General features: G+C 33.3%; 6 protein-coding genes across 8 annotated transcripts in view; 2 read left to right on the forward strand and 4 right to left on the reverse strand.

The window, feature by feature from the left end:
• The first annotated feature begins 4,989 nt into the window (after positions 1–4,989).
• LOC117924448 (potassium channel AKT1) lies at positions 4,990–11,135 on the forward strand. The gene is made up of 11 exons (XM_034843051.1): positions 4,990–5,221; positions 6,271–6,636; positions 6,731–6,788; positions 6,887–7,204; positions 7,305–7,550; positions 7,639–7,737; positions 7,824–7,856; positions 7,965–8,150; positions 8,314–8,508; positions 8,625–8,700; positions 10,145–11,135. Exons 1-11 carry the CDS (start codon positions 5,034–5,036, stop codon positions 10,996–10,998), a joined length of 2,619 nt encoding a protein of 872 aa, XP_034698942.1. The 5' UTR covers positions 4,990–5,033; the 3' UTR covers positions 10,999–11,135.
• Positions 11,136–20,932: 9,797 nt separating this feature from the next.
• On the reverse strand, positions 20,933–26,816 carry LOC117924938 (boron transporter 4-like). Its single transcript, XM_034843682.1, has 13 exons — positions 26,713–26,816; positions 26,532–26,614; positions 26,159–26,351; positions 25,941–26,079; positions 25,675–25,840; positions 25,427–25,593; positions 24,983–25,156; positions 24,776–24,871; positions 24,573–24,689; positions 24,088–24,404; positions 23,657–23,936; positions 23,402–23,539; positions 20,933–21,210 (listed from the first exon to the last, which is right to left on the reverse strand). Exons 1-13 carry the CDS (start codon positions 26,814–26,816, stop codon positions 21,157–21,159), a joined length of 2,028 nt encoding a protein of 675 aa, XP_034699573.1. The 3' UTR covers positions 20,933–21,156.
• A 3,035-nt stretch (positions 26,817–29,851) lies between these two features.
• LOC117925449 lies at positions 29,852–38,043 on the reverse strand. Of its 3 annotated transcripts, none has more exons than XM_034844456.1 (7): positions 37,935–38,043; positions 37,402–37,588; positions 35,260–35,345; positions 34,975–35,121; positions 33,462–33,585; positions 30,629–30,915; positions 29,852–30,145 (listed from the first exon to the last, which is right to left on the reverse strand). In XM_034844456.1, exons 2-7 carry the CDS (start codon positions 37,577–37,579, stop codon positions 30,053–30,055), a joined length of 915 nt encoding a protein of 304 aa, XP_034700347.1. In that variant the 5' UTR covers positions 37,580–37,588; positions 37,935–38,043; the 3' UTR covers positions 29,852–30,052. The 3 variants fall into 3 exon arrangements, with proteins under 3 accessions (XP_034700347.1, XP_034700348.1, XP_034700349.1); XM_034844457.1 differs by having other exon boundaries at positions 37,402–37,646; positions 37,935–38,005; XM_034844458.1 differs by lacking the exon at positions 37,935–38,043 and having other exon boundaries at positions 35,260–35,364; positions 37,402–37,508.
• Positions 38,044–44,553: 6,510 nt separating this feature from the next.
• Positions 44,554–49,863, reverse strand: LOC117924513 (EG45-like domain containing protein). The gene is made up of 4 exons (XM_034843140.1): positions 49,588–49,863; positions 45,590–45,720; positions 45,189–45,489; positions 44,554–45,098 (listed from the first exon to the last, which is right to left on the reverse strand). Exons 2-4 carry the CDS (start codon positions 45,714–45,716, stop codon positions 45,092–45,094), a joined length of 435 nt encoding a protein of 144 aa, XP_034699031.1. The 5' UTR covers positions 45,717–45,720; positions 49,588–49,863; the 3' UTR covers positions 44,554–45,091.
• Positions 49,864–58,769: 8,906 nt separating this feature from the next.
• Positions 58,770–68,800, forward strand: LOC117925256 (serine-threonine kinase receptor-associated protein-like). The gene is made up of 7 exons (XM_034844215.1): positions 58,770–59,037; positions 59,238–59,373; positions 63,148–63,229; positions 63,829–64,004; positions 67,501–67,638; positions 67,725–67,864; positions 68,078–68,800. The coding sequence occupies exons 1-7, from the start codon at positions 58,920–58,922 to the stop codon at positions 68,332–68,334; spliced, it is 1,047 nt and encodes a 348-aa protein (XP_034700106.1). The 5' UTR covers positions 58,770–58,919; the 3' UTR covers positions 68,335–68,800.
• A 527-nt stretch (positions 68,801–69,327) lies between these two features.
• The window catches only part of LOC117925254 (3-ketoacyl-CoA synthase 11-like), a 2,816-nt gene continuing 402 nt past the window's right edge, over positions 69,328–71,741 (reverse strand). The window contains exon 2 of the mRNA XM_034844212.1: positions 69,328–71,322. Coding sequence (XP_034700103.1) covers positions 69,781–71,316 — 1,536 coding nt within the window. The 5' untranslated portion in view covers positions 71,317–71,322 and the 3' untranslated portion in view covers positions 69,328–69,780. The remainder of the gene's footprint in view (positions 71,323–71,741) is intronic.

A 71,741-nucleotide genomic window follows, 5' to 3' on the forward strand; every position in this document is an offset into this window, starting at 1 on the left:
AAACCATTTATGGTAAGTGTACCAAACAATACAGGAGAGACTGATTTGAAAATTGACTAATAGGTGTTGGACTTTTTTTCTCGTGAGAAGAAAATTTCAGGGTTATTGTGGTCTTTTCACATTACACATTGTTATTTGAAAATTTCGAAGTTTGTAACTTTTTTTAATCCTTGTCGTCTATTTATTTGTCACAGGAACGGAGACATTCCCAAGAAATGCCACATCAAGGCACCCTATTGGAACCCAAGTATGGATATTGATAATTATTTTTATTAAAATAATATTTTATTTCACTTTAGTCATGTAAACCAACTATAACTTTCTTTCATAATTCAATAAGAATTTAAATAACTTAATAAACCTAAATATTTATACTATTGACTACAACAATGAGTCATCATTGTGGGGGGTTTCCCTCCACGTGTCCTCCCTCAAATAAAAAACCCTTGGTTCATCCAAGATAAATAGATTATCCCGTTAGAGTCATCCGTTTGAATTAAAACGAACTATGTTTAACGCAAGAGGGAAAAAAACTTCCTTCTTTTTGAGAGTTAGACGAAATGGACAGACCATGTCAACTGAGATCTCCAAACGAATTAATCAACATAGTTGGGGACTCCAGTCATTGAGCAGACGGATTATCACATCCAACATCTGAGCATGACTTAGATGACATTTACATCTGAAAGTCAATGTCTACTAATTGCTACGTGCAATTTGCGACATTGGCAAACGTAAATACATAGTCAACTACATGGTTTGAGACTCTTACTCGACAGCCAGTTGATGGCACCGGTCAATGGATTTTGTTTGGTATGATTGCTCAATCCGCGTAGAGATGATGACGTTGACCATCTTGCTAAGACTTGATTTCCACCCTGATGACAATTATCATCACATAAAAGGCATGAAGGTACCATCAGCGCTATGACGACAGTGTCATCCGCTCTATAAAAGCCCAACGAGAAGTATAAAAAAGGTACGTGCGTACAAAGCCATTTAAAGGAATTAGACACATCCTATTTATTTTATGACTTAAGATTCGGAGGGGCATGCTCGGACCACCTGTTCGAACATCTTTTTAGAGAAGTTAGAGGAACTCTATTTGGTTGGTACTGCACCAACAATCATCTTTTAACTTCTCCAAACCGAAACTAATATGACACATCCATAAAAGGGAATCGTACTTTGTTTATCATTTTTTTACATATAAAAGAATGATCAAACTAGAAAAAAAATGATTAAGAGTGTGTTTGTTAATTATTTTAAAAAGTATTTTTAGTCTTTTTAATACTTAAAAGGAAAAAAACAATGGTATCAAAGAAGGTAAAAAAAAATTTTAAAATCGTTGTTAAATGCATTTCAAAATCCATTAAATACAGGAGTTATCTTTCATTCGATCACTTTGGATCATTAACTATAAGTGTAAAGATAATAATAAAAATAATATTGTAATTAGCATTTAGAGACTTTATTTTAAAAGATAATAGATTTTAAAATTTTATTTATAATTTTTAAAGATACAAGGTAAGAATATATTTTATATAAAAATTATTAAAATTCAATAGTGTCTAGCAGGGCATTTTCGTCCAAGAATTAGGTTTGAGTCAGTGTAATGGATTCAATTGACTTCAAATGAGTGCTCTTCACCTCGGGTAGACCTTTATTTATTTATTTTTTAATTACTTTTAAAAATAGAAAATGTATCTAAACAAAAATTAAATTATTTTTCAATTATTTCAAACCATGAAATTATTTTAAAGTAGGGGGATTTTTATTCATTTCCTTTTATCTCTTTTCTTGACACATTTTGTTTAATATTATATAAAAATTGGGAATAAGAGAAAAAAAATACACTCATCCTTTACATTTAACATTCCTTTTAATTTAATTTTTATATACATAAATAGGAGTGGAAATGAATCATTATACCGTATAGAAGAGATCGATAAATCAAAATTATAATGAAAGTAAGATTTGATTTTCACTTAATTTTTTATTTAAAAAAAAAATCAAAACATGCTAATGAATGAAAATGAAATTGATTTTTCTTTCTCACTCTCTATTCCAATACTTCCAATGTCATTGTATCAAAACATGAAAGAAGTTTCATATTTTATTAATAACAAAGATTATGATATAATAGAATTTTTATTTAAACAAATATCTAAAATTGAAATACAATATATTTTCTTATTGAGTATATATAAATATATCATAACATATTCTATTGAGTATAATATCTTAATATATTTTTATATCATATCTTATTAAAAGAATAATATTTTATGATATATATATCTTAATATAATATAGTTTAGTTTTATTACTGCAGTTGTCATTTCCATATCTTTATCAGTTAATTCGGTATCATTTATTAATTCCGTATATTAAGAGTCTTAGGTGCGCATAAAGTCTTATGTTCGATAATCCCTTTCCAAGCGGATTAAACCATTATACTTGACTTAGAAATTCATGCAAGAGACTCCTCCTAGTAACCATCCCTAAAATCTAGGGAGGTGTTCTAGAATAGAAGACAATTTACATAAAAAAAGAAGCGAGTCTAATGATGCCAACATAAGCAAACCTAAACAATTTAACATACTCTAAAATTATTCACATCTCTCTTTATATTTCCTACATTGGATCTAATTTATAAATGAAGATATTTAAATAATTTCCATTTTAGATAACAAAGCTCCTAAGTCCAAACTATACTACATACTGGCCTAGCTGAAAGAAATTGGTTTATCCAAAAAAGTTCTACCATTCATTTTGGTGGCTTAAACCTCTTAATAGATTAATATTCCATGCCACTTGTAACTAAGTGCCCTTTACGTTGTATATAAAATATTATCATGGGTGACACATAAATATCAAAATAGTTCGTTCATATATTATTTAATTCCCCACGTTTATGGTGGATTTTAAAAAAAATTATAAAATTTAAAAATATTATTCAAAAAAGGATTTTTGATAAATAAATATAAAATCAACTCTTTTCTTTTCAACATATAAACTCTTTAAATCTTTAAAGTGTTTATACCGCATTCATCTTTTCATACTAAGGGCTCATTTTTTATATTGGATTGAAACAATGAATTCATTTTTTACATTCGACTTATTTTTTCGATGAATAAATTTGAAATCCTAATTTTTTAAAATTATTTTTAGCATGAGGGTTTTAATTTAAATTTTCAAAAATAATTGTACTTTTCCAAAAAAAAATCTACATTTGAGATGATATTGGTGGAACGAAAAAGAGCAAACCCACCAAATGTCACCAGAGCATTAACACAAAGTGGAGGTTTTGTCTCGTGATAAGTCAAAAAGGGCAACAAAAAAAAAAGGCGAAACACATGTTTTGAAATACAGAAAGCAGAATGAAACTTCCTAAAAGCGCACGAGTAAAAGAGGAGAGTATATGCTTGAAAACAGAAACAGAAATCGTTAAGATTCAACTGATTCCAACAAAGTTAGCCGGACAAAATTAATTTCATCCAAAAAAACATATTTGGACTTTGGTCGTTTCAACATTACGGCCAACATTCATACATGGATTCCTACTTTCGCGTGCAGGAACAATTTCTATAAGCAGTATATAGCTAGTCATTTGGATCATGATATAAAATACACCTCATATAGAACTTTTGTGAAATTTCTATAAATAAATTTCAATATTTTAGTCAAATTGAAATTTTGCATACCTTCTGTTTATTAGAAAGAAAAAAAAAATGTCATATTTGAAAATAGACATAAGAAAGGTAAAAATGGTCATGTTTGAAAATGGACGTAGGAAAGTAAAAATTTCTCAACTAATCCTCCAATTAATTCCACATGCACGGGTCGACCATGAATTTTTTTTCTAAATACTATTTTTAAAATATGTCATTAAAATAACGTTGTTTAAAAAATAAATATAAAATAACATGTTGTAGTATATGACTCATATTTGAGCAAAAATACATATAAAGAAAAAGGAGCGAAATGCCGGAGTGAAGCGGAGTGAAACGAGAGCGTAGCAAAGTGGAACGAAGTTCAGAAGTATTTTTAGAATTTCATTTCTAAGGGTTAGTATAAATACTTTTTTTTTTTTTTATGTAACCCTATTTTTAACATAGTAAAAATCATCTTTTCTTGTTCCCGTGTACGTAGGTAATTAGTCGAACCACATTAAATCTCCGTGTTCTTCTTTCTCATTTTTTTTCTATTTTTTGTCATTAATCGTTGCATGGATTACAACATAACCACACTTTTTATCACTTCTTTTATTTATACATTAAATTCATCTTTTGAAAAGATGTTTTCATTTTTTTTATAATGACCCATCTTTAAAAAAAAACGAATTTACTTTTAAAAAATTGAGGTCTATTTGAAATTTAAAAATGCTTTAATTTTAAAATTATTTTATATATATGTTATTTTAAAAATATACTACTTTGAGAGAAAATCCTTTAGGAAAAGACAAATTAGGGTGCGCATTACTTGATAATGAAAAAGCACATTTATTAAAATAATAATTAAGAATATATTAATGGTATTATCATTGTAGATTTACATGGAGAAGAAAATATGGATGCATTAAAGCAATTTGGGAGGTATTGGGCATAAATGGTATCATTTTTATCTTTATTCAAATTCAATTTCTTAATCATATCATGTAAGGAAAAAATTTATTGAAACCCACTATCCATGTGACTCACACTTGGCATTTAAAAGCCTATGAAAAACAATGAACAAAATATTGTAATAAGGTAAATAAGAAATGGAAAGTAGATTATGAAGTATATGTTTGGATTTATTTTTTATTTTTTGTTTTCAAAAATAAAAATAGAAATAATTTATACAAGAATTTTAAGACACTATCTTTTTATTTTTATTTTTATTATTAAGCGGGTGTATCGGAAAGAGGTAAGACCGTAAGAGTAAGAGTAAGAGTGTATGTTGTAATAGTGACAGAGCTGGCGCGTACTTATAAAAGGAGACGAAAACTGATAGCAGGGGCAAAGCTAGAGAGCTGTGCAGAAGCAACAATGGTGGATGTGTGTATGAGCAGAGGTTTCGGGGTTTCTGTGTGTGGCCAACCTGAGATTGAGCAGCTATCAAGAGATGGTAGCCACTACAGTCTCTCCACTGGGATTCTTCCATCTCTTGGAGCCAGAAGTAACCGCAGAGTCAAGCTCAGGAGCTTCATCTTATCACCTTATGATCGTCGTTACAGGTGAACAAATCTAATACGGCACTTTCTCTCTTTCTTCTTAATTGTCTCTTGGCTTTTGTTTCTGTCTTATTTTTTAATGCTGCACAGATTGACCTCAGAGTTTTGTTTGGTTATTCTTCTCTTCTGGGCATTTGAAAAATGACGGCATTGAAACTTGTGATTCTTTGTTAGTAGCTTCAAGTTTTTCCTTCTTTGAATTGTTCTTTTTGTTTTATTTTTTTGTTTTTCACTTCTGCTTTCTGAGAATGGTTCTCTTTTTTTCCTTTCTTCCTCCAGGGTGTTTTGAGTTTGGATTCAATCTGCTTCTTTTGCTTTTTCTTTCTTTCTTTCTTTCTTCCTTTTTTTTTTTTTTTTAAAAAAAAAATTATTTGCCTTCTATTCGATAACTGGTTATGTTGACCTCAGGTATAGATTTTCTTGTGGGTATTTGGAAAGGGAGTAGATTGGATCTTGTAATGCTTTGTTAGTTGCCAAAAGTATACCTTGTCTTGTTTTCTTCGAATTTTCCTTTTACTATTTTATTAATTTTGTGAACTTTTATGGCTGATTCTATGCCAAAAAGTTCAGTTTTCACATGGTGCATTTTTATTTTTATTTTATTCATTTTTGCAAATTTGCAAAAACCTGTTAAGAACACCAAGAGGATCAGAGGTGGTGCCTTTTTCATCTTTCTCAGATGATATTTCCCTCTCTCCCAAAGTCAGACAAAAGTGTTCCTTATTGGAGACCTTTAGTATATTCTGGTTGACTTCTATGAAGAATCCTTTTCAGGTTCTGCAAAACCTGTATTGGTTTTTCTTTTGTAACTCTTCCTGCATTTCGCATTTCAGATTTTTTTTTTTCCTTGTATGATAGAACAGAAAATAAGAATTTGAATACCAATTTAAGGATACCCATGTCTAGAAACCTGCGAAACCCAGATTGTTCATGTTTAATTGTGTGCAATCTGGGTTTTGCAGAAACTGTTATTTCTAGATTTGTAGTTAAATTTGAGCTGCTTAATCAGAAGAAGCCATACTAATTAGCCCAGTTGAAATTGATTATTGCAGGACATGGGAGACTTTTCTGGTTCTTCTGGTCTTCTATACTGCTTGGGTGTCCCCGTTCGAATTTGGATTCCTTAAGAAACCAGAGGCACCGCTCTCCATTACTGATAATGTTGTCAATGGTTTCTTTGCTGTGGATATTGTTCTTACCTTCTTTGTAGCTTATCTGGATAAAACCACCTACCTCCTTGTCGACAATCCAAAGCAAATTGCTTGGAAGTATACAAGTACCTGGCTGGCCTTGGATGTCATATCCACGATCCCTTCTGAACTGGCTAGAAAAATTACCCCCTCTCTTTTCCAGTCATATGGCTTTTTCAACATGCTTCGCCTCTGGCGTCTTCGGAGAGTTAGTTCCCTGTTTGCTAGGTATGATATGATGGTTTCTACCTCTTGCAAATTTCAAATACAAGATGGTGATATTTACAATATTAGTATTTGTTCTATGCCTCTTTTTTAACAGATTGGAGAAAGATAGGAACTTTAACTACTTTTGGGTTCGATGCGCAAAACTTATCTGTGTAAGTGTCTAGGAGAAATTTCTATGGCCTTTTTAGATGAAAGAAATGAGATTCTTTAGTAATTCACTTTCTTATTAAGCTTCGGCCGTTCTTCACAGGTCACCGTTTTTGCAGTTCATTGTGCTGCATGCTTTTATTATCTTCTTGCTGCACGTTATCATGACCCACAAAAGACATGGATTGGAGCCTCCATGAATAACTTCCTTGAACAAAGCCTGTGGATCCGTTATGTGACAGCGATTTACTGGTCTATCACTACTCTCACAACTGTTGGCTATGGTGATTTGCATCCTGAAAATACAAGGGAGATGATCTTTGACATCTTCTACATGCTCTTCAACCTTGGGTTGACAGCATATCTGATTGGGAATATGACCAACTTGGTCGTTCATGGGACAAGTCGAACTAGAAGATTTGTGAGTACATTTTTTGCTTGTCATTGTATTTCTGTAGCTCTAATGGTATTTATTTGGTTCATTAATCATTTTCTATTCTTGTTTGCATATTCAATTACAGAGGGATACCATTCAAGCCGCCTCAAGTTTTGCACAGAGGAACCAACTGCCTGTTCGGCTGCAAGATCAAATGCTTGCACACTTATGTTTGAAGTTCAGAACAGACTCAGAGGGACTTCAGCAGCAAGAGACTCTTGATTCCCTTCCAAAGGCCATTCGGTCAAGCATTTCACATTTTCTTTTCTACTCTCTCTTGGACAAGGTTTACTTATTTCGTGGGGTATCCAATGACTTGCTTTTTCAGCTGGTAATTCACTAAGAACTGACATTGTTGTCAATTTTTCATTCTTAGATATTTTTCCTTACAATGGATCTTTCTTGTGTAAATTTTGAAGGTGTCGGAGATGAAAGCTGAGTATTTTCCTCCCAAGGAAGATCTGATCTTGCAAAATGAAGCACCCACAGATTTCTATATAGTCGTTTCAGGCGCTTTGGTGATTACTTTACCTTTCATTTTGTTGTCTAAAATTAATCTACTTAATTTTTGGAAATGAATTCTGACATTTACATGATTCCACAGGATCTTCTGGTTCTCAAAAATGGCACTGAACAGGCAAGTCTGATCAGTATTTCTACACCTGAATTTTTGAGTTAAGCTTTTGGGTTAGGGAAAACAGGTCTGGTATCCATGATTAAATGAAATTAAAATAAATGATTGCAGGTAGTCGGAGAGGCAAAAACTGGAGACCTTTGTGGTGAGATTGGGGTTCTTTGTTATAGGCCACAGCTCTTTACGGTGCGGACGAAGCGATTGTGCCAGCTGCTTCGGCTGAACCGTACAACATTCTTGAATATCGTTCAGGCCAATGTTGGAGACGGGACCATAATAATGAATAATCTCCTTCAGGTTTGTACAAACAGTATACCCTGCTGATACTATATCTGACTGGGTACAAGTAACAGTATAGTGTCAGTATTTTTATTTATATCTGACTGTTGATAGTCTTGAGGAAACATGGAAAATAAGGCTAATGCATTATATTTTGGCTTTTCCTTTATTGGTGGGACAGCATTTGAAAGACCTAAAGGACCCAATCATGGAGGGAGTTTTGGTAGAGACAGAGAACATGCTAGCTCGTGGTAGAATGGACCTACCTCTCAGTTTGTGCTTTGCAACACTAAGAGGAGACGACCTTTTGTTGCATCAGTTGTTGAAACGTGGTCTGGATCCAAATGAATCCGACAGCAATGGGAGGACAGCTCTGGTGTGTGAAAATCTTTTGTTTCTGATTTTAGATTCCTTCAATACATCAATGTCTGAAAAAATAAATTCCACTGACACTATTTTCTTTTTTCTTTCTTTTAAATCCTTGTAAACCAGCACATAGCAGCTTCTAAAGGAAGTGAAAACTGTGTACTTCTTCTACTAGATTATGGGGCAGGGCCAAACAATAGAGGTATTTTCTCATCCTTCATTGAATCCATAATCCATCCAATTGTGCTAATGTCTGTTGCTTAATCATCTTTGCTCTTCCTAATACTATTTGCACATGTTTTGGCATATATTGTAATATTCTATTTTGCCCTGGATAGGGTGTCTGCTGAATGGTTGTTGAGCGGTGTACTACTTTTTTTCCTTAATCAACTGGTAGGTTAGATTGAGTACCTACCAGTAGTTTATCATATTCAATTATTAACCATGGAATTAAGACTTCTTCTAGTGCTTTCAATTAATGTGGTTCTTCTCAATTCTAAAGCCGATCCTAATGCTGAAGTCTCAAGCATTTTTTTATTTTCTATGTATAACAATTCAATCCTGAAGTCACTTATAGTTATCATCAAGTATAAATTAAGATTATTTGTCCTAGTGATATGGATAAATAATGTGCTAGAGGTATTGACTTTTGGGAGTGTGATTGGCCTTCTCTGCTAGGAAACCTAAATGACGATACCAGTTGATAAACTCAGTATTGCAAACAAATAGTTGCATGCCTTTATGACCCCACCATGCCAATACAAAAATAAGCATATAACATGCCTTACTCTCTACTATGTGTGCATAGTCAGATGGTGATGTTTTGCTTGAAATATTTATACAAAGCCATAACTTTGTAACGGTCATATATATTAACATAACACATGCTCCATGCCTTATCCTCACCCACAATTTAGTTAGACTTTGCTGCTACAGTTCATTCCTACCTTTTCCTCTATTATCGCCAAAGGTTTTGTTGCTTTTCCCTACATTTATTGACTTCGGATTCCATATACCCAGATCTGGTTTCTCCCTTTGAAGTTTTCAGTTGACCTCCATGTACTCTCACAGTAGCTCTCATACCCCTTGTATAAAGAAAAAACTATTTTAGTCCTTTAAACCCATGTTAGCAGGCATGGAGGTTGTGGCCGTCCCACGCCTGTCTCAATATAGTAATATATAAGTTTCCTTTCCTTTGTTATAAGTTTCCCATGAAGTAGTTGACTTCACAAAAATAGTTTTCTTTTGGAGTATCCATCAATCCCGGTTCATGTCTGTTGACTTCCGCTGAACTTTCTTTTCCAATTTTGGTTAGACACCCATGCGAACATACATAGTAAGTTAGCCTTATTTGACATGGGCGCGTTCATCATTGTGCTAAAGATATTGTGCAAGTTGTTTCATATGTTCTACTGTTGTCTATTCTTTGGCATCATTTAATAACCCTTGTTTTCTATTTTATACCATTAAAATACCTTCACTGATGAATTATATAATGGCTCTGACTTTGCTCTTGGATCTGGTCCTTACCCTTCTTTAGTTTTCCAAGTCCAGAGAGCAAATTGCATATTTCTGTAGTCATTACTTTAGGATTGAGATCATCATTATCTCAAAATAATAGTTAATTCAATTTCATATGTATGCAGACTCGGAGGGAGTGGTACCGCTATGGGAAGCAATGGTGGGTGGTCATGAATCTGTTATTCAACTGCTTGTGGACAATGGTGCAAACATAAATTCTGGTGACGTCGGTCACTTTGCTTGCACCGCTGCCGAGCAGAACAACTTGAAATTGCTCAAGCAAATTGTTCACTATGGAGGGGATGTCACACAGCCTAAGAACACTGGAAATACAGCTCTTCATGCTGCAGTTTGTGAGGAAAACATTGAAATGGTCAAATTCCTTTTGGATCAAGGAGCTGATATTGACAGAACAAACGACCATGGCTGGACCCCAAGAGATCTAGCTGATCAGCAAGGACACGAAGATATAAAAGCTCTGTTTGAATCTTGCAAAGAGCACAGAAGTCAATCTACCATTGGTATTTCAGAAGAGCGGCATGGAATTCGCTTCATTGGAAAATTTAAAAGTGATCCTTCCATCTTTCCACTCCCACAAGGAGGCTCCTCCCCGGCAGCAGATGGATCATGGGGGCATAACCGACCGAGACGTAGAACTAACAAGTTCCACAACTCACTATTTGGGATCATGTCAGCTGCCCACACTGGGGAGAGAAACATGTTACTGTCCGTAAATGTTTCTAAATCTGCCAGAAGTGGGGAAGGTTACCCTGCTAGAGTGAGAATAAGCTGTCCAGAAAAGGGAGAAAGAGCAGGGAAGCTCATGCTACTTCCAGAGAGCTTTCAAGAGCTACTTGAGATTGGAGCCAAAAAATTCGGTATCTCCCATGCAAAAGTTCAGACCGAAGATGGAGCTGAAATTGATGCTATAGAGTTGATTAGAGATGGAGACCATCTTGTTTTTGTTAGTGATGGTTGAAGTAAAGACTTTTTTTTTTCCTCCCTACTTTAACACAAAGTCTTTTGTCATTTAAAGTAAATTCAAAATGTAAAGATGGTGAAAGATCACCTTTTGTTTTTTGTTGAAAAGTTAAAAGTTTCTGACCATTAAACAAAGATGGGAACAAAGGGTGGGTAACACAGGAAGAGTAAGCAATTCAGGCCAAGGCACTACTTGATTAAGAACCAGAGAGGGAAACGCCTTTCAGACCCATTTAACATGCCAAATAAATAATCCTAAAATCCAAGGCCTTTGTTTTGAATTTCTATTGGATGAAAGCACTAGTAATTTGTGGCATCTTCACCCCACAACACACACCAAGAAGGAAAGGAAAAGAAAAGAAAAGCAGTGGCATACAGACCAATATGATTTTGACTAAATTGCTCAATATATAGTTGTTGAATAAAGTTGAATCTTACCAAGTTTGAATTTGAATTTGTTGCCCTTAATATTTCCGGCTAAAGCTAATCATATTTAGGTTTTGTTTATGGTATTATTGCATAAAATTTTTATAATATAATGTTTGTTTCATTCATTACACAACAATTTTAATTGAGCTATTATTTTCCTATAAGCCTATTTAGTCGATAAACTCCCGACATTTTGGGTCCAAATTATTTATCCCAAAAACCAAATATATTTGAGAATAATGAGCTTTTGATGAAAAAAATCATCGATCTTGTCCAAGTAGGTCGTTTTCATTCCTTGAAATAATTAGACAAATGCAATGGATCATAAATGTGGACATGGGACATGGACAGATGTGGTCTGAGTTGTGACACCATAGTGGTCCTCTTTCAATTGTTCTCACAGAGAGAACACTCTACCATATATAATCAGACATGATAAATGATAGAGAAAGAATGGAAAGTTTGTAAAACAAGTCTACTAGATATCATAGAAATGATTCTTAACGGGACTAAGGTATGAAAGGCACTGGATGCAGATGCCGTATGCACCCGCACCCACCAACATAGTAGGACGCAAAAATAGTCTTACGTATTTGTAAAGAAAAGCATTCAAACACTAAATATACATCAATGAATATAAACACTTACGATTTAATTATAATAAATATCAAAATAATATAAATAAATACACTAATAATTTTGAAGATGGTAAAATATGTAGGAATTAAAAAAATACATATTTAATAAAATTAAAATTACTAATAATGTAATAGATCTTGTTGATATATTAGGAATGTTTAGATATTAGGAAAGTTGAGATATTAGGATATTAGTTGTTCTTTCTTTATATCATTCATTCCTTGTATTATTCTTTCCCATTTTTAGAATGGTGATTACCCTCTATATATACTCTGTATATGAACGAATGAAATAATTAATGAAAAACTATCATTCATCAATTTGAACATGGTATCAGAGTCATGGAACTAAAATCCTGGATATTTTGTCGGTAAGGCCAGCCATCGCCCATTCTTCGTGATAAAAAAAAAAAATGAGTGAAAAAAATACTATTGTTTTTCAATTTGAAGGTACTTTTAATTCATGAATTATTTTGACTAAATCAAACTATGACGTTTGGTCATAACTTGTGGAGATGCATATCGCCGAACGGGAAAAACTTTCCTACATTCGAGGTATGAAAAACTTTCCTACATTCGAGGTAAGACAAATCCGCTAAAAGAGTCAGAAGGTGGATATGAAAAATGGTATGCTGAGAATCAAAAGGTGAAGAGATGGTTGTTAATGTCCATGAATTTAGAAATTATGAAGCGTTACTTACGTTTACCCACGGCTCAAGAAATTTGGAGTGCATGATCAAAGACCTTCTATGATGGAAGTGATGAATTACAAGTTTTCACTTTGAATAAAAAAGTCTTCACTGCCAAACAAAGCGGCATGTCTCTTTCTGAATATTATGGAGAGTTAATTGAAATTTTTTGCGAATTGGATCATTGGGATAAGGTAGTCATGAAAGACCCTGAGGACATTGCAGCATATCGGAAATCCATTGAACGACAACGAGTGCACATCTTTCTTGTTGGATTGGATGGTGACTTTGAGCAAGTTCGAGGAGAGATTTTACGCAAAGATCCTCTTCCCGATTTGGAAGAATGCTATGCACTGATTCGACGAGAAACAGTGTGTCATGCTAGTATGAAAGCAGAATTTCACAACCTTGACACCTCAGCTATGGTAGTCCGACAACGATCAACCCAGAATTGGCAGGACCAATTCAAGATCAACCATCCTAAGACAGACCCTAATATTGACAAGTCAACCTTCAAATGCACTCACTGCAATAAGACTGGTCATACCAAGAGTCGTTGTTTTGAAATTGTGGGATAACCAAATTGGTGGGATCATAATCGTGATCAACGGAAGAATGGTTCCAAGAAAACCTCGACTGCAGTTGTTGCCGAAACAAAAACAGAGGCTAATGTTGCTAAGAAAGCCTCTGCATTAGTAGCCGCTACAGATTATGGTGGTAAGTTTTTAAATACTTCTACACTTGTTATTAATAGTGCATGGATAATTGATTCTGGTGCTACAGATCATATGACTTTTGATTCTAGACAAGTCTCACCCCTTAGACCTTCCTCACAAAAAATTGTTTCCACAGCCAATGGTAACATAACCCCAGTCATTGGGGAAGGATCCTTAACGCTTACTGATACTTTGAATTTGGATTTTGTTTTAGTTGTTCCATCTTTAGATTACAATCTTTTGTCAGTTTCTTAGATCACTGCAGCCTTATATTGTATTGTTATTTTTTGGCCTGAATTTTGTGTTTTTAAGGACATCCAAACAAGATAGACGATTGGTTGTGGTATTAAGCGGGGAAAACTCTATTACTTGGACTTATAGTCAAAGGATTCAAATAAGTTGTGACAAGCCTTGATGGCAGATGGATCTGAGGGGGAGAAGAAAAAATCTGAAATTTGGTTGTGACATCGACGTCTGAGACATGCTTCCTTTGGTTATTTAAAAAAATTGTTTCCTAATTTGTTTGCAAAGAGTGATATTTCTGGTTTCCGTTGTGATATTTGTGAATTGACTAAAAGCCATCATGCTTCGTTTCCGTTAATTTTGAATAAAAGTTTGTTTTCTTTTATGGTTATACATTCTGATGTTTGTGGCCCATCCAAAGTCCCAACTTTGAGTGGTTCGCGTTGGTTTGTTACTTTTATTGATGATTGTATCAGAATGACATGGTTATGCTTGATGAAGACCAAAGATGAAGTGAATTTGTTGTTTCAAAAATTTCATAAAATGATTGAAACTCGGTACAATGCAAATGTCCGGGTTTTGCGTAGAGATAATGGTGGAGAATATCAGAGTTCTGATCTTCAAAAGTATTTGGAAGGATATGACACCATTCATCAGACTACTTGTTCCAATACACCCCAACAAAATGGTGTATACTCTGTACATGAACGAATGAAATAATTAATGAAAAACTACCATTCATCAATTTGAACATCTTTGTATTATCTTTATCATAATTTAAGTTGTCAATATTAATTATGATATAATGATAAAATGTGTTTAAAAATATTTATAAATAATTTCTTATAATTATTTTTAATTTTAATAATATAGAAATTATATATTTATGGTATCCGGTTTGATCACAGTTCAACCACCAATCTATCAATGAACCGAATTGGTAATTTTTTCGATTCAATCATGAAAACATTACTCAACTTAAAAATGATGGATCACACTTCATGTTTTGCTACTCTTTGTTTAACTCAAAATTTTGTAAGAGGCAAAACTTGTTAACCATAAGAAAAATGCTAAGGTATCATAGTAATACATATTAAACAAAATATTTGAATTGTTAAATTAGTATTACCAAATCTAAACAGTTTAATAAAAACATAAATCAAAGAAAAAAAAAAAGTATAAACAAATGAAATAAGGGTATATATAATAAAACTTAAAAGTATATATACAAAATTACCTAATTCATGTTGTCTTCTTAATCAGTACAAAAAGTATACTTTTATATTATATTTGGACCTTAACCATAAAACAAAAAGCATGCACATAAAAATGTGAACAAGAAATATAGGGTTTTGACAATCTCAATCGGACATGATCCATCAATCAAACATAATGCATCATTTTGAAAGAACATCCATGACTTGTTTAAGAGTGTTGGAAATAAGTATAGAATGAGAAAATTGACTCCAAATTCACCCACTTGAAATGGTATATTTGAGGAAACTTGGTATAAACCGAACAGGTTCATGACTATTCCAAACAGGTACGTGTCTATTCCGAATAGGTTAATACCTATTCTAAACAGACACCAGGAAGATTATAAATAGACTTTCTACCCCGACATTATAAAATAAAGAATTAATTCCTGAATACTTCTCTCTCTCTTCTTTGCATCCTTTGTCAGTTCGAGTACAAAACACAAGTTGTGTTCGTGGTGTTCTACAGATTGAAGTGCTGCTTCTGTAGAACTGAAAATCCGTTCTATCTTGGGAGACATTTATTCACTACCTTGAGCACCAGAAAGGGAATAAAATTGTCTTAAGGAAACAGTGTTGTCACTGGGCTCAGATTCATAGAATTAAAGTAAGTTCTGTAATTTCATTTATTTTATTTACATACTTATTTAATGTTTACTTAAAGTATAAACTGTAAAAAGATTTTAGTTAACAATCTTAAGACAATTTTATTCTAACCTTTTTAATGTTTATACTTCAGTAAATATTATATTCTTAAGTTTCAAATTAGATTGTGTTTCTGCATTTGGAAACTTAAATATTCTATTCATCTATTATTATTTTTAAATCAGAATTTTGTATTCTGAATTTTCTGCATTTCTGTTTTTGTAACATAAATCAAATGGCATCTTCAAGCAATATTCCTACAATGAATTTGACTCATGGAGAAAAACCAGAGAAATTCAATGGGAATGAGTTCAAACGTTGGCAACAAAAGATGCTCTTCTACCTCACCACATTGAACTTGGCAAGGTTCCTTCATGAAGATGTCTCATACTTGCAGAAGGAGAAACCAACAAGGAAAAGGTTGCTGCCGTGGATGCATGGAAGCATTCTGATTTCTTATGCAAAAATTATGTGCTTAATGGCTTAGACAATACACTTTACAATGTGTATTGTTCACTCAAGACAGCAAAGGAACTATGGGATTCACTTGACAAGAAATACAAAACCGAGGATGCTGGCATGAAGAAATTCATAGTCGGCAAATTTCTTGATTTCAAAATGATCGATTCCAAAACAGTTATAAGTCAAGTTCAAGAACTGCAAGTAATTCTTCATGAAATCCATTCTGAAGGAATGAGTCTTAGTGACTCATTTCAAGTGGCTGCTGTGATTGAAAAATTACCACCACTATGGAAGGACTTCAAGAATTATCTCAAGCACAAACGCAAAGAGATGAATCTTGAAGAATTAATTGTGAGGTTAAGGATTGAGGAGGACAACCGAAAATCTAAAAAGAAGGGAAATAATTCAATGGAGGCTAAAGCCAATGTTATTGAACAAGGACCAAAAACTAACAAGAAACGAAAGCATGGTGATCAAAATCAAAATCAAGGATCAAATGCGGCGAAGAAATTCAAAGGCAAATGTTATAATTGTGGCAAAACTGGTCACAAGTCTAATGATTGCCGTAAGCCAAAGAAGGAAAAGAAACCCCAAGCTAATGTGACAGAATTTGATAAACTTTCAAATGATGTCTCCGAGATGAATCTTTCCGCTGTTGTATCCGAATGCAATATTGTAGGAAACACCAAGGAATGGTGGGTGGACACTAGGGCTACTCGTCACATATGTTCCAACAAGTGGATGTTTTCAACTTACAAACCCGTGGATCAAAATGAAGAATTATTCATGGGTAACTCTTCTAGTTCCAAAGTTGAAGGCCGTGGGAAGGTGATTCTGAAAATGACTTCTGGCAAAGAACTCACTTTAAATGATGTGCTTCATGTGCCAGACATTCGCAAGAACTTGGTTTCTGGATCTTTGCTTAGCAAAAATGGTTTCAAATTAGTGTTTGTGTCTGATAAGTTTGTACTTACAAAGAATGAGATGTTTGTAGGAAAGAGCTATCTTAGTGATGGGCTCTTTAAGATGAATGTAATGACTGTTGTTCCTAAGTCTATTAATAATAATAAGATTGATTATTCTGCTTACTTGCTTGAGTCTTCTAATATTTGGCATGGTAGATTAGGACATGTTAATTATGATACTCTACGTAGATTAATTCACTTAGATTATCTACCTAAATTTAATATTGATCCTAATCATAAATGTGAAACTTGTGTAGAATCTAAATTAACAAAAGTACCTTTTCATTCAGTTGAAAGAAGTACTGAACCTCTAGACTTAATTCACAGTGATATTTGTGATTTAAAGTTTGTGCAAACGAAAGGTGGGAAAAAGTATTTTATTACTTTTATCGATGATTGCACTAGATACTGTTATGTATATTTGCTTAAAAGCAAAGATGAGGCAATTGAAATGTTTAAACATTATAAAAATGAAGTTGAGAATCAACTTAGCAAAAAGATTAAGGCAATAAGAAGCGATAGAGGTGGTGAATATGAATCCCCTTTCGAGGAGTTCTGTTTAGAACATGGAATCATTCACCAAACTACCGCTTCATATTCTCCTCAATCTAATGGGATTGCTGAACGCAAAAATAGAACATTGAAAGAAATGATGAATGCTATGTTGTTAAGTTCTGGTTTACCCCAGAATTTGTGGGGGGAAGCTTTGCTTTCCGCCAATTATATTCTTAACAAAATGCCTCATAAGAAAACACTTAAAACACCTTATGAATTATGGAAAGGTCACAAGCCTTGCTATAAATATCTAAAAGTGTGGGGGTGTTTGGCAAAGGTGGAGGTTCCTAAACCTAAAAAGGTTAAAATAGGACCTAAAACCATTGATTGTATATTCATTGGTTATGCTAATAATAGTAGTGCATATCGTTTTCTTGTTTATAAGTCCGAGATTCCTAATGTGCATGTTAATACAATTATAGAATCAAGGAATGCTGCATTCTTTGAAACTATTTTTCCATATAACAAGCCATCTGAAACAAGTACACAAAAGAGGACTCATGATATTACTTTTGGTAATAATCAATTAGAAGTAAATCAAGAATCAAAAGAAAAACAAGTTGACGAAAAACCTAGACGTGGAAAAAGGGCAAGAAAGTCAACTTCGTTTGGCCCAGATTTTCTAACATATATGTTAGAAAATGATCCTCAAACGTTCAAAGAAGCTATGTCCTCCCCTGAAGCTTCATATTGGAAAGAAGCAATTAATAGTGAAATTGAATCTATTCTACAAAACCATACTTGGGAACTAGTGGATTTTCCACCAGGTACCAAAACATTAGGATGTAAGTGGATTTTCAAAAAGAAAATGAAGGCAGATGGTTCAATTGATAAATACAAAGCAAGACTTGTTGCCAAAGGGTACAAACAAAGGGAAGGATTGGATTATTTTGACACTTATTCACCAGTTAGCCGAATAACTTCTATTTGTATGGTAATTGCTATAGCAGCAATAAATAATCTTGAAATACATCAAATGGATGTTAAAATGGCATTTTTGAACGGTGAATTAGATGAAGAAATATATATGGATCAACCTGAAGGGTTTATAGCTCCTGGACAAGAGAGGAAAGTGTGTAAGCTTGTTAAATCCTTATATGGATTAAAGCAAGCACCTAAACAATGGCATGAGAAATTTGACAATGCAATGATATCAAATGGATTCAAAATTAATGAATGTGATAAATGCGTTTATGTCAAAAACACTCAAAAAGGATATGTCATTGTATGTCTATATGTTGATGACATGTTAATTATTGGTAGTGATACCAATATGATAAAAATGACTAAACAAATGCTATCCAGTAGATTTGATATGAAAGATCTAGGTGTGGTAGATATAATTTTGGGAATTAAGGTCTCAAAAACTTATGATGGTCTTATACTTTCTCAATCTCATTACATTGAGAAAATACTTGAGAAATTCAAGAAGTACGATATAAGACCAAAGAAGACACCTATGGATGTAAATCTTCATCTTTTTAAGAATACTGGCATAGGAAAGTCTCAATTAGAATATTCTCGTATAATTGGCAGTCTAATGTATGTGATGAACTGCACTCGACCTGATATAGCATACTCCGTTAGTAAGCTAAGTCGATTTACGAGTAATCCTGGAGAAAATCATTGGAAATCAATAATACGAGTTTTGGGATACCTTAAATATACTCAAAATTATGGACTGCATTTCACAAGATATCCCGTTGTACTTGAAGGATACAACGATGCTAATTGGATATCTGACTCAAAAGACTCAAAATCCACAAGTGGATATGTGTTTACACTTGGAGGTGCAGCCGTGTCTTGGAAATCCTCAAAACAAACTTGTATAGCTCGATCTACAATGGAATCAGAATTCATTGCAATAGATAAAGTTGGAGAAGAAGCCGAATGGCTACGAAATTTCTTAGAAGATATTCCAAATTGGTCAAAACCTGTGCCTGCTATTTGCATCCATTGTGATAGCCAATCAGCAATTGGAAGAGCACAAAGTCATAACTATAACGGTAAGTCACGTCACATACGACGTCGACATAATATTGTTAGGCAATTGCTCTCAAATGGAATTATCTCAATTGACTACGTAAGGTCAAAAGATAATATTGCGGATCCGCTTACAAAAGGTTTAACTAGAGAGCAAGTAGAAAGTTCATCAAAGGGAATGGGTCTAAAGCCTATGAAATAAACCAAGGGTCATCATAGTGGCAACCCAACCTAGCTGACTGGAGATCCCAAGATCTAGGTTCAAAGGGCAAACCGAACTATGTAGAACTCAGAACGTACTGTGGAGATTCTTACTCCAAACCATTCCTATGATGAGACAGTGCATATCTGCCGCGAGAATCAGGATAAGATACGCTTTTAATGATTTCTATAGCTTATGAAATTGTGTCATAAGTGGGATATTGCAGGATATTCTTAATAGAAATCACCTACGTGAGTAAGAAGGGGGCCACTTCTATGAGAATTATGAAAGGCTAAATTCTCTAACATACTCACGGAACCAAGAGGTGTTCAAGGCCAAAATGAACACAAACGTGAGAACCAACTGTGTTAGAAATGGTATTGTGTGATTCTATTGTCTTGGTTTACACCAACGGCTGGCAATTCAAAGACAACGTCTATTGACTGGCCAAGTAAATCCGATAGTCTTCACTAGGGCAAGTTCAAGACCAATGGTCACTTAGTCTGAAGCAGTAACTTTTCATTTGTACTCGAACTAGTGTCTGCATATTCATTTTGCGTGTTGTAAAGCCAATTTTACATTCATGTGGGGGATTGTTGGAAATAAGTATAGAATGAGAAAATTGACTCCAAATTCACCCACTTGAAATGGTATATTTGAGGAAACTTGGTATAAACCGAACAGGTTCATGACTATTCCAAACAGGTACGTGTCTATTCCGAATAGGTTTATACCTATTCTAAACAGACACCAGGAAGACTATAAATAGACTTTCTACCCCGACATTATAAAATAAAGAATTAATTCCTGAATACTTCTCTCTCTCTTCTTTGCATTCTTTGTCAGTTCGAGTACAAAACACAAGTTGTGTTCGTGGTGTTCTACAGATTGAAGTGCTGCTTCTGTAGAACTGAAAATCCGTTCTATCTTGGGAGACATTTATTCACTACCTTGAGCACCAGAGAGCAAATAAAATTGTCTTAAGGAAATAGTGTTGTCACTGGGCTCGGATTCATAGAATTAAAGTAAGTTCTGTAATTTCATTTATTTTATTTACATACTTATTTAATGTTTACTTAAAGTATAAACTGTAAAAAGATTTTAGTTAACAAAAAGCTCATTTGAAAGAAAATAACTTCCTCCTTGCAAATGAAAAATAATCAAATATCAATTTGAATGCGTGCCTCTCTACTCGATTGGCATTAGAATTGAAAATTCCATGTCCATCTCTAACTTATCATTTTTTAATTTTTTTTTCTCTCTTTCTTTTTCTTTTTCCATTACATACTAATACAAGAATATAAAACTAGGAGCTAGACATTCCTCCTCACTCCTTAAATAAACATGCTCAACTTGATTATTACTTCATCCCCTCATGCTTCGTTGGTCTCTGTATCGTTATGTTCTTCATCTTCCTTTGGATGAACCTACATTAACACAAAACTTATTCATCAATTTCAACTCTTCTTAAATTTGTCCATTTACTTTTAACTCTTTTCTTGTGTCCACCATGGGATTCTTTGTTTGTTTGGGTTTTATTTATTTATTTTTTAAATTAAGTGTTAAAAGTAAGTTATTTTAAGATTTAAGATGCTTTTAGAATTGCTAATTACATAATTAATCATATAAAATTATCATTATTATAATAATTTTTGATATTTTAGGATATTTTAAAATATGTTAAATTGATATTTTTTAGTTATTAATTTATAAAGATTTTATTCTTAATTATATTAAATATTTTTAACATATAAAAATAAATTTGGTTAATTAATTGGGTCAATTAAAAATAAATAAATTTCAAATAAAAAAAACAAATATCACCTAAATTCTATAAAAGAAAGAATTCATTGTCCATGATGTGTATGACATAATGTTTTAAAAATTGGATCGTCGGCAGTGATATTTTCGGTCCGATCCACCCTTTTAAGCTGACGACTTATTAAACCGGCCTCAAACGGTCAGAATCGATGGTCGAACCGATAAGCCGAGCGAACTGGTTTGTAGTGAACCGAATAGGTCATTGCATTTTTTTTTCTATTTTTCCATGAAAGAGAGATAGTGGGATGGTGGGGATGGGACGGTTGTTGGCTGACAACCAATCATTGTAGGAGCAACTACTGGTAGCGAGGTGGTTGGTGGTGACGGCAGGCGCGAGCACAACGAGAAAAAGAGGGAAAGAAAGAAAATAAATGAGATAAGAGAAGAAGAAGAAGAAGAAAAGAAATGGAAAAAAATGGAGAGGTGCAGCTGTGGTGGGAATAGATGGGTTTTGAGGAGAAGAAGAAGAAGAAGAGAGTGAGAAAAAGAAGAGATGGGAAAATATGGGGAGGTGCGGTTGGGGTGGAAAAGATGGGTTTTAGGGTTTGTTTCTGAATGAATGATGGAGATGAATTGAAAATGAAGAATTAGATAGGTTCAAAATGAAGGGTCCAAATAGGTTTTCTCTAAAAATAAGTATAAATGGGCATAAAATTGGGTTCTCTAAAAGAAAAAATTCATTTATATTTTATCTTTATTATTTTTATATTTGATATATCAAATATGAAATTGAAATATTATTAAAATAAATTATTTTATTTTATATGTATATAATTTCTTATAAATATTTTTATTTTTAACAATATTATATAAATTATATATTTATGATGTCATCGGTTCGACCAGTGAATCATGAATCGGTAATTTTTTCGGTTCAATGATCGGTTCGGTTTTAAAAATATTGGTATGACAAGAGTAAACCTAAGCAACAACATTTTTTAGAGGGTTGAAATGGGAAAATTGATTAAAAAAAAAAAAAAAGACTACCTAAGGCTGAATTTATAAAAATAAAATCTACTAAAAACAGGACTCTCTAAGAAAGGAAACTCTGTCAAATCAACTATCTTTTTTTAAATTTTCCCAAATTTAAAGAACATGGTATGTATATTGAACTTAAATCCTATAAGTTTAAGCTTTAAGAAAATTAATGGTTCAAAATGCCACAAAGGAATTAACCAAAAAAGAATATAATTAGGGACCAAACACACTCTTAAAAAGATCCGAATAGACCGAAAAAATGATGAAAAGTTACAAAATACGCTTTCATAAAAGAGAGCCCATGCATGTGCGGCAAGCCACTAGTCCCTTACAAGTTACAACTCATGAACTCAACCACACTGCTTCAAGAAGTAAAATTTTAGAAAGCCGACTCAGTTTTCTTCGAAGAAATACAACCAATTTAACATTTCATACCGTTTCTTAGGACTTTTTTTCTTCTGGAGATGGAGATGGAGATATAAAATCTCGACTTTTTTTCCTTCTCTTAGGTTGAGGATAATTTTCTACTTGGCAAAAAGACACTAGTAGACTGCTCTTTCATTAACTTGAAGCGAGCAATGCAGTATCGTGGTCTTTTGACATCTCATCTCCTGAGCTTGTTGCATTTCTATTTCTTTATGTTTATGTTTTTATTGTCTTCTGGGATCTTGATTTTTTCATATCTTACAACAGTTGATTTTGTTTTATTTCATTTTAATTTTGTACATTTAGTCCCTGGAAACTAGATGCGATGAATAGGTAGGCTTCAACTCATGGTTATATAGCTAAGGAAATTGAGACTGAAGTTTCTTGTCTTACCTGAGAGATCCAATCTGCCGGACAGCTTAGAGATCTAAGCTTTAACTCTCCTCTACTGGTGGTCAGCTCATCCAATATCTCGGCATCACAAATTTCTACTTCACCCTCTTTATGCCCTGAATGAGTTGGCTCAAGGTCCTGCTAACACTCAACATGTTAAGATGGGATGTAAAAAGGAAAAAAAAAAAAAACTTCCAGAGGCCTTATTAATCATCATCATGATCAGACCAGATCTAGACATGGGAGGTCAAGTACCTTGAATTTGAAACTACGACTGTGGCTCCAAACACCAGCAATTTCCTCGTACTCGGCTGCATCCAGCTCCTGGAGGTCATGGGGGTGGAATAGTTTTGGAAGGACATGCTGTCTTATGGTTATAAGCAGAAAGAATGGCAAGGGAAACAATATTCCAGCTATGGGAATCCATGTTACTCCAAAACACACCAGAAGGTACACAAACTGGAATAGGGTAAACATGAAAATATATTTGAAGGGCACTGATTCCACAAACGAAGCATGAACCCCTTCCAACACCCTGCTCAAGACAGTTCCAAAATAAGAGAGTAATTAGTGGTATATCTGTTGGCAGCTGTAAATTAAGGCAGGGGTTATTGTTCAGCTAGGAAATGTTAGCATGTTGGAAGAAGTACACAGGTGTTAATCCATATGGACAAACAAGAACCTACTTGTAGCGCCGGGCAGGGGTAATGAAAAGAAGCAACATTCTTTCCCAGAATTGGTTTCCAGGAAGGCTGTCAATGGCCATATAGGCAAAATATCCCCAGAGAACTGATGTAGGAATCCTCCTGATAATGGGCATGGAAAATACTGATGCTCCCACGAGAATAGATTGTAACAGGTTGCTCACTCTTTGCTCATTAACCCGGACAGGCAAGTAATCATCAATGTGCTTTTCAGGGTCAAATTTATCGTCCGCATTTTTTCCATCTTCACCCTTCATGATTGCTTCCTTCAAGTCCTTTAGCTCTTCAGTGACTAATAGCTGAATAAGAATACAAAATGCTATTACAAAGGGCTAAGTACAGCTCGTCTAGCAAGTTGAGATGGCTTGATCAGCTTGCAAAATGATTATCTAGTGCCCCATGAAAACACTAGGTAAGTCATTGTATAACGTCGTTTCCAAAAATTGGTCACGACCCCAGGAACTTACTGATGGAGCCATGTCCATTTCTATAAAAACAGCCTGCATCTTCCCGTAAATCTCAGTGTTGCTAGCTTGTTGCTTTATGCATTCCTTAGCACTCTGTACCATCTTCCTTCGGATTAACTGCATCAATAGATTACTTTCATAGGTCCCAATCAAATAATGTTGTCTCAGGACTAGTGATTTTCATTCTAAATATTCAGACTAACCCGTCTCTTGAGAACGGCAAGGCTCTTAGTGTGCATGGGAGATTGTGGGAGTACCCCATTTGAGGGAGGGAGTCCAAGAAATCCACAGAGCAAAGTCTAAGTAATGAATTCAAATAAGTCAATGCAACATGATTCTGAAAGATAATTCAGGTAGGAACCTAAAGGTCAATAAATGGAAATTTTTTTGACAGGAATCAGTCATTATACCATAACACCAAGCAATAAGATGTCATAATGGTAAGCAGATGGGTTCTTGAGATTGAATTCCTTCTGCTGCGCCATTTGTGAAGCCACACTGTGGTCAAAAAAGTAAAGACCCGCTATCATCACAGCTGGTATGATGGCAGCAAGGATGTATGCTGGAGGGATCTTCCCCATATCCTGCAGTTTAAATTTAATATATCAGATTAATGTATCAAATTTCAAAATGCAAACTGTATTTTTGTTCTTTAAACCTAAATCAAAACTAGCCATTGCATAGAAGTTAACCCCTGAATCACAGAATGAGAAGATGTACAATTTTATGAGGTAAAGTTAATGGCTTAGCATAGCTTATTCTCAGAAGATAGACCTTAATTATCTTCATAGTTGAATTTCAACACTTACCTGGAATGAGAAATAGGATCTCCAAAATGAATTGGAGGCACTTACCTTGATCACTGTCCAATGCTGCAATGAAGCAGATTCCCAAGGAAGAGGACTGAAAAGCCTCCTGGGAACTCCAGAAGGAACTTTGCTAGGCACACTGAATGACAAAGCTGTCCATACTAACACCATCAAAGGAACACCATAATCTGCAATGAAACCTCGGGACCATCCTGTATTTAATGGTGAAAAGTTCAGCTTCCAAATGAGAGTAATCATTGCAGCAAAGATTCTTATGCAGTCCCTTTACAAACCTGTACCATACGACCATGATCTTGCCCTTCTGCTCTTTAGGGCAGTTAAAAGTAGGCCAAAGGAGAATATGATAGCTAGCAACCCGTTTGAATATAGCCACTGGAATTGATACTTCTCTGAGTTTGGATCTTCATCCTTAGGAATGCGAAATTCACTCACCACCCCCTGTAATTCCAACATATTCCAACATCAACAATAAATTTCTCCTTCATGAGCAGTATCTCATTTTTCTCTTCCATTATGTTGTTAGAGATCAAGCAGAGACCTTGACAGCTTCTTGAATGAAAAGAACTGCAATCAACATGCCAAAAAGCTCCCCTGCAATCCTCGTAAATTTGGTTATGATGGTGCAAGCATTAAATATTGCAAGAAGAAAGAGGAAAAGAGCTGTCCAGAAGCAGACCCTACAAGGATTTAACTCAATCAAATCAAAGTAAAACCATTGAACTTTAGACATGGAAATATGAAGTTAATTCCTGTTACCATCCGGTCCATGCCAAGAACAGCTCACGTCCAAGATCAGCCCTTCCTTTAGCAAAATTGTACAAGTAAGTATACATTATAACAGTGGGTTCTGCCACTCCTAATATCAACAAAGGCTGCCCACCAAATATCGAGTGTATGATACCACATATGGCAGTGGAAGTTAAAGTTTCTACTGTGCTCAAGTGTCCATCTACAGAGAAAAAGAAAAAGAAAATCTCAGAACCATCTGTGGAAAGCAGATACCCCAAATCCCCAACTACTTAAAGAGATAAAGTCATGGACATATATATACTCACTTATACAATGAAAATTTGTAAATTTTAAATGGCATTAATACACAAAAATAAATAAATAAAGCATATAAACCAACCTGTTTCTCTACTAAGTTGTTCTCCAAAAGCAATAACTGGAAGAGCAGAAGCAAAGAAGATATAGGTAGTCGGGGCCAGTATGCTGACACAAAATGCAAATGATATTATAGTCTCCACTGAGAATAATCCCCATCACCATGCAATTTCTAATCTACTACAGATAACAGTAATAATAAGGACCTGGTGCCTGAGCGAAGTGCACTGGTCCAATCTTGTTTATAGCATGTTTTTCTTCCTTTGAAATCCTTGATAATTCCTTTGAATGGGGCTTTGATGTTATCCATAGCTGAAGGCAAGAAAACATAAAAAGGTCAGTTGGCAGTTGGCACCTTGGAAATCATGCAGGAACTCTTATGAGTAACAGAGCAGTGTACAAATAATAAAGATAATCCAATTTGCTTCTTTGAGATCCTTTTGAGTTTGAGTTAAGATATGGATACTCATAATTTTCAACACTTATAATTCAATACTAGAGTTCCTAATATTTAATTTTCAATTTTATCAAACACTATCCTACTACTTTTATCAATGTTTATTGTTATGTTATTCTTCCACCATTGAAACTTTGGCAATATGGACTACAGATGTTATCTCCAACCCATCTTAAGATGGGACATTGGTCCTGATCAGGTTTGAATGAAGCAGAGTTACCCCAACATAATAAGGTGGACTGCGAAAGGTCAAGTCCCCACTTTCACTTGTCAACTTCCTCGATTTCTTAGGCCAATATCAAAGAGAATTTTTCCAAAAGTTCTCTCCGCGCCATTCCAACAGGGGTTGCTCTTTCCAACGTAAGTGTTTGAAAGAAAAAAATACCCTAACAGTGTTGATTATTATCGAATTGAAATCCATTCACACAAGAAAAAAAAAACTAGAGAAGAAGGGAGCATTTTCACGGATTTGGGAAAAGAAATGCAAAGGAAACAACAAGGAAACGTACCCAGAGACTAAATGAAGGAGAAGGGAGAGGTGATTGTGTGGAGTACTAGAGATTCATGAATATGAATGTGGTGAATAAGGAGACTCTGTATGGATGAGGACTAATGTCGGAAGGAAGAGGAAGCTCTGCTTCTTCTCTTGTATTGAATCATGGAGGGGAGTGGTGGTGATGTTGGTATCCTATTGGATGCTTACGGCGTTCGGCGTTCCTCTGGCTATTACAATGCGACAGCTCAACCGGGGAGCGCCGGCAGTTAGAAAAAGGGTTGTCAGTTACTCTGGTGTGACAGGTGTCAGCACACCGTTGCTTCACAGAACTTCACTTACCGTCTTAAGTCTAACCATTAACTCTAGTGTCTATCGGTTTGTACAAGGGGTTGTGGGATAATCAGTAGGATTTTAACTAGTTTTTACGTCTAGAAAATTGTTGGGATAGTAAAATAGGGGATCCAATGAATCTAAAGGGAATCCTTTGATAGATTGGGAGCATATTAACTTGGAAACCTAAATATGAAAAAGGTTTAGGTATTAAAATAAATGAAAATGTTAATAAAGTTTCAATTATTAAGTTATGGTGGATAAATTTCCCACATAGTGATAGCATCTAGACTAAGATCATAAGATAAAAATATATTAAAGACCATCACCTTTTCAAGATCCTAAAGAAAAATGAGGAATTTATTATTTGGAAATAAATAATTAATCATAAAAAAATATATTTGAGTTGATGTATAAAATATATTTAGAATATGTCCTTTTATTCAAGAAATTTTTATTGCATTAAGTTTAATTGTCTTGATTTATCACACGAAGACGAATGTTTATCTTAATTTAAAACAATGTATGAAAATTACAAAAGTTTCAATTAATCTTATGAAAAAGTTTGTTATTATTATGTATAATGTACGAAATTATAAAAATCAAATAATATTATTCAATAAAATTTTAAAAATTGAATCAAATAAGTAGATACAACTAGTCAAATCATGGATTGACCATCTCTTTTGTCCGATTGAACCAATGATTGGACTATTAAATCATCCAATCTTAATTAGGTAATAGTCAACAAAATTTTTTAAACCTTGATTGATGGTCTGATCATGGATTGAGGTTATAAAAGCCAAACCAATAGATCCAACTCTCAACCAACAATCTCTTCCATATGATTCCCTAAGAACTAGTCAAGTATTGTTTCACCAAAATGATAACAAACTATTGACCCCACTTAGCCAAACATTGCAAGTTGTTGCAAGGTATTTGTAAAAACAAGTAGTAAACAATTGAACTTTGTAACACACACATACATATATATGGAAAAAATTTGTTTTCTTTTTTTATTTTATAATAATTATATAATAATAAGTATGAAATCGTATAATAATTTTTAAAATTTTAAAATAATAAGATACATAAACAAGTCTATAAATTTTTTTTTTATCTTAAATATACCTTCAAACTTAAATACTATACATACTTTATTTTATAGAATTTAAATATTAATATATTTATATTTATCTCTATCATTTTATTTAACATATCAAATATAAAAAACATAGAATATGATTAAAATTTATAATTATATACATTCTTAATTTCTTATAATTATTTTTAATTTTATATAATATATAAATTATATATTTTGAAACTATTGGACTACAGTTCAATCATAGATATAACCATTGAATTATAAATCAGTAACTTTTTCAATTCAATAATTAATTCAGTTTTGAAAATATTTCTGTTCGAGAAAAACCATTTCAACCTCTTTCTCATTATCGAGAAAGTTACCCTTAACTGCCAAAATTTGCAAAGTTGTTTAACTAAATTTTTTTATTGAGAAAGTTACTCTTTCTCATTATGGATCATCGATCAATAGAATTTGTAAATATCCTATCTCACCATACTTTCTACTAAAAATATTCTAAAATTTGAATAGAAACATTATTTTGGATAATCTTTTAACAGAATTTATAAATATCCCTCGGGGTCCATTTCTACCATCAGCAACAACAAAAAAAATTCAACCAGCACAACATGTGAAATAGAGCGGAATCGGAACCATATTTTATTATCATTCTAAAGAATGAAAAAAGAAGCCTCCAATCATGTCGAGATTCAGGTTCAAGGACCCAAAGACAAGGAATGACCACAATAGTTTGCCTGCACATAAACTTGAGTCAAGGGTGTATCCTTATAGCATGTGTTTCGGTCCAACTTCCAAGAACACACTCCCACAAGAGCATGTGCATATACACAAGGAAATCACCCACCAAGTGCTACCAATCTGAGTGCTGTCCTAGATCAGCCATCTAGAATACCTATAGTGACAGTGTGATGTACAACTCGTGGTGGAAAGGTGGCAGAGAAAAAACCATACAAAGACATGAGAACATATGACTGCACAGATTGTTATTTATCTTCACTTTTTGCAACATTTGTTCAGTTAGCTTATCGACTCAAAACAGCAATTATCTTTTCTCATTCTTCACAACTTCTGAGCAAATACACATTATAACTCTCAGTTCCGTGACTTTAAAACAATTCAATAAGACATACAACAATTTCATCTCATCATCCCGTCCTACAAAAGTTTAAGCATTTTCAGACGTTCTTCATGTTCTGGATCCAGTTTTGGTGGCGTATAACAGCCCCGGAGATCCTCCACAATGTACTCCTGCAACATTTTACAAGAAAGGAAACATCAGATGCACTCCTTCCTGGATCCTGAAACAAATGTGTTTATCTAGGAAGCTCAGACCATGCCCCTACAAACTTCTGGTCAAATGATATGATCTGTACACTAGGATAAGCACACCATATAGCTACTCAGGTCATAACAAAATCAGTATATTTGAGACTAATCATTGTTAAGCATATGAAGAAAATTTGTCCCCCACAAGACCCATGCAGGTTATCTGCTCCATTTGTAATCACCATTTGGTTTAAAATCAAATGGAGACTGACTCCCTTGGTGTAAGAAGTAAACATGTTCACCATTCTCCTCCAACCCTTCCCACCACCAGAATAGAATCTGATGAACTGCAAATTTTCCACAGCTTTCAAGTAACCATATTAATATGATAACTGTTCTAAAATTGGTATCATTCTTACAAGAAATAACCACAGTTATTAACAAGAATGTGCCCTGGAAGCTTACCTTCGTGAGCTCCCTTTTGGTTAGTATGTGGTAATGCCTCTGCCAAATTCTTTGAATGGCCATGGTGGCAGCAAGGAAACCATAGGCAACTCCCAGAATGGCAAAGATGACAACAAAAACTATGACAAGTGCGAAGCATGCTTCCATAGATGCTGGAAAACAATCCAAGATGCCCCATCCATAGCAGCAGTTCTGGCAGCCCGCCATATGAGGATCATTGCTATTTAAGGAGGAGCAATGCAATATGAGACCAAAAAACCCCAGCAAAACAAAGAAGGCCAGTACCCCTGGTATTGTTCATGTACACAATCAAAATATAAAAATAAATATCAAGTCAGTGATCAATAGTCTCCATTTAACACCTTTATGAGGAAACATATAGTGAAGAATGAAACCATGCAAGATATTTCTACCTTTTTTTCATTTTTAATATGTTTAAACAAACCAAAGAGAGAGAGAAAAAAGGCCAAGAACTATAATTGATTTCCTTCGGCTTGGCTTTCTAGCCTGGCAGGTATCCCAGTCACTAATTTCTAGATATAACTGGTAATAAACATGTTGTATCAATGACTAAATAAGACTGCCACAACTGCTTTTACTTACTCCATAACAATAAGATTACAATATGAAAACAAGGAAGATGGAGCAATCAGTCGATCAGAAAACAATCAGCAGCAGATTTGCTAATTACTAACCTTGTTGACATAAATGTTTTTTGCTTATCATTATATTTTGAAAGTAAGCTGTCTTGAGGATCTATGAAATAAATATCTAGAATTGGTAGTGTAAAGGTTGGCAGTGGCATGAATGCATGCCTCAGACACAAGGATCACAATATCTTCAAATCCTACAGACAACCAAGACTTACAAGCATGGCTGGTATTGGAATTTTCTTAGAAAATTTAAATGTATTCTCCCCACATGATTGAATTTTTAAGTTCTGCATAATAATTTTCTTTCAAAAGAAAAGAACCAAATAATTGGGGTGTATCAGAGAAATTCGGTCACAAAAATATTATGTAATTGAGATTGGTTCCTATGATATGTTCATGTGTGCCAATCAATACACGCACACGTGTGTAACAGACATTCAGATCAGGCTACATAGTGGGTGTGCTCTGCCTTTCTTTCTTTCTTTCTTTCTTTTTTAGGTGGATTACACTAAGCCTGATTGTCAGCAAATTCTTTGGCTAAGATGATGATACTAGCTTAGTGGCTTTTGTAGGGTGTAAGGTGTACCATTGATATTTGCATTTGCATACCTCCTTGCCTCTTTTGTTTCTAGTTCGAAGAATAATGCATCCTTGTTGTAATTTTTTACATGCACTGAAATAATTTTGCTGATAAAAAAAATAAAATATAATTAAATAAATTTAGAAAAATTAGTGGAACTAAATAAATTGAGAATAGCTTACATTTTCCCATTGTCCCCAATCCTTCCTTGAATCCTAGAACATCGCACAACTACATTCATTCCATCCCCCTTGTTCTCTCAAAACCCAGTGAAATGAGACAAACTATGTAAAAGTTTCTACAGTAATAGAAATCATGAAAGCCAGAACAGCCTGAATAATATCCCAAATGACTGCCTAGCAAGTACTATGAGGGTCAACCAACATGCCAGAACAATGTCTTCCAATGTTTTAAAAACCGGACTGGACCAGCCGGTCCAACCGGTTCAACCGTCGATCGGTCACATGTCCAGTCCGATTCACTCTATTGAACCGTTTAACTATTGGACCGGTCACGAACCGTCTGAACCAGCGGTCAGACCGGTGACCCAGTGGAACCGGACGGTTCAAATTAACCTCCTCATTTTGGAAGGATGGAAGAGTTCCACTGGAAAAAATGTCTTTAGATGCTGGGCCCTATCTTATTATGACAAGGCCCACACTCATCTAACCATTTTGTGGGCTGAGTCTTGAGCCCATAGTCCAGGTGCTTCCTTTGGCCTCCTTGAGGATAGCTTTTATAGGCACCCTTTCCATCTTTATTCCTCTCCAAACCCGATGTGGGATTGCTAACATTATATCAATGAAAAAAAAGTAATAAAACTCTTCCACCAAGGGGGTTTGAACCTTGTACCTCAAGTTCCTCAACCAAGCTTGGACACCACACGGCTACATGCATTTTGTTATCTAATGTGCTAAACAAAACAATATATATTGGATTTTAAAATTTTTTATAATATCAAATAAAAATAATATAATATTTTTAAAAATTATAAAATTAGTTTAAATTTTCATTTTTAATATATTTACATTTAAATATTATAAATATTTCATTTAATAAAATTTAAAATATTAATATGATTTAATTTGATTATATCAAAGATATAAAATAATATTATTGATTTTTAATTTATTCATATATATTTTAAATCTTTTATAATTATTTTTAATTTTAATAATATATAAATTATATATTTATGACGTCACCGGTTCGACCACTGGTCCAACCAGTGAACCATGAACCGGTAACTTTTCCGGTTCAATGACCGGTTCGGTTCTGAAAACATTGATGTCTTCCCCCCCTCCCAGCACTAGACCCAACAAAAACAAAAGAAGAAGAGGAAACCTAACAAAAACAAAAAGTATACATATAAAATCCCAGAGATTTCTTCACGTCTGTCCTTCAAAGCTTCAACAGCGGGTTTTAAATTGGAAAAGAGAATAAACTCATGCTTTGAGAGTAACTTGAATGGAAATATGCTGCTGGTAGTAAAATATTTATTAGACAGATGTAATTTATGGAAGCATGACAAATTATAAAACCAATCAACATGGAGCCAGAAACTAATAGATAGTCAAGAAAAATGTTTCTGAAAGTTTACCTATACAGTAGTAGAATGGTATAGGATGCCTTGACAATATTCGATCCCAACCATCACTGAACGAATTCCTGAAAGCCCCATCTTTGTCCATGATGTATGCAAATCCACCCATAGCACCGATGACCTGGAAAACAGATGCATCCTTTAGATATAGGAAGAGGGTTGCAAAGAGAGGGATGGACTTTGAATTGACAAAGAGATCTGCAGTGGTAGCAACACCTAAAAAGTGAGCAGACCTAATGCTCTGTGCCTTCAAAATAATAGTAGCATTGCACTATGACACCCAAAAACTTAATACCAGATAATGCTGCAACTTGGGGAGATTCATACCAAAACAAGCCGACACCAACCAGATTTTTTTACACACTTTGGCAATTTAATTCGCAATTTGGGTTGGGCTTGAGCAATAAAACATTAAACCGAATTAAATTTAAATGTTATAGAGAATGATATATAATTGGGAGTTGATGCACCTTTGAAAAGCTGGCTATTTGAACGTCATAAACAATTATTTTGTGTTTCTTGGCTTTATTTTTTGGGATGCACGTTTATTATTATCTGAAGGATTGGTTATGAACTTTTGAGTTACTTCTAGAAACTTATTAGAGAAGTCACTCTTTCTTCTAATTGTGATTAGTTGTTTGAATGACTGATTATGAATTGAAATTTCTTCTTGAAATATGTAGAAAGTGTAACTCTTACTCTTAATTGATTGACTTGGAAATTGCTTAAAAATGTTATGTAATCTTATGTGATGGTCTTTTCTTTCATTTGAGTTCCGTTTTTATTTTAAAGCTTTTGATTCATTTTGCTGATTATAGCATAGGATGTAGTTATTACATAGATCGAGTAATGGATGTTACAAATTTACATATTGGCATATTAATTTGCAAAAGTTTTAGATTTCTAGTTAAATGAATGTTTTCTATAGGGTTATATAGTTAAATGAATGTTATAAATCGTTTTTTATTTGCTAATTGTAGGTTGTTTAGTTAAATACATAGTGAAATGGATGTCAAGTTTATATAATACTAATTAACTTGACCAACAAATTTATATAATACTTATTAGCTTGACCAACAACACCAACTTGAACATATATTTATTAACCCAAGCTTAACCTAATTTTAACCTAAGTATGTTATTAATAGTTTTTTATTTGTTAAATGTGGTTGAATGATTAGTAAAATATTTAGTCAAATGGATATTAAGTTTATACAATAATTATTAACTTGAATAATCTGAACATATATTTGCTAACTTGATTTTAACTCTGAGTTTAGTAAAAAGACTCAGGTTGGGCCTTGCCAAGGGAGGTTGGGTTGAAATTGAGGTTGAGTTGAGCTTGGACAAATGATTTCACATACAGGTTCAGCTTGGGCTGACTGTCAACCCAACCCAATTCAACCTACTCAAGTTGCACCCCAAATTCCAGATGTCATGAACTACTACTTTAAAATTCAAAATAAGAAGATTGATAGGAAATTCGTTACGCAAATTTCACTGAACTCACAGTTTGTACAGCCAAAAATACAAGGAAAACATCTCTGGCCACAAAAAGTCTGAACTTTATCTTACGCCAAGAGTTGTCTTCAAATAATGCAACTTGAAGATGGTATTGCGCCTTGCAAGTTGTGCAATGTGAGAAAGCAAATCCTTCCTGTAAAGGACAAAGAACCATTGAATGGGGAAAATAAAGCAACTTCATTAGATCTATAAGAAAATTAAATTTTCAACCTTCAAAAATTTTTACAATTCGAAATCAATTGCTACTAGAACCCCAAGAAAGTATACTTGCCTTCACTGAACGCCAATGATCAAGGCATGAACGATGAACAAACTGTTGGGTGCCTTTGCACATGCATGGAGATATCAATTCATCATCTATAAAATGAAAAACAATCTTGAGACCAAAGAAAAAAGAACAAGCCCAAGTTACAACAAGATTTAGGAAAGAAAAAAGAACAATAAAAGAAAAGGCATCACTGCTAACAACTCAAAACAAATATATAATTAGAGAAAATGCCAAGCCACATATCATCTGAAGGATTTCCAGTGTGAATAAGTAACATTAACTTAGCTATTTCAATAATCCAATGAGCATATGTAATAGGTTATTTGGTCAAAAGGGTTCAAATAACACCTTTATTTGTAAAAATGACCTTCAGCCTTTCAAAACTTGATATATGACCCACTTTTGACAAAAATGTCCCTTCACATTTAGTTTCCCTCCAAGACACTAATTTTCTCTTACCTCTTTATTCTTTTCTCTTTTTTCCCCCTCTGCATTAAAGAAAACTAAGCCCTCGCTATCCTCTTCTCTACTCTCCATTATTAAGCATTAAAAAGAATTAAGATATATAAACAACCAACACTTTTTCATCCCTCCCTCTCTTTTTCCCAATTTTTCCTCTACGGTTATTAAAATAAATAAATAATTGAAGTCTCACCTCACCATTGTTGACCCCAAAAAGGGATTTACAGGATAAACAACCAACTACTCTCTATTGTTAAGTCCACATGCACATTTTGAATAAGAATTCAATTCCATTTAAGTTCCATATAAAAGAAGCTTCACCACATTGTTGGTTATGTGACTATTATGACTAAGAATTTAACACTAATTAAGCTCTATATAAATGAAACTCAACCACAATGCGGTTCAGTTGACCATTATGACCAAGAACGTAACTAGGGTTAAGTTTTCTGTAAATAAAACTTCACCACAATGCAATTTAGGTGCATCAAACATAACTGAGAACTTAAATTGTCAAATGTTTTGTAAATGAAACTTATATAGTTAAACTACACACAAAAGCAATCACACAAATCAATATAAGTTTGTTCAATATTAATGAGATTCATAAAAATATTAAAGAACAAGTGAGTTTACTTTTTATTAAAAATGAGTTGGTATTGATTGATAAACTACAAGTTCAATTATCCCATATACTAAAAAAAAATGATTACATGTTTTATACTTCATATCAAAATATATGTATATGTTTTTGTGATAGATACTCCATATCAAAATATACAAAAAGGGCAACACTAATCTTCTACATGTTCAATCATCATTTAAAATTTTTTTTTTAAAGAAAAAAAACCAACAAAATAGCCTTCATGGTATGATTGTAAGGAGAAATCTTGCAAAATAGTGTTTGTCCCTATCTCAGCTATTTTCATCTCAAGAATGTTGGAAAATCAATCATTTGAAGTTTGAGATGAAGAAGTTGTGGAAGGTTAGAGGAAGACTAAGCTGAATCAACAAATCCATAGTGGGGCTTCACAACAAAGACAATGGTGAAGAAAGAGCTTAAGAAATTTTATTGGAGAGAGAGCAAAATAAGCTTAGAGAGAGAGATGGGTAGCAAAAATGAGAGGAAAATAGAGCAAGAAGTGAGAGAAAAATGAGATTTTGGAGTTCCAAAAAGATCTAGAGAGGGTCATGTTTCCAAAAAATCGCTAAGGAGGGTTATTTTTCTGATTTCATGACTATTTTATGTCATCTGTCTAAATAACCCTAGTTAATAAGATAAGTAGCTTATTATCAACTCAATCAGCCATAGTCAATCAGAATGAAGGTCACAAAACTGTCAATCTTTCCCATGAATGTATGAAATCTTTCAAAAAAAATGTCCTGAAATCAGTATGTTACCATAAAATGTAATGATTCAGGAGCCTGTTTACATTATGCAAGAAACTAACACCCATTCAGCATATGGTTTCTCGAACATGCCACCAGCCTTTTCTATCACAAAATAACATCCAAATACTTTGAAATCAAATTTTCCTTAATAAAGATTTGTGAACATGCCACCAATAATCCATTATTTTGAAAGAAACATCCAAGATGAGAGTCAGGCAAGACCGGCACAAACAAAGCAATTTCTTCAGAGTCAAGAAAACCCGTCAAATAGGAATAATCAGCAATGTTCACCTGGTTCTCCATCGCACTCGAGACAAATGCGACAACAGGGTACAGAGCCAGCTTCAATGTCCTCACTATTTATCTCGCTTGAACTTCCTGTGGATGAATCCACCTGGTTCTCAAGCAGAGGATCAGAGTCCCTAGGGTTTCGCTCACCTGATGGTTCTAGCTGTACTTCTCCTTTCATTGACGAAGCCTGCTTCCAAAAGAAAAGTATAACATTCCAAATCCTAGACGAGTCAAATATCAAAACCCTAGAAAAACGCCCAAACACAAGCTTTTCAATCAATTGCTTGATAAATGCAGGAACTGAAACGAATCAAAATTCTGATCTCAAGAATAAAATAAAATAAAACTTTAATTTAAAAAAAGGCAGTCCCAAATTCACATTTCCTTTCCTATTATTGTTCGCAGGTTTGTCAGTACCCAAACACGGCCTTTTAGAATTGTACAAAAAGATCATCATGAACTGACATGGATCAAAGCAATAATTTAAAAACAAAAACATGATCAGAAATATAATAAGAGTTCGAGACGATCACCTGAAATTTGAACAGAAACCGTAAGGAAAATCTCTCAACTTTTCACAGGCGTCGGGTGAGGTAAAAGAAAGACTCGAAACGAGGTCGTCTTATCTGAGCGCGGTGCGTGGTGCTTGGCACGCACCTGGATTGGTCATTTTGGCTACCCCTGGGCCTGCCCAGTGACGACCCCGGTCAACCTTCGACCCAAAAGCTTGAAAGTCCTGGGCTGAGCCCAACAAGATTTTTGAGCTCGCCTATGCTCTTCATGAATGAAATGTGGATAAGAAGAGAAAAATAAATAAAAATAAATAAATAATAAACTAAAATATAATTAGAAGTTTTTGTAATTTACAATGAACCTCACCAAGGAGCATTCTTTCGAGGAAGGCATCTGAAAATGAAAGGAGAGCGAAGCTTCCAAGGAGGATTTTAAAATGATAATTATTTAAAATTCTTATAAAAAAAATAAAAAATTTGTCTCTATTTTTTTATGTTATGTTTATATTTAAAATAAATAAAAAAATATAATACATTTTAATATTTTTTATTTATTTAAAATAAAAATTATATTACATCTTAATGTTTGTTTTATTTTTTTGAAAAAAAAATATGAAATTAATTTATAATTTTGTAGTGGTTTCTATTTCTTTGTTGATAATATTTCTGATTAAATTAAATTTTTATAATATGTTGTTAAATATATAAAAATTATATTAAATAAAATACATATTAGTATTATTTTATCAACTAAAGCAAAAAATATAAGAACTAAAGAACAAGATAATAATAAATTAAAGAGATAAAGAAAATAAATCTGTAAACTTTTTTATATCAGTTTAACAGCCCAACTATATCTACTTTTCACAAGAGTTTCACAATTTTAAGGCTTTTGAAGTCGGAAGTTTTCAAATTTCTCAAATTTCTTAATTTCAATGGACCTTCACAATCTCTTCAAGTATTCAACTTATTTGAAATATTTTCTCTCACAATAAGTAAATAAGAAATGATTGAATGCTTCCAATCCTAGATGCAAGTTTAGCTCTTAATATAAATAGTTAGGATAAATTATTAAGATTTATTAAAATAATTACAAGTAAAAAATCACAGCACTTTGGAAAAGAGCTTTTAATGAGAGAAAAAATAATTTTCCAATTGAATGTAGTTGTTGTTTTTTTTTTTTTTTTTTATCAATAAATACTTTGAAACTCTTTCATTTGTTGGTTTTTAGCTCAAAGACCCCAAAAGTCATAAAAGACCTTAATCAATCTACTAGTTGTTGAGAATTAAATACTTTGTAAGTGACCGTTGAGGTTTTTAAACTTAACTATTGATGCAATCTACCCTTTACTAAGTCTCGAGTGGTTGAGGTTATGGTTGAGGCTATGTCCTCGAGTGGTTGAGGCTATGCCTCAATTGGCTACACTATAGATATTAAAAGAGAAAGAGTGTACAAAAATACCATCGACCAATTAAGGTTATTCTTGACCCCACAACTGGTTGATTGTAAGGTATTTAAAAATAATGGTTTGAGGTATGAAACTTTTAACAACTTTGTTGACCCTTCTCAAAACCTTTAAAAAAAAATAATAGTTCAAGATTTTAATCAAAAACAAAAATTCATATAAATCCTTGAGATAAATAATAGATTTGAGCTTAGGCAAGGATGAAAATAAAACTTTTAAGCCTATGAGAAATAGCTTAATCTTAAATGCATTAATAAATACCATCTTATAACATATTTTATTTTACTTCAAGTCTTCAAGCATCACAAAATTTCATGAAATTGATCTTCTTATTCTACTTCGCCGAAACAACTCATAGTTAATTGAACTTTCTTTGAAATTTTTAACAAATAGACTTGAAAAACTTATCTTGATTTGGGTTGTTAATATCATTAACCATGTCTTGATATTATGAAAATCCAGGAAAACCCTTGAGTTAAAAACTTTCATTAAATATTAGTATTAAATTACATTAGTTTTTATGTAAAAACTCCTACTTAATTTGGGCTATTAATATCATTAACCATCGAATATCATCAAAATTCAATTAAGAACTTGCAATAAATATTATTATTAAATTATATTAGTTTTTATGTAAAAATAAATAAATAATTTTTTATATTAAGAAAATGTTACTATATATTGTTTTTTTTTTCCTTCTAATTTTTCATTTATATAAAAATATTGTAATGTTTCCAAAGAACTTACAAACTTTTGATTAATTTAGACATTGAATTTAGGTTGTTTTATGAAGGCCAATGTTTTTCAATTAATAAAAATAAAATTTTATTTGTGCCCTTTCTTCTAGGCTTTTTATTCTTATTGTCAAGTAAATTTTCTTTTAAATAATTCGAAGCTTAAATTAGGGGTGGAATTGAAAATTAAAAATCTATTAAATTTAACTAAAATCCATCAAATTGGTTTAATTTATAACAACTATAAATGTTTGTACACTTAGAAAATTTTTTCAATTTTCTTGTCTTTTAACCCATAAAAATTAAATCAATAAGTTTTTTTTTTAATATTTTATATTTTATATATTTTTTAGATTCTATTAAATTAATTTATCATTATTGAGGAGGGTAAATTAATTTTTTTTATATTTTGAATTAGAAAATTTAAATGTCAAATCAAGTTAATTTTAATTTTTTTTTTAAATTTAGTTTTAAGACCTAAATCAACTTAGGTCCAATAGAATTAAATCAATCTTAAATAAATTTGATTTAATTCAATTTTTGGTGGTAAAAGGTGATTTGAATTTTGATTCAAACCCATCAATTCATTTTTTTTCCCGAGATTTTATGTAGTAGTGTATTCATTTTAAATATTTTTTAAAATACCGTAATATAAAAAATAATTTTAAAATTATGATATTTTTTAAATTAGTTTGAATAGGAAAAAAAATGATGTCATCTTTTGTGAAGGCGAATTTAGTTTAAAATGAAAATGAAACAATGCATTGATTGATTTCCGCAATTGAATGAGCGGGTTAGACGTGTTGACTACGTGCTCACCTGTCCGTTCGTTATGGCTGGGATGAGGTCAGTGTTCAGAGACAACCTTGACTTGGTTGGGCCATGGCTCGAGTCAGATTCTCTCGGTCGCACATGAAGATGCCTTGCTTTTGAAGAGCTTTCACACATGCTCTCTTGAATACAGCGGACCCTCTGATGCACTAGCTATCATCCCCAGTCATGCACGTTATGATAGGATTTCACAAACAAGCTGCGGCCATGACTATCTGCTAATCTTAATATTTATTCGAAGGGCTTCACATCCCTGATTGGTAATATCTCTGAGCATATCGCCAAATTAGTAATTTAGATTAAATTTATTAAATTTTTATTTAAAATTTTGAAATTTTCATTTATTACTAAACTCCGTCAATAATGATAACTTCTATTGAATTACCAACTCTTAGAAATATTTAGAATGGTATTGAAAAAAATTAAGAAAATTTTAATAACATCTAAAATTTAGAAAACCAATTTATTGGAGAGAATTTAATTTCATAAATAAAGAGATAGTAAAATATAGGAATCAGATAATTTTAGATAACGTTTGTTGATACTGAGAACAATTGGCTTTCAAATTTCAAATTATTTATTTTTTTATTTTTTGTTGACTTATTACTGTTTCTTAAGTTTTTGATTAAATAAATCAAACTAAAATATTCATTAATTTATTACTTATTTCTTAAATATTTGACTTTTTTTTAATGTTAAAAATAACATATTGGTTTTCCTTTATTTTTAATACTTAATAAAAATAAAATATTAAAAAAATGAATAACTTAATACTTTATATTATTAAACATTATAATTTAGTACTTAATACTATTAAATCTTATTTAATTTTAAGTTATATTTAAAATTAAATATAAAAAAATATTTGACTTAATCAATGTTCTTATCAGTAGTAAATGGAAGGAGAGTTTTTTCCATAGCTTAGCTCACCAAACCTCATCCAACCAGGATATGGTTGTTCCTACTATAAAGCCTTTTTCAAATTCATACACATTGCACCACTATAATAATCTAATAGTCAGTGTTCTTATGTCTTGGAATCCATACATTTATGCATATACAACCTAAGCCATTAGGAAGGACATACAAGAATGTTTTTCTCAACCAAATACCATGAAGATTTATGAGGTATCAAATAGTAGGCAAAAAGCCTTTTTGCCATTGCTTATTGCATCCGTTTTAAATGACATCATATATATAACCATTCTAAGTTGTTGTTTTTTAGAGTTGCAAAGACAATTATAGAGCTATCACAATAGGATCATTCAATGAAATTTTGCGAGGCTTCAATGATGGTTATTATGCCGATCAGAGTTGAATTTTGTTACCATAACCACTTCCAACAATGAGTAAAACTGTTTCATTGTTCTTACAAGAAGAGAGACATGGCTACTTGCTACCTCAACACCTAATTCAAATGAAGGGTTTGCACTAATAGTGCCTGAAGGCAACAATTGCCAAAATATGAAATATTTAGTTTATAATTTTTTAGCTCAAGGCAAACTTCGAAAAGGGGACACCCCTAAATGGTAGAACTCCACAAGAAATAGTTATTGATAATCTTTCTTACTCTCATCTTAAAGTCTTTGAATCTTTCCCTTCAAAACATAAATTTGGTGCTTGTTCCAATTCCAATCCTAGATTCATAGGGTATCCTTCTAGGCAAAAGAGATACAAAATTTATGATCTTGAGACAAACCATTTGTACTTGAGGTATTATTTTATTTTATGAACATGCCTATTCTTATTGTGATTCTTGTGTTCAATTGTTTACTCATCTTGCAATGCCACTACCAATTTATGAGGTTAATGATGATGATAATGCATTGTCTATGATCTTAGTTTTTTTTTACCCATTTCACCCTTAATAATCCTGATATGTACAAAATATTCTTAATCAAATTGTTAGTAAGCTTGTACTCGATGCCCATTCAAATATTTGAATGACTACATATGCAATACTACCATTACAACAACTTGCCTACTTCCAACGTCTTCTCAAGGTGCAAGCGCATTCCATCATTTGTTTAATGTTATTGCTTAGAATTGTTGGCTTATCTAACAATCGTAAAGTGTTTCTTACGTCTCTTGACTGTAAATTGGAGCCCACAAAATTCTATCAAGTTGTTAAAATTCCATAATGGAGAGGAGTAATGATGATACAAAAAGAGGCTTTTAAGAGGAACAACACTTTGACTATCACTATTTTTATCAAGTTGTTGGCTTCTCTAATAATCGTAAAGTGTTTCTTACGTCTCTTGTCTCTAAACTGGAGCCCACAAATTTCTATCAAGTTATTAAAATTCCATAATGGAGAGAAACAATGATGATACAAATAGAGGCTATTAAGAGGAACAACACTTTGACTATCACTATTTCACCACATAACAAATAATAAATTAGACGCAAGTGGTTTTGTAAGATCAAGTGAAATACCATTGAGAAGTATAAAATAAATTTAGTGGCTAAAGGATTTACACAAATGAAGGGAATTGATTATAATGGGATCTTTGGTCCCATTTGCCATATTAGCTTTGATTGCAACAATGTTTGTAAGGATCTTATCGAGGAGGTTTACATGTAAATGCCTTTAGGTTCTTGTTGACAATGGGAGAAAGAAAACCATATATTGTCAAACAAATTAATATACATGCACTTAAGAAAGCCAATCATAAATGATCTACTAAATTGAGATTTTTTTTTAGTCTTTGTGGAATACACTCCATCAAAGGTGGAGTACACACTCTTTTCTAAACAAACAACAAATGACTTATTTTTTTTTTTGTTAATTTATGTTGATGATATTTTGGTTGTCCCATCACAATAGAGCTGAGATTGAAGTCTTGAAAAAGAAATGCTTAAATATCATTTTAATGTAAAAGATCTTGGTATGCCAAAGTACTTCCTTAGGGTTGAGGTTGCTCATTCATAAGAGAAAATCCTTCTTTGTCAATGGAAATGTTCTCTTGATGTTCTATATGATATGGAGGTGTTTCACTTCTAAGATATCAATGGAGAAAAATTTTAATTTTAGTGCTGATGAAAAAGGAGAACTTTAGTCTAATCTATTATTTCGTAAGTCAGTTGATTTATTTGTTTATCGCTTGACATTCTTTGTATAAATCATCATTCATTCTTGTATAAAGTTATGAAATCAATGACCGAATTATCAGTTTTTTCACTTCTTTATGTTTTTAATAATTTTTCGAGACACTTTAAAAATTTTAAAAATCAATAATTTTAATCTAAAATTTGCCAAACAGAAAAAGAAGAACTGTTTTATATTCTAAACAATGAACATAACTTAGGAAGAAGCTCCTTAAATTCCCTTTTAAATTGACACACCCAACAACAATATTTTCTGTCTTTTTTAAAAAATTACATCTTTCGTTGAATATATAAAGTAATTTGAAAATTTTGATGAAAGTATCATTTTGGTTTTGAATTGAAACCCTGCAACACCGAATTGTAAGGCAGCAATTACCAAATGACATTTTTTCCACAAAAATTCGTCATGATTCCTCGCTTTACTTTTGCTGCAAAATATCTGAACTACCCCAGACGATATTTTAAAATTTGTGTACCAAATTTTCTCGGCGATTTAGTGCGTTTCTGGAAGGCATCTTTTTCTTCAATGGGGATTGAAAGGGACAAATTTAGAGGAGCGTGACTCGGAATTGATTGAATCTAAAGAAAAGTAAGAAAAGTTGAAGCAGAGAAATCATTTTCTCCGTGTGGAAGGTTGGAAACTTAGAAATGGTCTTATATTCCCGTTGGAATCCCCACGGCCACGTTAAGAAATCGCATGGGAAGGCCAGCTTTGGTACTTCTTCTTCACGCGACAGGTACGAGTTGGGCCAATTTCTTCTCGAGGTTCTCTATCGCAGACTCTTCTAAGTTTGAAGTCTTGGGAGGAAGGTTCCGGGGAGTAAAAGTCCGGGCCCTTTAGATTAGTACAATCATACATAGAATGACCCAAAAGCAGAATGACGTGTATTTACGAATGATTTGAGAGCGAGAATTTAAAATACAATTACAAAAACAATGGTAACTAGCTGGAAGTGCATATCTAGATATGACATTTTTTTCCTTCCCTGACTTCAGAGAGGAGATCGAATTGTAGGCCTCTCCATCATAAGTTCCCATATCACACCCTACATGGTAATCAACGATTCCAATGAATTAAACAAAGCAAAAGATGCATGACAGTAATATCCAAACTGAAATGAGAGGTGGAGACTTACTGTTGAAATTCGATGTTGATGGCCGTGGCGGTTGAATTGGCAATGATCCCAAACGCCGTCTCCGATAGAACGATGGTGGTGCCATCAGCTGACGGCGTTGAAGGTGCCGAAGGAGCATAATCCACAACCTTGATCTGAATAGTCTGGTCAGGAACACAAGTGCCAGGCTGCGTGGCACTGATGCACCTGACCAAATACTGTCTCCCGCAGGAAGCCCCATTGTCCCATATCCCATCGCCCGCCGCTGCAAACAGATTGCTGGATGGGAACTCCGATGCATCATTTCCGTAACATATCGTAGCTACATGGATCGAATACCCAGAAAATCGCAATGAGATCAAGTCATCGAGCTGATGTTTTTGATAAATCAAAGGCTATGTATTATTGAAGGAGGAACTCACGAAGGTACGGGGGATTATACTGAGCTGCTGTGCCAACATCACCTTGACATGAATTGATAAAAAACACTGAGATGAAGAGGAAGTCCAATAAAAATAAGCAGCATCGCAATGTCTCAATAATCCTCATCGTCCTGCAAATATATGAGAAAAACAAAAGAAACAAAAAGCAAATCTCTTATAGTTCATCCAAACAAAAAGAGAAAAAAGGGAAATTGAGGCATGTGGAATGGAAGTCCAAGTCAATTTCAGAATTTTAAATTAATTCCTCCAATGCTTAATAGAGACGGCTTTGTGGGTCCTGGATTGTTCAAGTTGAATGCCCATACCAAACTCATCTACGCGGAATCAGCTGCACAAAAATCTGCATTCAACTTGGATAGCCCATAGGCTTTCGATGCCCATGATTTTTTTTTTTTTTTTATGATCAGGTTGGGATCAAGATTAAACAGTTCAACAAATTTCAAATAAAATTTTATTGATCTGTTCAAACCTCTGCGCCGTCAAGCAAATGGGGCTCAGCTTAGGTGACGAAACTGAATGATCATTTTTGTTTTCAAAAAACTATGTTTTAGTAAAGATGATGAATATAGACGTTGCACCAGTCATTGACTTGTAGATTGTACGATTCGGAACCAGATCGAACCAACGTTAACAATTCATTAGATGAGGTCGTGGAGATTAGGTAATCATTGCCTCTAGCATTACATTTCGTTGACTTTTCAACCCAATCATATTTTCCAGCTCAGTCATTGATTCGCTGGACAGAAATTAGATAAGAATTGACTCATTCTCCCTTACATCTCCCTTGTTAGAGTCTTGGTTTTTTATGGGAGTTCGTTGGGAGTTAGCTAGGCCGAAATAAAGGCAAACATAATGAAGTGCATTAACAAATAAGAAATATCTTCATAATGTCAGATCACTGAAAATGAGATTTGAGTTTGAAAATGGATCTTATCCATAGATAACACCTAGAAGAGGTGAAAAGATGTTTTTTTTTAAAACAATTAGAGATAATATCTCTAATTGATCTTCTTTTCCAATTTCATGAACAAACGAGTAAATCTCAAACAATAATGAATATATTAACACTCTCTTAAATAAGTTATTCAAATCACATACAAATGAGACAACACTCTCCAAACATGATATATAAAACATTTTATCAATATAAAAACTCTTTTTCACATGTCCAATTAATATATCTTATTCTCAAAAATTCAATTCAATAGACACATGTCCATCAATCAACAAAAATTAAAATATATCTTATTCTTTCAAAAATTCAATAGACACATTTCAGCTTATGCTCCAATTAATTCAATTACCATAACGCAATAACAAATACCATAAATTCATGAAATACTAATAAAAAAACAAGATAAAAAGGAGAGACAATGACACCAATTTTTTTATTGTGAAAAACCTTCGAAGGGATAAAAACCACGGGTCTCAAGCAATCAAATAATCTACTATGAAAAAAAAATAAAATTTGAGTACAAGGTTTTACCTAAGTCTTTTATCGTCTCTCGGGCCACTTGCTTAGAACTTTCAAGTTTCAGTTACCACCATTCTTTTTTAGGGAAACACTTGGAATCAACTCCAAGCTTTCATTTCGGTCTCTTCTTGAGTTTACACAAGAAGAACATAGTGAATGAAACAAATATTTTTCACTTAAAAACTGATTTTCAATTCAAACCTATAAATTTTCTCATAAAGCAAACACTCCCCAATATGGTAAGAGAAACTTGAAGCTTAAAAACCAAGAGTTTTCTCTCTCATAGCAGCCTACACCACATCTGAAAAGAAGGCTTAAGTATTAGGGTTTTGAAACTCATCCAATGGTTAAGATTTGTTTGGAAAATCATGAAAATTCATAGGTGTGATCGAAGTTTGATCAATCGGACAGGATTGAAGAATCTGGGTTCAAGATAAACCGTTACCCTTTAGTTAGATCGATCAGAAATTGATCAAAATGTTTTAAATACAATGTTTTACACTTTTAAGTTTCAATTTCATTTTCCAATACAATGATAAAAATTTAAAGTACGAGTGATCACTATTTGCCATCATCCATCATCTCAAATGCACTTACCAACTTCTCTAATCATCTTCAAACATGAACAATTTGGAAAAGGCAAGTGTCCATGGGAGGATTTGAGGAGTATGAGCTAAGAGATGCAATGAGAATTTGACCCTGAATTGTCAATACATACAATATGCTTATAGAGTTAATTTGTGATAGAGAAAAAAGTTCTATGAACTCTTCTCAGTTTTATAGACACATTTTAAAGTCGTAAAAACTCCTTGGGCTCAGACAGTGGTGGAGCCATAAATTTTGGCGAGAAGGGGCAACATAAAATATTGGTTAATTATAATAAATATAGATAAATTTCATAAGTAGGTCATTGACTTCCTTCTATACAATAAAATAAACGGTATCATTTAATAAAATAAGTAATTATTGACATTAACTATAAAAGAAAAGAAGATTTTATAATTTATCAACTTAAATCACAAAAAAAAAACTAAATAGTTTTAGATTTTAATAAAATTTTGCAAAATTATTCAAATAATAATTTCAAAAAAAGGTCCTAAAATATAATAAGAAATATGACTAAAATACTTTTAATAATTTTTAGAAATATTTTGCTACAAAATTTTTTAGAAAAATTCAATAATCTCCCTAATAATTTTTCTTTGATTCTTTTTAAAAATAATTAAATATTAATTATTTGATAGTAATAAAGTTTTTATTTAAAAGTTATCTAGGATATAAATGTAATGTTATCATTAAAAGTTAGATAACTAGTTACAAATCAATAAATGTTTGGTTAAATCTAAAAAACTAAACAATTACAAGAATCTCAAAATTGAACCAAAATTAACCCACCAATAAAAAAAGATATTTGATAAAATATCAAATAATTATGTAATTATTCATAAATTAGTAAATATTTCACTAAACCTAAAAGTCCAAAAATTTTAAAAATCTCAAAAAAAAAAAAAAAAAATCTAACTAATCACTAAAAAATATTTAATAAAATATCAATTACAAAATTATTGGATAAATTTAATTTTATTCATTAACAAAAATTAAAAATGAAAACAAACAAACATTTTATTAATCTATTTAATATCCATATATCATACTTATATTTTTTTATTTTACATTTTTACATTTTAGGCAATAAGCTTACAATTTTGCATCTTTAACTTTCCAAAATTCTTTAAAAATAAAATAATTAAAAAATAAAATAAAATCGAGGGGACATGTGTTCCCTTATGTTGGCTCTGTCCTAGACGCAAAGTGAGCAATATCTCTATAATTTGGTGTAGATCATTACAAATGATATCATAATTAATCTATGACCCGATATATAGTGATTTGCTTGATTTGGGAGGAATGTCTATCTATGTTGTATTTGTACGGGGGCTGTTCTTAACCTTAAATCATATTTTTGAACCCCATGTGCCAAAATATTCATTTCTTCACGGTATGTAATGCATGTTGGAAGAAGGATACTGTTTAAGTGAATAATTATCAGATCAAATTGAGGAAGTATATATGAAGAACATATCACTTTTTTTCAGTTCTGAGAAAAAACTCATGAAAAATATTCCAAGAAGATTATAACATATAAAAATTAAGAAAAACCCACTAATAGGATAACAGAGACATTAAAAAAAAGGGGGGGAAAGATATATCAAGATATTGTGAATTTTTAAAACTTGGAGAAGCGTTAGCTTCCATGGAGTAGGAGATGGATGATTTGGGGGATTGACTTATAACATCCATATGGATAATGAACTCTTCTTGGTGACTCAGCTTTGAGCCTGCAGACTCTTACTATATGCCCTCTTTGACTCGAGGATAAATCCTCTTCCTCCACTCCTGAGTCTTATAAACAACCTAGGAACGTGATCCGATTCGGAATGGCTGACAATGACTATGATATGCGCTGAGACTTGCAGAAAAGTTTTGAGTTTGAAAACAGTACCTTTGAGGGGAGTTTTTGCGGAGTGGCTTTGTCAAAGTTGAGCTTCAGTTTTTGGCCACCGCAATGCTTACACTAGCTCAGAGCTTCCCAATGAAATGATCAGCTGTATATTCGCGGTATGCTATCTCAACAGTATATGGCCACAGCTGGCCTCAAGGTGCTAATCCAATATCTGGTCCACACAAATTTGATCCCTACTTAAAAAGGATGGCAATTTTCTTGCAATAGAAACCTCTCTCAATACTTAGCTTACAAATGAAATAAGGGCCCTTTTTTTCTTCGCTTTCACCATACTCCTTAATTAATACAGTTTTGAAAGATAGTTCCTAATTATATTAAGAAACAAATTTTATTCGGGAATTCAAATATAAAAAATATTTTTTTCAAAAACTATGAACTAAGAAAACTATTTTCAAGGTATAGTTTTCAAGAAGGATTTGAATAAGATTTACCTCAGAAATATAGATACGTACACGGATGTTCAATTTAATTATCTACAAAAATTTGTTGGACGGATTCCTTTATCAGTACTTGGGGAAGCTTCCCCCTAACATAAGTTCCAAGAAGCCAAATATTGATGGCTATTAGGAAAAATACAAGGAATGACCATACTTCAAACTAAAGCAAATCCATTTTCTTCTTCAGCTTCCCCGATAAATAATCTTGGAGCACGTAATGATTTTGGAACATCAAGTAATTAAGAAGCTTGTGGTGAGACGAAAATGAGCAACTTCAATTTAATCATAACTAAATTTCTTCTTATTCACTGGTGTGTCGGTCCAAATGTTTTAACCTTTGGCATGCAATTCACTTGGGTATGCAGCTAATTGTACGTTAATTTAAACCATGGATCTTTTATATGAATGCTTTTTTATTTCTATATATTTGACTGATAAAGGCAGGCTGCCCGCAGAGAGCAGAGTAGTCAAGTGTGAAGGCTTTGAACCGAAGAACAACACTTTTAGAGTCAAGTATGGCTGCCAACCATAAAGATGATAGAAATGTTCATGCATGGGACACTCGACACAACCATGTGCAAAAGGCGGGGACCTACTTGGCTTTGACACTTGAAGTCTTCTTATAAGACAAATGACAATTGTCATATGATGTGATATCTCACATCAGATAAGGGGAAAGTTTCTAGCGTTATATAAGTATGGACTCCTTGTAACCTTGTAAACATGTTTTAAAACCGTGAGGACCTCTTTGGGTCCAAAGCGGATAATATCTACACAATTGGGAATGGGTCGTCACAAATGGTATTAGAGTCGATCATCGACCTCGGTGTGGGGTTTGTTTGACCCCATAAGAGTGTTTGTCTGTTTGGCCCCATAATCCCGTGAGACATAATAAAAACGTTGTATTTGCATAGGAGGTGTTTGTGACATCTTACATCGGATAGGGGGGAAAATTTCTGACGTTATATAAATATGGACTCATCGTAACCTTGTAGATGCGTTTTAAAGCTGTGAGAGCCTTTTTGGGTACAAAGCGAACAATATCTACATGATTGGGAGCGCACCATTGAAAGCAGGTTGTCACATATGATATGATAATTTTTAATTTGATAAATTAATTTTGGGGGAATTATGTGAGCATGCAGAATTCAAAGACCATAGGGTAAAATAATTCTCATTTCATATACTAAAATAATAACTTTATGCATGTTCCAAGACTACCTTCCAATCGGTTGAAGGTGGACTCCCTCTAATTTTATTTTATTTATTTTTATTTTTTTGCCTTAGTTTATTTATTTATTTTTTCTCACTTGAACAACCCAATTTTTGGCCCACCCTCAATCTTTTTCTTTTTTTTTTTTTTCCTTTTTCCCTTATCACTCTTCCATTCCCACCTTCTCACCAAATTAAATTAAGTTTTTTTTATTACAATAAATGAATTACTTTTTTTTTCTTTTTTAATTCTTTGATTTTAATTAATTTTGTAGAATTTTCCTATTTTTGAAAATATAATTAATTAAACAAGCAAACTTTATCTTTTTATTTTTTTATTTTATTTATTAAATTTTTATTTTAACATCATGAGTAATTAATGCATTAAAATAAATTAGTTTTTAACATAAAAATATACTCACCTATATGATTAATAATCTAATAAATAATATGCCAACTTGCCTCTTAAGTGACACTTGTGTAGGATTCAATCAATGTACGTACCTGTCACTTTGCCTTGTATAAGTGGCAACTCACTTTCGGCTCGTTGAAGGGTAATTTTGAAAATATGTATAAAATTATTATTTTATTACATGAAATGAATATCATTTTCTAAAACATGCACTCCCCATGAAAGTGACTTTTTTAGCTTCCGAATTCATCTATATTTTATACATAGTACATGTTTATATAATTCCCCCAATAACTTCTGTAATCGAGTTTTCTTTTTTTCTTTTTTGTTACTTCATAATATAACCGTCTTTCTTTCTTATTATCATCCGTAAAACAATGCTCTAGAAAATATAAATTTTCAATTTTAGATTTTGCATTTTACTTTTTTCTTAATAAAAAAACTAAGGATAAATTAAATCCACCTTGTCATGTATGACAAATATACCTACATCCTTCTCATTTTCTAAAATTACATTGATTTCTTTTATAAGTGATTATACAATGGCATATAATATCTAAAATTATCTCTCTTAAAGTTTGAAAATATAAAAGTGCAAAATGTTGCATTTTAATATAAAGTTATGTATGATACATGAGAACGAAGAGTTAGAATATTGTTCCCTTTTATATTTCTCCTCAAATAAGAATAAATTTGGTAATTCTAATTTTTTTGTATTTGAATCTACCAGTGTAAGGTTGGAATAATTATGTATTTTCGTTTCAAAAGTTAGGTAAATGAGAATAAGGAGGATTTTTTTTCCTGCTAAATAATAAGACCTATTTGGTCATGTAATTTAAAAATAATATTATGTTTTTAAAAATAAAAAATTGTTTTTTGAATTTTATAAAATTATTTGGTTGTTATTTTCTATTTTTTTTTAAATAAAGTGAAATAGAATTCATGTTTTAGAGAATAAATAGAAGTTGCTTTTACCAATTGGAATTTTATCTAAATCATAAAAAGTCATACACCTTTTAGAATTTGCAATTTTATTATGTTTGATATAATTCTAATTTTTAAGAATAATTTGGAATTCAAAAAATTGATTAATTAATTGTAAACTAAATAAAAAATTTAAGAATCTTCTATGGCTATGTTCAGTTGGCAGACTAGATAAAATAGATTAATATGCATATTCATATATATCGTAATATGTATATTCCAATATATCATATCCCATTAAATAGAAAATGCATATCTTAGGATATGATTTTCAATTATATATGATATTATTTGATATCCTAAGATAATATATCTTATGAAATATGCTAAGTTATTATAATATTATAATTCATTTTTTATTAAAAAAATATTTATTTTTAGTTTATTTATAATTATAAAATTATTTTCATTTTTAATAAAACTTGAATTAAATTTAGTTAATATTACATAGATTGAATTTATAATTTTTTTTTTACAAAATCAAAATAGAAAAATTATTTTTTAAAACAATTTATCCATGCAAGTTTTTGGTTTTTTTTTTCTTTTTTAAAAACAACTTGTTGAACACCATTATTTTTATAAAATACAAAAAAAAAAAAAAAAAACCTTAAAAACAAAGTTTAAAAATAAATATGTGAAATAGATCCTAAGACTAAGAAAAATATAATATTTATTCAATAAATAAAAATTAATTATAAAAATTCATATAAACCTAATAAAAACAAAAGGGTAAACTATTAATTTTCACATATTTTATATCATTTGTTGTTCAAAGGAATCAAAATATCCCATGTAAAGATTAATTGAAATCTCACTTATGAATAGAATTTCATTACCATTGAAATATATATTTTTTTCCATTCCCTTCGTCCAAATATGAGAATAGATGATAAAATAAATGAAATATTAATTCTCACTCTTCATTCTCATATACCAAACATGATTTAAACTAAATAAAAAAATGCAAATATATACATATATATATATATATATATATATATATATATGAAACTAGTGATAGAATATCGAAAATCCCTAATCTCGATTAAGCTAATGAAATGAAAACCCTAAATTTAATTGAAAATACCCCTTTTGTATTTTTCCAATCTTTTCCCCAGATTCACTAAACCCATAATTGGATTGTTGAATCTAAATCCTATATTTAGTTGTGTCCCCAATCCCACAAATGAAACCGTGGATAAGTGAAGCATATGATTTCAAAGGAAGCCAAATGGAAAATAATACACCAAATCATAAAAATCCATGCTCCCAATTCACTGTAGAAGTCTATCTAATGTGAAAAACTCTGGTTTTCACAAGGTAAGAAGATCGATTTTACCATGATTTTCCTACTTGGTCATGATCAATCCAGACTTTACTCACTACACTAACAAATTTTTAGGAATGAAATTTACAAATCAACATTGCAAATATACAAAGAGAATTTGAAAACCTTAAGAAAAGTACCACAAGAAAAAAGGCTTCTTGTTTGCATATCCACCATGATAGAAAAGGAAATGTAGATTTTGTGATCAAAATTAAAATAGGGTAATTTAGCTTAAAAATTAATATATAATAACTAGTTAATTAGATTTGTATTTACTTTAGCAGTATTTTTTAATAAAGGTCTAATGTCAAATTGAATCTACTAACTAGGAGAAAGTTTGTCATTAATATTAATTTTGGATGGCAGAGGAGGCCTAAAGTGATTAATAAGGGCGAAACAACTCATCTCAGATCTTGCCACCTTAGTTGAGTGAAAATAGAGTAAATAGTTCAACCAAAATAAATTAGTTATTAAAAAACTAATGTACTAATATCATATCATGATGATGTTATGTCTATAAGAATATCATAACTATGATTGTTGCATTGTTATCACCATTGCTTTTTGAAGACATTCTACCATGATATTAATAATTTGTATAAAGCTTATTTCTATGACCCTTAGGAGTCAATCTATTTTATTAGCCAATGGTGCGAGTGAAAAAGAGAAGTCTTAATTCCATTTTTTTCTTACTTTTTTTTTTTTATGGTTCAATCTCTATATAGTTTATGCTTAATGTGCATTATCCCTAGTGTAAAACCAAGGTTTGGTTAATCTTGATTTTGATGATAACAAAACAAGGTTTATAACTAATGATTATATTTTAAGTGTGATTAGGCAAGATGATTTCCAAAGTGACAATCACAAAGACAAATCAAGCCAATGAGAAATCATGAAGAAGAAGACCACCTAAAAAAAAAGTGTTTTTCAAGACCCAAGCTTCATAAGATCTCTTTATAAGGTTGTTGGTGCACTAGGATTTTCATGCATTATATTCTTTACTTATGCACCAAAATCATCCAAGAGTTATTTTGTTTTAAATATTTAAAAATTGGATGATTTCATGTTTTCAACTAAAACCTTGTGTTAAATGTTTTTCAAACTTGTTTTAAAAGATTTTAAGTTGAAAAAGTTGGTTATTGAGCAAAAAACGACTCAACCTGTTGAACCGGATGAGGAACCGGTCGACCGCCAGCTTAACTGGTCGAGGTCCAGGTCAATCCCCAGCTCAACCGGTCGAGGTCCGAGTCGATCCTCAACTCAATCGATCGAGGTCCGGGTCGACCCCCAGCTCAACCAGTCGAGGGTGCAAAAAAATTTCTCTTTCTTCCAGAACGGTTGTTCAACCGGTCAAGGTTGAACCTCAACCAGTTGAGGTCCGGTCGAGGTTCAACGGTCACTTGCCAAACATTAAATGCTAATGGCTAGTCAACCGGTCGACCCCCAACTTGACCGATCGAACCCCCAACGGTTAGTTTGACTTTTTTTCTTCTATAAAAAGGCTAAAATCTTCATTGTTTCATAAGCTTAACCTTCCCAAACCTTTCTTGAATAGATTTGAGTCTTGGAAGAGTGTTTTTTAGTATACCATTATTCTAAAACTTGCATATTCTTAGTACACCTTTTAATCCTAGTTTTCTTATATCATTTGAGCTTAAAGTTTTTATACTAGGATTTTATGAGATCATTTATTTGTAAATCTTTGAGAGGAAGTTTCTCAAGTGTGGGGTATCATTTGAGGGGTTGTTCAAGAGTGGGATATCTCTTGAGAAGTGTAAAGGGTGCTTGGAGCCAAAAGTCTAAGAGGGTGAATTGAAACCATAATGCAATTGTATTGCTTGAAGGCTTGGTTTAGAAGCCTTGAATTAGTGGAACCTCAAGCTTGGGATTAAAGCTAGAGGAGAGTGGAAGTAGGCCGGGTTGCGCCGAACCACTATAAAATCTTGTGTTTGCATTCTCTCTTCCATACTCTTTTAATTTATATGCAATTGTCTTTATATTGTTTATTATATACTTGAATATAATTGTCTCTTACATTCACATAGTTTAAATTTGCAAAAAGAGACCATCACCCTATTCACCCCCTCTCTATGGTGATTACCATAGGTTGGATTAACCTAATTTTTCTAATACCTAACATATTGTTTCTTGGTTGGGTGAAGGTGGTTTTTCACCCTATTGTCCATGTATTTGTCTCCTTGGTTCTATTCCTTGTATCCTTGGCTTGATGAGGATTTAGTAAACTCATTAGTTGTTCCATTAGGTGTGCCAAAACTTGGGAGTTATGGCAAAATCTTTCACCTTTCAATAAAGAGTTGTGTGATGTCGAAGGGAAACTATTGGTATGATATGTGAACATGCCAAACAATATCTAGTAATGTTGGTCTAGTTCTATAAGAGGTACTAATCGTTGTCCTTGAATATTTCAATTTTTTTATTGAGAGGGTGGTGCACCTAGGATAATGCTCGTGTAACTTTCTTTTCCTAGATGACTACTATACATTCGTGTTGGAACTTTTTGCACATAATAAGTTTTTTTTTTTATACATGAAATCAGGACTTTTATTCGACTAAGCTTGTATCAACACCAATAATATAAGACAATCATGAAGAAGTATAATTGGTTAGGAGAATAAGCTAGTTCCTTGAGGATTTCCCCTAAATCTAACACAAATTAGTTGAAAATTTTCAATCGAATTAATTGAGAGAAATTACATCAAACACATTATATAACATTGATTAGACTACCCTGTTTTGGCTAGACATCCCTTCAAAAAGGAAAGTCTCCGAAAGGCAATGTATTATACAATATTTTATAAATTGCGGCCTCTCAATTATGTAGCTTCACAATAGCCCCTAGAATAAACCTTTATAATAATGATCAATTTTGCATTTGATAACTAGAGATTTTTTGACATTAAGGTTAGCTTATTGCTCACTTTCTATTAATGTATGTCTTGGATATATCACAAAAGTGTTTTACTGAATTGATGCAATATGACCCATGTTAGAGGAGGTCTCCTATGTAATTCATTGAGTAATGATGTTAAAATAAATAGTTGAATAATGATCACACACTTTTACAACTCGAAAATGACACTAATTTTAGCAAGTTCAAATTAAGTATAATCGTACTCATAATTGTGTCAAACAATAAACCTATTTAATAAATGTTTCATATTTAGTTTTAATTGCTTAATTCATCTAATTCGTTTAACTCATTTACTTAATCGTGTTAAAATAAATTATTTAACTCATGAATTTATTAATTTTATATATTTAAAATTATAAAAATTTAAAAACTTTTTAATTATAAAAATCACATGGTTTAAAAAAATTAAATAACTAACTAAATTTTTATATATTTCATTATAAATATAAAAATATTTTATAAAAAATAAAAACAAACAAGTGTAAAATTAAAAATTTAATTTATTTTCTCCATTATAAATATATTATAATTAAAATTAAATAAGTTAATTAATTAAGATTTTAAAAATTAAATTTTGAAAATTAAAGCAACTAAAAAAGATTCAAAAAAATATTTATAAATTTAAAATTTTAAATAGATTAAACTTGCTGCAATTGAATTAACATGTTTAATGGGTTATAATTATATTCATAAGGCTCAAGGGGTTAGAATCATGTTAACAGATCTAATGTTAGAATTGTGTTAAAGGACTCTATCACAATTCAATTTAACTCATTTATTAAATAAGTTATATCATATTATTTGTATAATATATATGTAATGTTTGCGTCAATTTATTTTGACATGATTATTTAATGCATTTATATTCTGAGTAAATTTTCATTATTTCTTAACTTGATACAATCCAAATTGAACATGACACTACCCATTGCCATCCATCCATACCACCATTAAATTTATTTAAAACAAATTTTGCTAGATAATATATATATTTTTCTTATAACCAACTTTATATATTATTTATTAACATTAATAACGACCTCCATTTAATCATCCTTATTTTTTTTATACCTTTCATGGAATGACTTGAGTTGCCCATGAGTGTGTTAAGTGTTATCATGGCTATGATACTGTACACTCTACATCTATATGCTTATCATTTATGATTATTTCATCAATGAAATAATCTCAAATTTGTAAAAGTAATTCTTTTCATATTTGAATTTGAAAAATAACTCACTTTTTTATTTTATTTTATTTAAATGTCTTTCAATATTTGTATTATTTTTATGTAAGTTTTGAAAGAAAATATTATTTTTACAAAAAAAGATGGAGAGAATTTTTTGCCAAAAGTGGATAATTTTTTAGACTAAAATATATGGAATGATAGGTTTATAAATTTATGATTATTTCATCATTTTAATAAAATAGTCCCACCATTTAGCCCTCTCTGAAGGGTCTCTCACCTCCCAAAATTTCTCACACTTAAAAGTCTAGCAAGCCATTTTTAGCCCATAATGATTTTTTTTAAGGTTATTTAATTAAAAGGATATTGAAAACTCAGTTTTAAAAATCTAACCCTCTATAATTTTTTTAAAATATTTTGACTAAAATGCCCTTATTTTTTTCTTATGACAATAGTATTTTTTTTTAAAACTTATATGTAAATATTTGAAATAATCAAAGACGTTTATATAAAAAATTTGGTTATTTTTTTTTTTAATGAATATGTAAATAACAATTCCATTTAGCAGCCCACCATCAATGGGCTACACTAGGCCCATGAGTTACGTTTGTACGGCCCTGTACCATAGCAAATGACGAAACAATCCACTAGTGATCCCCGTGTACACCATAGACCAAAGCCCCCCCTACCTCTGTTGACGTTGATTGTCTGTAGATATAGCGAAATTAGGGTTTTTAAATCTTGATTTGTTGTACTCTTTTGCATATTGTGCAAACGTTTTCTGTTATTTGGTTTTGGGAATTCTAGAATTTTCTAGAATCATGGAGAAGAAAAGGGTGGCTGTTCCTCTCGTGTGCCACGGCCATTCCCGACCGGTTGTGGATTTGTTTTACAGTCCCATCACCCCAGATGGGTTCTTTCTTATCAGCGCCAGCAAGGGTATGTGTGCATTTCTTATCAATGTCAATTTTCTATGTGAAGGGAAAAATTGTGAAATTTGATGTGTATTTGCCTCATTATTTTTTGTTTACGAATTGATGGCTTTGGTTGATTGTTTTGTTGATATTGGAGTAAAATTATTGCTGGATTATATTGCATTGCTCTTTATTGGGTATGCGATGTTCATTTATGATGTGCAGATTCTAGCCCCATGCTTAGAAATGGAGAGACTGGAGATTGGATTGGAACATTTGAAGGACATAAGGGTGCAGTATGGAGTTGCTGCTTGGATACGAATGCTTTACGTGCTGCATCTGGCTCAGCGGACTTCACTGCGTATGCATCTAAAACCCATTTTAGTAATTTATTTAATGCATTTGCATACTTTATATTATCCTGGGATGACTTGCTGGAAGATCTTCTCATAGGGGTTAAGAGAAAAAAACAGGTGTGGTATCAGGAAAGAAATCTGCATTTTGCCTTTTTTGAGAGGCATCAGGAATGGAATCTGTATGGAATGTGAATGTATTGGGAGCTGTTGAGAATTGTGTGGAGAACTTTATAATATGCTTATTTCTTATGGAGATTGTTTTCAAACTGTTTGTCTCATTGTTTATGAAAATACCAAATTTTTCCATGTTTATGTATTCTTTTTCTTAGTTTGTTCATTTTAGGTCTCTCCTTAGAAATCTCATGTCTCTCTCAGCCTTTCTGATCCTTTTCCAATTAGCAGGATGTTTGATAATGAATCTGTGGTATTTTTACAGATTGGAATCTGCTAGAGCTTGGACAGAACAGATATTGTGTCATGCAAGATTAAAATTATAAGGACTGCACTAATATTTTATAGTGGCTCAAAGCAGCAACGTAGCTCAAATCTCTGTTTATTTCAATTAAGTTGAGGGGCTAAATGGGTGTATGCAATTTTCCTGCTTCATTTCAGATTTCTTTTTCTTTTATGCGGTTTTGATTGTGGTCATATCATGTATGCTTCCCATATATTTGGATTGAACCCTCTTTAGAATCTTGTTGCACAGCTGGTTTATCTGGAAAAGAAATTCAGACATGTTTAAGAAAGAGATGTTACTTAAGCAGTCTTGTGCTTGTGCTCTGGCTCCTGTTTTGTCTGTTTTCTACTTCATATGAAAACTTTGATTATCTCATTTCTCATAGGTTTATGGCTGTGTTTCTTTATTAATTTCTCACATGTTGTGTTTCCTTGTCCCAAGTTAGCAATTTATGAGATTGGCTCCTTGTAGATAAGCCTAAATGCTACTTTTCTGGTTTTAATCCTGTAGGAAGGTGATGTAGAGGATTGTAAGGACTTTAGACCCATTAGTCTGGTTGGAGATGTGTATAAGCTGCTGGAACTGGAAGTTTTTCCAATACACTTAGGAAAGTGGTCTCTAATACCCAATTTGCCTCTGTGGAGGGCGGGCAAATGAAGCCACTGAGATGTGTTGTTGTGCAAGTTGTACAATAAGAAAGTCTATGCCACATGAGCTGGAACTTCCTTCTATAAGTGATGGCAAGGATGGAATTTGGCTTGAGTAGGATTGATTGAATAAGTTTTGCATTTCGTCCATGAGGCTTTCAGTACTTGTACATGAGACTTCAATAGGATTTTTTTTGAATGTGAGGGGATTGAGGTAGGGTGACCCTTTGTTGGCACCTCAATATGCCTTTTTTGCACTCCTCTTATCTGTGGAGCTAATCAGGAGGTAGTTTTGTATTTGAGGCGAATTCTTCTTTGGTTTGAGGTCATTTCAGGCTAGAATATTAGCTTGGGGAAAAGTAGTAGGGAAGGTTCCCAAGAGGCAGCCTTTGGCACCAATCTTGGGTTGTGGTGTGGGAGAATTACCATCCACTTACTTAGGCCTGCTTCTTGGTGCTTTGTATAAATCTACAGCAGTTTAGGATGCAGTGGAAGAGAGGTTCAGAAAAAGACTTGCCTTGTGGAAGGGTCCGCCTTTGTCTAAGGGTGGGGGCTAATCCTTGTTAATCGCACACTTTCTAGCTTACCTATTTATCATATTTATACTATTTCAAGAGTGGTGAGTTTGAGATTAGAAAAGGGTTTTTTTGTTTGTTTGTAGGCTGGTGACTTGGATAAAATGCCTCATCTAGTGAATTTATCTATTGTCTCTATGGAGAAATTTGAATTATGAGCTATTGTCTCTACGGAGAAATTTGAATTATGAGATTACAATATGGACACAACTCTGTGAAGTTACAGATAAGATACGGGGATTGGGCATTAGAAAGCTTTTGCTCATCAAGAAGGCTCTTCTTTGGAAGTGGTATTGGAGGTTTGTGAAAGTGCAGAACAACTTGTAGAGGAAAGTCATCTCAGGAACATTTGGTGAGGAGGTGGGGGGATGGTATTCTAGAGTTGGTAGAGATAGGTTTGGGTGGAAATCATGAGTAGTTGGTAGTTCTTCCAAGCTAGGATTTTCTTAGCAATGGAAGGTGGGTGGAAGTTAGGTTCTAGTATGATGTATGTTGGAGGGATTTTCAATTGAACACCTACTTTCCTGAGTTGTTTACCTTAGTAATCTCTAAGGAGGCTTGGGGTGCAGATGTTTGGGTAGAGTTGGAGGGATCTAGGCATTGGAATCCTTGTTTTGTGAGGCATTTGCAGGAATAGGATGGGGAGAGTATGGTCTGGTTCCTTGATCAGATATAGAAGGTAGCTGTGACGAAGAATACAGAGGATGGGTGATCTCGGAGTACCAAGGATGGGGTGTTTTTTGTTAACACTGTTTATTAGCCTGTGGTCTCAACTGGAGGACAGGATCCCCCTAGGTAATTTGGGGAAATGCAACTTCCTTACAAGTAGGTTTCTTTGCTTGGGAAGTAGATTGGGGGACCAATAGATGAGAAGAGGATGACCATTAGTGAATTGTTGTTGCTTGTGTAAGAGTGAGGAAGAGTCAGACCATCACATCCAGCTCCATTGTAGTCTTGCTTGTGCTCTTTGGTATTTCTTGCTTTCTTTGTGGGCTTTCTTAAGTTCTTCCTTGGTCAGTCAAAAGAGGTTTTTATTAGGATGGTAGGACAAATTTGCTGGAAAGAATCAGAAAAAAGTTCAGAGAACAACTCCCTTTTTCTTGTTTTGGACTATTTGGAGGGAGCAACATGGGAGATCATTGGAAGACTTGGAACAGCTGGTTAAAGCTTTAAAAGAGTCATTACTTTATCCTCTTTTCTCGTGGTCGAAGAGGTCTTTGGATGCAGATCGTATGTTTTTGGCCAGGTTTCATTGATCATTTTTGTCCTTACTAAGACTTCCATCATTGCTTTGTTGGTCTCCTATGAGTGCTCTTTATATGATTTTGATGTATGTGTGCTGTGCGCTCATTTGATTGGAGCTTCTTTTAATAAACTTTTTCTTGCCTACCAAAAAATTCTGGCTATGGAACTTACATCAGAATTTCCGTACTCTGGGTGATAAACTCATTAGAAGTGTGGGTAATGATAGTGGTATTCTTTTCCCAGCTTATAAAGGTCTGCTTCATCTATGTTAGAGTCATTTTTTGGTGAATGCTAAAAACATGTAATCAGTACTCGCTTTCTCTCCCTGTTCCCTTTTTTCTGCTGAGGTGAATAAACTGCTGTTTTCAACCAGACTTTTCAAAACTGAGCTTCTTTGAGTAATTCATAATTTACTAGGTTCTTTTATATTTATAAAAAGTTTTATCCTTACCATTCCCTCATCCCCACTACCAAAAACACCATTTTACAGTTAATATTGTATACAACTGAGCTGGTGGTCTTTGGAGTTGGTTTGTTTGCCTACTAGGTGAATCCCTCTTTCTGAAAAGATGGATTATGGGGGATTATTTAGTTGAAATGCATGTAGTATTGCATCATGTGTTCTATTTTCTAAATGTTTTTTCCTTACTGTTAAAACTTGGTGTATGTGTGTTCCTCATTATGTATTTTTTTCCCCATTTTTGGTTGGGTATGAGGGTGAATTTTTTTGGGGGTGGTGGTGATGGTGGTTGGATTTGGTACTGGGTGGTGTTCATTAACATTTCAGAATGAACAAGTGGCATTTCATTGATTACCAATAGAGTTTGCTAACATTTCACATTTTTGTGCATGTAGGAAAATATGGGATGCTTTAACAGGGGATGAATTGCACTCATTTGAACACAAGCACATTGTTCGATCTTGTGCTTTTTCAGAGGTAGACCTTTGGTTTTTCTTAAATACATACATAGATATATACATACATATATAGATACATATATACATATACATATATACATACATACATACATACATACATACATATATATATGCATACATACATATATATATGCATATAGATATATAGATATACATATGTATGTATATATCTATCTATCTATCTATCTATTTATCTATATAATATATATGAAAATATAAAGAGAAAGGAGGAGGAATTAAGAACTTTAATATTAATCTACAGCACGTCACTAATTGCATTTCAACTATCTGAAGCATTCACCAAGTCAAATTTCTTGGAGTCTATCTCTATTTAATGTCCCAAGCCCCATGCTACATGCAATTTATCAAGTGCATATTTAGTGTTCATGCTATGATCCCATAGTTCTGTCCATTGTTGCTGGTATCATTGTTTTTTAGGTGTAATGTTAATAACTTTTGCAGAAAAAGGTGGACACTTATTAATCATGCTGCATCTTCTTTCCTCATTACACTTTAAAAGGAAAAAAAAAAAAAATTCCTTTTCCTCATTATTGCTTATTTGTGCTAATGGACCAATTTTTATTAATCTGGATACAGGATACACACTTCCTGCTTACTGGAGGAGTTGAGAAAATTCTTCGTATATTTGACTTGAATCGCCCAGATGCACCTCCTAGAGAAGTGGATAATTCTCCTGGTTCAGTCAGAACTGTTGCATGGCTCCATAGTGATCAAACAATATTAAGTTCGTGTACAGATATTGGGGGTGTAAGGTAGCATTTCTTATGAAATCACATGCTTTTACAGCTACAGTGTCATGCTTTCTTCATTTTATTTTTTAATATGAACTTTGTATGACTTGTTAGTGAACATTTAACATGGATTTTTGTCTGTGAGGCTTTCTAGTCATAAATTGAAACCATAATCAAACTGTCCCATATATCCTGAATTTAAATAGCTTTACAATGTTTCCCATTTAATGTCTTTTCTTTGGCAAGGGATAGAACTATTCTTTTTATGGATATTTCTGTAGGCAAGTTTGTTTCTTCCTTTCTGGATTCAAATTCTGTTTGAACTCCTGCCCTCCAATATTGAGCTTTCTCTCCATAACTGCTTTCTTGGTTAGGTATCAATTACTGGAAATTGTATTTAAGAGGATTGTTGCTGTATATGTTGCATGTATATGTGTGGATCCTAGGATTACTGGAATATTTACAGCCTGTAAAATTTCACAGAAATATGTGACATTGTAATGGGATAATGAGTTGGAATAATTGATTAATCACAATTAGGAAGCAAAGTCAACTTAATCCCAACTTGGTGCTGGCTGTTATTGTGGAGTATCTTGGTTTAATTAGATAATGTAATATATTTCTGAGATCTTAAGATGTGAACTGCAAATGCAGTGCTATTGTCCAAAAGGCTTTATATTTCTGGAGAAATGAAAACAATATTAATGAGAAGTTATCTAGTGAAAATATGCATGTAGTAGAGATTAAAATGATATAGAAGAAGGTAACAAAAACTGGGGGTTGACTAGTGAGAGAGTTGTTGGCTGCAATTTGAACAATTAAGTGTGGGTTAAACTTCATGGCTTTTTAATATTCAAAAGTAGTAAGATGTTGTTGATAGTTTTTTTTTGGCCTTTGGTGCCTTGTATATATCTAGTATGCTTCTGTGCACCTTACATTACGTGCTTTTAAAACAATTGCTTTTTCCTATCAAAGAAAAATGAAAGTGTTGTTCCTTGTAAACATTGTGTATACCTTTGCATACTCTACGTTAGGCATTTTTAATACAACTGCCTTTTACCTATCAAAAAAAAAAAGAAAAAAGAAAAAGAGAAATACTGTTGATAGTTGGTTCCTGCACTTCATGCTGAAAAGGTCAAGATGATGGAGAAAAGAGAGAAGAAGAAGATGAGGAGAGTTTAGTGAACCCCCTTTCATGTGTATGTGGGGAAAAGGGAAACCTTTTTCTCTTGAGGATGAGAATTTTCATGGACAAGAACACATGCATGGGGTTGCCAGTAGGATGGAAACCATGCCCTATGGATAATTTTGGTTGTATTAATAATCTTTGCTGAAAATTCACATTTTTGTTCTACTGAAATTTTGAAACTGGTTCATGTGGACGGATCTTTTTTGCTTTCAGTTTTGCAAAAAATGGGTTTTGGGGGTAAATGGATTGGGTGGATATGGTGGTGTATTTCCACAGCCAGATTCTCTGTTTTCGTGAATAGTACTCCCTCTGGTTTTTTCCCAAGTTCTAGAGGGCTGCGTCAAGGGGATCCTCTTTTGTCTTATTTATTTGTAATTGCAATGGAGGCTTTGAGTTGTCTTTTGAAGTGCACGATTGGGGGTGGTTTTTTATCAGGTTGTTAGGTGAATGGTAGATTTGGAGCAGGAGTGCAAGTTTCTCGTTAGTCTTCATTGATGACATTTTGGTTTTTTGTAAGGCCTCGCAGGATCAAATAACTTATTTATGTTGGTTACTTATGTGGTTTGAGGCCATTTCAAGGTTGAGGATTAATTTGGAGAAAAGTGAGTTAATTTCGGTTGGATGGGTAGAGAATGTTGAGGATTAATTTAAAGAATGTTTAAACCAACGGGAGTTTGGGATGGAGTAGAAGAGCGGTTTCGTAAAAGGTTGTTTATGTGGAAGCGACAATATATTTCCAAAGAAGGGAGGGTAACTTTGCCTCAGAGTATTTTATCTAGTTTGTCTATTTATTTTATGTTTTTGTTTTGTATGCCTCGGGTTGTTTGATTGAGGTTAAAACGGATTAAGAGGAACTTTCTTTGGGGTGGTGGGGCTTTGGAGCGTAAACCTCATCTTGTTAAATGAGCGATTGTTTGTCATGCTAGGAGGAAAGGGGGCTTCGGGGTTAAAGTGGAGTTGGCATTTTGTGGTGGAGATAGGGGCCTTTGGAACTAGGTTATTCGTGGTAAGTATGGGGAAGTAAAAGGGGGGTGGGTAACTCAGAAGGTCAAAGAGGGGTATGGGGTTGGGTTGTGGAAAGCAATAAGGAAGGATTAGGATATTGTGAAATTTAGGTGTTCCTTTGTGGTGGGTAATGGGTGGAGGGTACTTTTTTGAAAGGATAGGTGGTGCGGGGATAACCTTCTGTGTGTGTTGTATCCTTCACTTTTTGCTTTGTCGATCTCTAAGGATGCATGGGTGGTGAATGTTTGGAATTCTTCCATTGAAAGAGGGGGCGAGGTTGGAATTCTTGTTTCTTTAGATCTTTTAATGATTGGGAGGTGGATTGTGTGGCGAGATTTCTAACTTGTTTATAGGGGCAACGAGTTTGTCAAGATATGGATGTTCTTTGTTATGGACAGTGGCAAAAAGTGGCAAGTTTGTGGTTAAGTCTTTTTATCATGTTTTGGAACCAGATTTGATTGGATATTTTCCAATGAATGGAATTTGGATTTTGTGGGTCCGACCAAAAGTTAGTTTTTTTGCCTAGGAGACAGTGTGGGGTAAAATTCTAACTTTGGATTAATTGTAGAGATGAGGTTGGTCTTTGGCAAATCGATGTTTTTTGTGTCTTCGACATGTAGAATCTATTGATCACTTGCTGCTCCATTGTGAAAAGACAAGGGTTTTTTGGGAGCTGATATTTGTACTTTTTGGGGTGTTTTGGGTGCTTTCTTCGTTAGTTAAAGATACATTGCTGGGTTGGCATGGTTCTTTTGTGGGTACAAAGCGAAGGAAGGTTTGGCAAGCAATCCCTTTGGGTTTGTTTTGAATGGTGTGGAAGACCAGGAACAATATTGCTTTCTGTAATAAGGTTTTTTTGATTCAAAAGCTGAAAAGGGAGTCTGTTTGTTTTTTGTGGTCTGAAGCTAAGGTGTTTGTCGATGAATGCCCACTGACTTTAGTCAGATTTTTTGAATGGTTGGGTACAGGTTGAGTTTGTTCTAGTTCTTTCTGTAGTCTTGTGGTTGAGCCTTGGTGGCGAAGGGCAGTTTGTTCTCTTGTATACTTGGGGTCGTTTTCTGGCGGTTCTTTTCTTTAATTTAATTTAATTATTTATTTATATAAAAAAAAACGAAAATTTGAAACTGGTTTGCTACTATTTTAATTCTTATGCTCTGTCTAAGCCATTTTCCTAAGGATGCTTGGATGCCTGTAATTATCAGATCTCATTCTTTTTCAAAACACATGCATTAAAAAAGTTGCATGTTGAATTTACTCAGGGTTTGCATTATGGGTCAATGATAGTTTGAAGCTTTATTAATATGTTACTGGTGATTTGTACAGATTATGGGACGTAAGAAGTGGTAAAATAGTCCAGACACTTGAGACTAACTCTTCTGTAACCAGTGCTGAAGTGAGTCAAGATGGCCGTTATATCATAACTGCTGATGGGTCCAGTGTTAAATTTTGGGATGCTAATCAGTAAGTTAAAAGCAATAGAGCAGTTTCTCTTTCCAGAATTAATGCATGTGTTTATATATTGCTTTTTGTTTTTTTTCCCCTTCCAGTTTTGGGTTGGTGAAAAGCTACAAGATGCCTTGTACTGTAGAATCAGCATCATTGGAACCAAAAAATGGGGATAAGTTCATTGCTGGGGGAGAAGATATGTGGATTCGCTTATTTGATTTTCATACTGGGGAAGAGATCGGTAAGTGCAGCTTAATAATGAAAGGAAAAAAATTAGAAAAAATCTTTGGGCAGGCATAAATGCTCAAATTCGTTTTATTGAGGCAACCTGCCACATTCTTGAATATATATATATGCTTAGGGTAGATCACATAATCTATCTGGTTCCAAGAACATGCTCGTTTATTTGATTTTCAAGTGTATGTTTCATATTATTTTCAATATTTGGGTGCAGCATGCAACAAAGGTCACCATGGTCCTGTTCATTGTGTACGTTTCTCACCTGGAGGAGAATCATATGCCTCCGGATCTGAGGATGGAACCATTAGAATTTGGCAGACAGGCCCTCTGACACATGATAACAATGAGATGTTCAGGGCAAATGGATTGACTGGAAAAGTGAAGGTGGCTGCAGAAGAGGTTTCATGCAAGATCGAGGGTTTTCACATTGCAGATGAAGGGAAAGCTGGAGAGGAGGCAGGGACTGCATGAGGGCTGCTAATTATGTTTCCCCTTGCTTTGCCTATAGCATAATGCTGTCTTTTCTTGGACAATTACTCCATTACAGAGAAATAGACCATCAGATTTTGTATACAATTTCTAATGACCTAGAGCCTGGAGGGTGACATTCAGATCAACAGTGTTGGATGAGGACTCAGCTCAATTTGAATTCCCATCCTGGACGGTTTCTTAATTCTCCATTGAGCAACCTTGATAATCTAATTTTGTGAAATTTCGAATTACCGTTTGCATTGAGTGCACTACCCTGTCTGAAAGCAGCCCTCTTCCAAATAATTTATTTGATTATAGACAATGTTATGTACTTAAAGTCTCTTTAATTTTTTTTGGAACATGTCACATGTCTTCTGACTTAGCATTGTTTTATATGTATTCTACCCTGTATTGAAAATTTAATTCTATGCTAGTTCACTGCATCAGCTGGCAGAAGATTGTTAGATCCTATAGTCTCATAGCTCCATCATAGGTGGTTGATATGTCACTTTGCAACAATGCACATCCTAATGTTCTCCCCTGAAGTAGCATAATATCTGTCTCACCACAGGGTAGGCCCATGTGTTCCATAGGGGCATAGCTGGCTCATGGCTGTGGCCCTTGGGTGCAGCCTGGCTTAATAATGTGATTCCCAAAAGTAGTATGTGATGCCAGCAGGTGATTCCACTTGAATTGCTCCAGCTTCTCCACGTGCACATGCTTCTCAAGGATTCAATATGAAGCAGTAAATATTCCATGTTAAGAAAAAGTTGGCAGACACAAGTTCTTTACAAATTTTATTTGAACAGAAGTTATTTAATGAACTTCCCTGAGATAACAAAAAATCATGATCCCTGTATGGCATGCATCGCCTTGCCTGCCTCTTGTTCTCATCCATCAATTTGATGTTGTTAATCTCCTTAATGTCCTCACCATTAGGAAACAGGGGTGGACTAATGAGGCAGTGCTGAAATAATAATAGGAATAAATTAATAAATAAAATCTCAAAATAGTTTATCCGTGATGTTCTGGGTGATTATAATGCAAGGAAGCAAAAATAGTGTCCCAGTGTAAGTAGCAAAATGGTCCCAATGAAAGAGGCAGAAGAAATGCAAAACACTGTTCCAAAAGAATATCACTAGACATATAGTTCAAATTCCAAATTGAATCACATTAATCCCTAGTAACGAAGACAGAACCTCACAGCAATCACTAAAACTCTTCGATGCAAATAATCCATCTCCCCAACAAGAAAATATCTTCCATCTGCTTCAAGACCGCAATTGAAAGAAAAGCAAAAGGCTAACAACCACCCTCCTCATGGTGGCCAAAACACAGTCCAATCCGAAAAATAGAAAGAATCAAAGATTTTACCATTCAAATGTCTTGCCCACATCTCGAATTACAGCTGCAAAAGAATGGGGAACAAAAATACCATTTCTGGCTTTAGAGGGCTGATACCTTTGGAACATTCACTGGAAACATGTCAATTTCATCCATCCATGGGTTCTTCTCCTGTGCTGGGTTTATGGTCCTTAAAGCCTTCCACACTGCACTATTGCACTTGAACCCAGATCCAAATGCTATCTGCCATGTTCTATCCCCCTTCTTAATTCTGCCCTTGGCTTCAGTATAGGCTAATTCGTACCAAAGGGAACTGCTCGAGGTGTTGCCAAATCGATAAAGTGTCATCCTTGATGGCTCCATATGCCAGTCAGAGAGGTGCAAGTTCTTCTCTAATTCATCCAGAACAGCTCTTCCCCCAGCATGAATGCAGAAGTGCTCAAAAGCTAGTTTGAAATCTGGAATATAAGGCTTGAGTTTCATCTTGAAAAGTTTCCTCCCAATTAATGTAGCAAAGAAGAGCAACTGTTCAGACATTGGCAGAACAAGAGGGCCTAAGGTAGTGATGTTGGTCTTTAAAGCATCGCCTGCGACTGCCATAAGATCCTTAGACAAAGAAACACCAACCTTTCCTTCGGCATCTTCTTCTTGGGTAACACAGGCAAAGCACTTATCATCAGCACCCTTGTGGGTTCGGACAGTATGCACCAATCGGTATTTAGACCTTCTTCTGTCAGAGCTTTTATTTGAAAGCAGCACAGCAGCTCCTCCCATCCTGAATAAACAATTGGAAACAAGCATGGACCTCTGGTTCCCAAAATACCAGTTCAAAGTGATGTTCTCCATGCTGATAACCAATGCATAAGAGTTGGGATGGACCTGAAGAAGGTCTTTAGCGAGATCGATTGAGATTAAACCAGCACTGCAACCCATCCCACCCAAATTATAGCTAATTATATTACCTCTAAGCTTGTAATGGTTGATGACCATAGCAGAAAGGGATGGAGTTGGATTGAACAAGCTACAATTCACAACCAGAATTCCAATGTCTTTAGGCTTCAAAGATGTCTTTGCAAAAAGCTGATCGAGGGCACCAAACATTACAGTCGCGGCTTCTTTTCTAGCTTCTTGCATTGATGGGTTTGGAGGGATATTGAGAACAGCCTCAGGAAGGTAAGTTGACTCCCCAAGGCCAGACTTCTCAAGGATCTTCCGCTGGAACTCAAGGCTCGATTCTGTAAATGAACCAGTCATCTGAGACTGATCCATAAAAATCTTCCTCGTGCATTTCCGAGATTCTTCAGGCTTGTAGCAGGCAAAATCCACAAGATACACTGGGCGAGGACGCGTGAGAAAGTAAAGGGTCGAGAGGAAAACAAGAAGAGTTGAACAAAGAATCACGGAGATGAGGTTGAATCGAAGATGGTCCCAAAGATCATGTAGATCTTGGAGAGAAAATGTCGAGAGCTGAGCGGCAATTACAACGACAAGAGGGGAAAGAAAGAGGAACATTCCATGGGTGATCAAGTAATGGTAACCAAGCTTTACGTACTTCAATTTAACTGACTTTTTGAAATCAGGGAGATTTCGTGATGATGATGGTGAGATCAATGGCGTGTCTACCTTCGCTTCTGACATTTTCCCCTGTCAAAAATTAAAGGCTTGGGTGAGATTAAATGCTAAGAAACAACACTGGAGTTTATTATTGAAAATGGCAGCAGATGTAAGATATGTACTTGTCAACGTAAGGCTCTGAAAACCTAGTTTTCAGACTATTTATGATAGGAAAGATACAGGAAATAGATTGAGGCAACCCAGGTCCAGAAAACCTCAAACATACAGTATGACCAAAAGGATAAAGAAACCTATTTTTCCCATTTCAATCCCTTCAAAATCTTTGTTGTAATCCTTCATAGATCAAACCAACTAAATAAAACCAACAGATCTAAATTCCCATCAACAGCAACACGTTTTTAATACATTCAAAAATTAATTATGGAAAAATACCGACAATATAATGAAATCCATCTCGAAATTCAAACCAGAAACAGATCTTTCGTAGA

The sequence above is a fragment of the Vitis riparia genome, chromosome 11 (genome assembly GCF_004353265.1).
Source record: "Vitis riparia cultivar Riparia Gloire de Montpellier isolate 1030 chromosome 11, EGFV_Vit.rip_1.0, whole genome shotgun sequence".
Classification (NCBI taxonomy): Eukaryota; Viridiplantae; Streptophyta; class Magnoliopsida; order Vitales; family Vitaceae; genus Vitis; species Vitis riparia.

Bases quoted from the DNA above. Each gene is read 5' to 3' on its own strand.
- LOC117924448 (XM_034843051.1), top strand. From the start codon at position 5,034: ATGGTGGATGTGTGTATGAGCAGAGGTTTCGGGGTTTCTGTGTGTGGC. The intron at 7,551-7,638 runs GTAATTCACTAA...TAAATTTTGAAG, and splicing joins ATGACTTGCTTTTTCAGCTG to GTGTCGGAGATGAAAGCTGA. The intron at 8,509-8,624 runs GTGTGTGAAAAT...CTTGTAAACCAG, and splicing joins GCAATGGGAGGACAGCTCTG to CACATAGCAGCTTCTAAAGG.
- LOC117924938 (XM_034843682.1), bottom strand. From the start codon at position 26,816: ATGGATAACATCAAAGCCCCATTCAAAGGAATTATCAAGGATTTCAAA. The intron at 25,594-25,674 runs GTTTGTAAAGGG...CATTAAATACAG, and splicing joins ATCATGGTCGTATGGTACAG to GATGGTCCCGAGGTTTCATT. The intron at 24,405-24,572 runs GTAAGTTCCTGG...ATTCTTATTCAG, and splicing joins AAATGGACATGGCTCCATCA to CTATTAGTCACTGAAGAGCT.
- LOC117925449 (XM_034844456.1), bottom strand. From the start codon at position 37,579: ATGAAAGGAGAAGTACAGCTAGAACCATCAGGTGAGCGAAACCCTAGG. The intron at 30,916-33,461 runs GTAAACTTTCAG...GAACAATACCAG, and splicing joins ACCATTCTACTACTGTATAG to GGGTACTGGCCTTCTTTGTT. The intron at 30,146-30,628 runs GTAAGCTTCCAG...AAAATGTTGCAG, and splicing joins CCAAAAGGGAGCTCACGAAG to GAGTACATTGTGGAGGATCT.
- LOC117924513 (XM_034843140.1), bottom strand. From the start codon at position 45,716: ATGAGGATTATTGAGACATTGCGATGCTGCTTATTTTTATTGGACTTC. The intron at 45,490-45,589 runs GTGAGTTCCTCC...CGATCCATGTAG, and splicing joins GTATAATCCCCCGTACCTTC to CTACGATATGTTACGGAAAT.
- LOC117925256 (XM_034844215.1), top strand. From the start codon at position 58,920: ATGGAGAAGAAAAGGGTGGCTGTTCCTCTCGTGTGCCACGGCCATTCC. The intron at 59,374-63,147 runs GTATGCATCTAA...TTGTGCATGTAG, and splicing joins GGCTCAGCGGACTTCACTGC to GAAAATATGGGATGCTTTAA. The intron at 64,005-67,500 runs GTAGCATTTCTT...TGATTTGTACAG, and splicing joins ACAGATATTGGGGGTGTAAG to ATTATGGGACGTAAGAAGTG.